Below are 72089 nucleotides of genomic sequence, written 5' to 3' on the forward strand. Positions count from 1 at the left end.
ATACCGAAATTCTCCCCTCCCTCTAACTCCTTACCAAAATACTCTGATATGCTCTCGACCTCCCTCTCAAGGGACGCCTCTTCGAACTCAATCATGGCCCACAGGCCTAAAAACCATAGCGTCCAATCTCTACCTCATCAATCGTGACCGGATAACCGGAGAACCACAAGCATCATTCACTACGAACCATGGTATTCATCCCATGACATCTCTTCTCAATATGCTCCCGTGTATGGTACCCGAACCATAACATCACTCCTCCATCTGCTCCGATGTATGGTACTCGAACCATAACATCATTCCTTTATCCGCTCCGATTTATGGTACTCGAACCATAACTTCACTCCTCGATCCGCTCCGATGTATGGTACTCGAACCATAACATCACTTCTCAATCCGCTCCGATGTATGGTACTCGAACCATAACATCACTCCTCAATCCGCTCCGATGTATGGTACTCGAACCATAACATCACTCCTCAATCCGCTCCGATGTATGGTACTCGAACCATAACACCACTCCTCAATCCGCTCCGATGTATGGTACTCGAACCATAACATCACTCCTCAATCCGCTTCGATGTATGGTACTCGAACCATAACATCACTCCTCAATCTGCTCCGATGTATGGTACTCGAACCATAACATAACTTCTCAATCCGCTCCAATGTATGGTACTCGAACCATAACATCACTCCTCAATCTGCTCCGATGTATAATACTCGAACCATAACATCACTCCTCAGTACGCTTCGATGTATGGTACTCGAACCATAACATCACTCCTCCATCCGCTCATTAGAACCTTCAGAATACTCCCTGTATCAAGTATGGGTCCTCTGCTTTCTGTAGTACGGGCCCATACTACTTGCCACATCTACCCATACTTTCCACACGGACTATCCCGGAGCTCCTAAGTAGCTGCTCGACCTTCTCGTTCACCAATTCCGTTGCGCGCTCGCTCCCCAACGAAATTCTCTACTCTGCTAGCGCACTCATCTGGCTAAGGTTACTCCCTGGGCTCTTCCTAGATTCCCACACTTCTCTGCCATCAGCTGCTGAAGAGCCCCTAATGATGCCAGCCAGACCTCCTGAATATCGTCATATTCACTTGGTAGCTGACTCCCATCATCGAGAGTTCCACAAAGCACGAAGCAAGCAGCATTCGAGCATCGAAGAATATATATGACTCGCTCTGGGTGATAACTCCGCTTGCTCTGCTCATCCTCGAAAGTACCACCGAACTCTGCAACTCTTCCCCTCACGGGTTCTAACTATTCTTTCTCTAAGTACCACGGTACTTATCTAGGTATCTCCCCTAGATTACTCCTCTACTCAAATCCCCTAAAGGATTCCAACTAAATATTCTCACTCATCACATACTCAAAAGCACATCGCATATAACAGCAATCCCTAGGCTAAGGCATCACAAATCAGGCCACTCTAGTCCTAAGATATGAAATACCTAGTCTGTCTCTAGCATGCAATAATATCTCATAAAGTGCATCATAAATATCCCATGACACAAAAGTAAGGGTATTTTGGGAAATCACCGTTCGGGCTCTGGCTGATTGTACACACTGCTCTTTCTCGCTTTCACTTTGAACTTTTATTCGCTTTAGAAAATTATTTCTTTGAAAACTTTTCTTACTTCCTCAGTTTGAGTCCAGATTTACCCGAAGGCGCATCCGAATCCCTCAAACCAAGGCTCTGATACCAACTTGTAACGCCGAAAATTTCAAAACAATTTTTCATTTTAAAATAATCGTTTAATTCATAAAAAAACACTTTGCTGAAAATCTCATACATAATCGAATTACAAAACATAACTCCATTTTCACCTGCATAATAAACCAGGATCCTCAAAACATGACTCTTTCTCTGGTGTGTACAATCGAGCCGGTGCCGTCCCGTGATCCTGAGAGAAACCTGAAACACATAACACAAAACACTGTAAGCATGAAGCTTAGTGAGTTCCCCAAAATACCACACATACACATATTAGCCACTCGAGGCTATAACTCTGTGGGTCCGTGGACCCTACTCTATGAACCCTCTGGTTCTAACTCTGTGAACCTTCCGGTTCTAACTCTGTAAACATGCACAGCATAAATCACATAGAAATAATGTAGTACAACACATAGCATACAAATACTCTGTCACATAACTCTGGTTACCTACTCAAGGTAAAGTATAGTGAGAAGACTCACCCGGCAAGCAGAAAGAAGATATCCCCACACTTGAATCTCGAACTTGCCACCGCCTAACACATAAGGCAAATACTCTCGTGAATATAACTCTCGAGTCTAGGATCAACCCTCTCTTGACACCCTCTTAAGGGTAAAAGACCATTTTACCCCTCTCTTGGCCCAAAGGCCACATCGCTGACCAAACCCTAAAAGTCAACAAAAGTCAATGGTCAACTTTGACCGGACTCGGCGAGTGCACTAGGGCGACTCGGCGAGTCTACACGTGTCCACTGACTCCCTTGGATCCTCTCTTGACACGTCGAGTATTTCTCTGACTCGACGAGTTTCACCTGGCATAATCGCGGGGCCACCACGACTCAACTCGCCGAGTCTCAAGAACAACTCGGCGAGTTCCAGCTTGACTCAGTCCACCTGTCAACCCTCTCTAATTCTCCCTGACTCACTGAGTCATCCCTTAACTCGGTAAGACCACTCGCTGAGTGGTTAGGACAATCTTCATGCTACTCGCCGAGTCTGTTCTTCGGACTCGGCGAGTCCATGCCATGCATTGACTCAATCTCGCTTCTGAGGTCAGATCCGCTCCAACAACTCATAGATCTAGCCCTCCCAAGCACATTCATCACGTAAAGTCTCAATCTTGGCTACCAAGCAACGCCTACAAGGCTTCTTTTGATGAAATGACATCTAAAATGGAAACCTAAGTCTCCAACTCAAAAGGAAAGGCATAAAGCATGGCATTTGGGACTCTCTGGACCTACTAAGGTCCAGATCTAGGTACCATTTCTCCATGGGACCTCTCATACTACAAATACAAGGCAAACAAGGCATGAAGAAACCCTAGATTTGGCCATATCAAGAAAAACACGAGAATAAGCTCTGAATGTTACCTCAATTAGCTTCCTCTGTTGAAATGGGAGTAGATCTAAGCTCCCCAACTCTCTTAGCTTGGCTTTCCTCTTCCTTTCTTGCAAATACACACTAAAATGGTGAATAATGGCCTCTTATCTCACTCACAAGAACTCTCAGCTGCTCTGGTGCTCCTAAGGTCGAAGGTAGCCGCAATGAAGGCCATCAGGTCCCTTAAATAGGGCTTAGGACCGGGAAATTAGGGTTTCATTAAACAGCATGGACTCGCCGAGTCCATTCCTAGGACTCGCCGAGTCCCGGCGCGAACCCGCGTCCAAAACCGCGATCCTACTCGGCGAGTTTGAGCTCCAACTCGCCGAGTCCCCTTACAAAACACCAAAAATATATGAATAAATAACACCTGGGGTTCCGGGCTGTTACAAGTAGCAATCTAGACCTGTGTTGAGAACCATGTGAGGGTATTCCAGTAATAGGTCGTGGGCATAGAGATCGTGATGGATATGTTCCTACTGTGGCAGTGTTGGAGTAGACGCATTGTTAAGGTTCGACGAGTCGTACTCGGTTATGTCGAATCAGAGAAGTTTAAGGGAGCTGCAAGGTATGACCCTTGAGTTCCAGGTATGGTTGTAGGCTTGGGTCATGTAAGTAGTGGTATTCCAATCTAGGGTATTCCATCACGAGGATGACCGAACCCTATGATTGATTGGACTTGGTGTGTTTGGTATTCCAACCCAAGGGTTGATTGAGCCAAACATGCATGAGAATGCGAGGGTATACCATCCTTAGGATGACTGGACCCGTTATAGGCGCACCTAGTATTCCAGCCCGAGGCTGATTGGGCCAGATACGAATGGTTGTGTGATATAGCTAGTTAATTCATGGGAGTTGCTAGAAGCTGAAGGATGCATCATCTTGTCAGCGCGAAAAGGGAATTGATTCAAGAAGGGGACGTGATGAGTTCCAATATTGCGAGTTACTCAGGTTATCGCTAGTTTGGAAAGGGAAGGATAATTTGGCACTGCGAGAGGGCCCAATGAATTAAGTATCATGATAGGAAGGTGACAGTATCATCTGGTGATACTTGGTTGATGTGTGTTGTCATTAAGTAGAAAAGGCCGACGGTCGGCTTGGAGTATTGGCAGGATACTTCATAAGAAGAAGCTAATTTAAAGGGGTACGGTAGTAGCGTCTGGAAGGACCTGATTTGATTGGGAAATCAGAGTCTGCAGTTTAGGGGTGTTATCCAAAATTGTGTGATGTAGTAGGCTTCGAGGACGAAGCCTAATTTAAGTGGGGGAGAGTTGTAACATCCCAAATTTCAAAAATATGATATAAGGGCTTAAAGTGTAAATTGAGGAAGCTACTCGACGAGTAGGTGTGATTACTTGTCGAGTCAGAGTGGGTTCTGGTCACGAGTTAAGTGACCAACTCGCCGAGTCGGCGGTTAGACTCGACGAGTTGGTTCTGGGAAGAGAAAACCCTAATCTTTGGGTTTGCACCCTATTTAAAGGACCTTAAGTCCTCACCTCAGCCTCTTTGGCACCCCTTGAGAGTCAGAAAACCCTAAAATCGTGTGTGAGAATTTGGAGTGAACTTGGAAGCTTTGGAAGGAGATTCTAGCAAAGGAGGCTTGTAAATCAAGTGTATAGCATCAAGGGACTCGTATAGATCCAAAATCTACTTTAGTTTTGTAACGCCTGTAGATCCAGGCAAGTCAATTTAGAGACAATAAGCATCAAAAATGACCTTTTGATGGAAGATTATTTAGAAGTATTAATCTTAACTAAGTTATAGTATATGTTACAAGGATTCCGTACATATAAAGAACGCCGAAATCCGAGTTATAATGAAGAAGTTATGACCTGTCAAAGTTTCGCGAAAGAACCGGCACGAAACAGCGTGACGTAAATAGTGAATTTAAGTTAGAGCGATATTTGGCCTTAGCAATCTAAATGAAAGTCATAGAATATATTAAACCGCGAGCGTGCATAAAAAGAACGTCTAAATCTGACTTCGTATGAGGAAGTTATGATTTTTCGAAATTTTGGGTTAGCAGTGTACAGCCCGAAGTTCGAATATGAGATCGAGCGATATTTAGCCGAAAGAATCTAAATGAGAATTTAAGATCTCATCGATAGTAGTGCAATGACGGAAAGACAGACGAAAACGGACGTCATACGAAGGAGTTATGAGTTTATAACGGAGTTTTTAGTCTCGGCCTACTAAAAATAATATAATAAAAGTAAAATCAAAATTAGCCGACGGAGTCTAAGTGAAAGTTGTAGATCGTGTTCTTACCTACGCGTCTATATAAAGAACGTCGAAAACGTAGTTCGTATGCGAAAGTTATGAATTTCTGAAGTTCGGGGCGCGAAACCCCAAAACTATCAGAGACCACGACGTGGAAACAGTGCCCATGATGTGGCATGGCTTCTGACGCCTTCTGGATCCTGCAGAGCAAGTGGACGATGACGCATCCAATGACGACCAAGCCCACGACGTGGAAGAAGTGCCCACGAGGTGGAAAATCAGAAATTTGCCCTATAAATAGAAATCAAGGGCCAGCCGAGTTTGGTTGCTCATTCCCTCATCCCTCACCGTGTTACATCGATTTATGAGCAAATAAATGCCCCCGAAGCCCCGATATCATCCCGAGACCCAAAGTGAGTCCCGAAGCTCTGTCCGCGAGAAACCCGATGTGTGAAGATATCCCGGTTTCACCGAAGAATACTACTTCTACAAGCCGTAGTGTTGTCCGATCATCTTCTGATCAAGTGAGTGTGTAGTTACTTTCTTCTAACACATAAATATGAAGTATTTGCTATGAAATACATGTTATGTGTTTATATATTGTTGTTTATTGGAGATGAGTGTGGTATGGATGTTTTATATAGTTTTTAAATGAGTTAAACTCTATATGTATTTATATCTACAAATATGTTGGGTAGAACATGGGTAGATGATATAGTTGGTGTGTGATGAAAGATGGTATGAGTGAACCTTGGCAGCTATTGTCTTAGTGCCTAATAAAGAACCTTGATAACTATTGTCTTAGTGCCTAACAAAGAACCCTGGCAGCTATTGTCTTAGTGCCTAACAAAGAACCCTGGCAGCTATTGTCTTAGTGCCTAACAAGGAACCCTGACAGCTATTGTCTTAGTGCCTAACAAAGAACCCTGGCAGTTATTGTCTTAGTGCCTAACAAAGAACCCTGGCAGCTATTGTCTGAATGACTAACAAAGAACCCTGGCAGCTATTGTCTTAGTGCCTAACAAAGAACCTTGGTAGCTATGGATTTAGTACCGTATAGAAGAACCTTGGTAGCTATGGATTTAGTACCATTTAGATGAACCTTGGTAGCTATGGATTTAGTACCGTATAGATAAACCTTGGTGACTATGGAGTTAGCGAATGTTAAGTGAACCTTGGTGACTATGGAGTTAGCGCCTGATAGCTATGGATTTAGTACCGGATAGATAAACTTTGGCAGCAATGGACTTCATGCCAATTCCTTAGGTAAATCCTTAGGAATGAATGAATGAAGGATAATTGGTTCTTTGGGTAAAACCTTAAGAAATAAAGAAGATAATGGGGATGGGTAATTGGGTTGATTGCTTGATGATTAAATATAATAATTATATTATTATGGGTTGAAAACCCTATACGCTCACCAGGCTCCCAAGCCTAACCCACTCAGTTTTCTTTGCATTAAAGGTAATGGCAGAAGAGTATAAGTTGGTGGACTTGATGAGAGATTTTGGATTATAGATCAATAGTTATAAATAACTGTTGTAAGGTCTATTTTATACTGTTTATGCTTTTGGTCTGTATCGGAATATGACATCCTGATATTTTATTATTTAATGAAAAGTACTTTCTCTTTGAGAAATGTTTTGATAAAGTTTTATCATATTTTGTTTGGGGAACAAATTCCGCAACTGCTTTCTGTAAAAGATTACTCTGATTTTAAAAACAAAGCATAAATAAATCGGTCTTTTCTGGCCGTGAAATTAAGGATGTCACAGTTGGTATCAGAGCATTAGTCTAAGTGAACTAGGAATTTGTAGGAAATATCTAGACTTAAAATTAGAATTCTAAGTAATAATCGTGAGGAGTGTGTCTAAAATATGTTAGGTAGTACACCTAAATTAACACAAGCACTAGTTTATTTTAGGAATTATGCCTAAAATGCTTTTATGTGCTAAATGTTTTGTGTGATAGCTATATCAATGCTATTATTTGTTCGGATCCATGGCCTGTTGCCGACCAGATCTGGAAACCTTATGTGTGTAGGATTCTAAGCGTATGAGTACGATATTAGAACTAGCATGTAAACGTTTTGAAGTGATAAGGAGATTTATACATCTATCGTAAATAAAGCTTTCTTATCTTAAAATTCTCGCCTAAGTACATCGAGCGTCTGCTTGTGTGTACCAAACGTTATGGTGAAGACTCGTAGAGAATTGAGTAAATGGAGGAAATGAAAGGCTTATGATAGTGAATGACAACTATCGGAAGATATCGTAAGAGTGGTATCTTGCCTTTAGAATATGTCTGATAAAATAACGGAACGTTTAGAGGAGTACGATACATCTAAAGTACACCTTCGATTGGCAAGATGATGGAACATTTGGTGTAATTCTTGAAGTTGTCCCATCGTCTGGAATTTCCATCACCAACCGAGTTGAAGTAGAATTGATGAGTGAAGATACGCATGGAAGAAGTCCTAGTAGAGTTTAGGAAATTTTGTATGATTAATTGGACACATTAGTATGTGTTAAATTGTTTGGTGATTTTAGGACTTGGGGACTGTGAGACAATACTTGGGACGAGTATGAGTAGGTGTGAATAGTAGTAGAGATCTATACTACTGGAAGCACAAGTCTCACGCTTGGATCAGGGAAAGTCACAAGGTTACCAAGAAGTTAGTGGTTGATTCCGTTTTTATTCAAGTATGTCGTTACCTTTGTCTAGGTAATGACTAAGAAGATGATTGATATTCTAACCCTAGTGGTCATATCAAATTGAGTCCGACTACGATGAGTTTGTACCGTGGTTCATAGAACCAAGTTCGATGTAACATCTGACCTAAGTCAGAAGATTGAAATCAATGCGATCGATAGCATTGCACTCGTTGTTAAGGAAGCTTGTAGCTAGAAATGCTACAATAAAAAATATGATTATATGACATTAGAATATGAAGGAAGGTATATTCCATTCTGGAATATGACTCTAAGAGACTTGATTCAAAACGTTGCTTCATACGATGAGAGGTCATTAGAACATGACCCATCGATCTGTTACAATAGATAAAGGAAAGTACTTATCCTAAGAAGAAGGAGTCCTCAATAAGGATTTATTTTCTAACTCGAAGGTTACGATTGAATGTCCAACATAGTACGAAGAGCAAATGCAAGATTAAGCATCATGATTATTACTTAGGATGGAGAGATAACATATGGAATCATTATACAAGCCCTATTTCGTTGATGATTCCGGGACGTAATCATCCTAAGGGGGAGATAATTGTAACGGCTGTAGATCCGGGCAAGTCAATTTAGAGACAATAAGCATCAAAACTGACTTTTTTATGGAAGATTATTTAGAAGTATTAATCTTAACTAAGTTATAGTATATGTTACAAGGATTACGTACATATAAAGAACGCCGAAATCCGAGTTATAACGAAGAAGTTATGACCTGTCGAAGTTTTGTGAAAGAGCCGGCACGACACAGCGTGACGTAAATAGTGAATTTACGTTAGAGAAATATTTGGCCTTAGCAATATAAATGAAAGTCATAGAATACGTTAAACCGCGAGCATGCATAAAAAGAACGTCTAAATCTGACTTCGTATGAGGAAGTTATGATTTTTCGAAGTTTCGGCTTAGCAGTATACAACCCGAAGTTCGAATATAAGATTGAGCGATATTTAGCCGAAACAATCTAAATGAGAATTGAAAATCTCATCGATAGTAATGCAACGACGGAAAGACAGACGAAAACGGACGTCATACGAAGGAGTTATGAGTTTATAACGAAGTTTTTAGTCTCGGCCTACTAAAAATAATATAATAAAAATAAAGTCAAAATTAGCCGATGGAGACTAAGTGAAAGTTGTAGATCTTGTTCTTACCTACGCGTCTATATAGAGAATGCCGAAAATGGAGTTCGTATGCGAAAGTTATGAATTTCTGAAGTTCGGGGCGAGAAACCCAAAACTGTCAGAGACCACGATGTGGCATGGCTTCTGACACCTTCTGGATCCTACAGAGCAAGTGGACGATGACGCATGCAATGACGACCAAGCCCACAACGTGGAATAAGTGTCCACGACGTGGAAAATGAGAAATTTGCCCTATAAATAGAAATCAAGGGCCAGCCGAGTTTGGTTGCTCATTCTCTCATCTCTCACTCGTATTGCATAGATTTACATGCAAAGAAATACCCCCGAAGCCCCGATATCATCTCGAGACCCGAAGTGAGTCCCGACGCTCCGAAGATCCCGAGAAGAAAAGAGTTTCCGAGCCGAAGCTCTGTCCGCGAGAAACCCGATGTGTGAAGATATCCTGGTTTCACCGAAGAATACTACTTCTACAAGCTGTAGTGCTGTCCGATCATCTTCTGATCAAGTGAGTGTGTAGTTACTTTCTTCTAACACATAAATATGAAGTATTTGCTATGAAATACATGTTATGTGTTTATATATTGTTGTTTATTGGAGATGAGTGTGGTATGGATGTTTTATATAGTTTTTAAATGAGTTAAACTCTATATGTATTTATATCTACAAATATGTTGGGTAGAACATGGGTAGATGATATAGTTGGTGTGTGATGAAAGATGGTATGAGTGAACCTTGGCAGCTATTGTCTTAGTGCCTAATAAAGAACCTTGATAACTATTGTCTTAGTGCCTAACAAAGAACCCTGACAGCTATTGTCTTAGTGCCTAACAAAGAACCCTGACAGCTATTGTCTTAGTGCCTAACAAAGAACCTTGGCAGCTATTGTCTTAGTGCCTAACAAAGAACCCTGGCAGCTATTGTCTTAATGACTAACAAAGAACCCTGGCAGCTATTGTCTTAGTGCCTAACAAAGAACCTTGGTAGCTATGGATTTAGTACCGTACAGAAGAACCTTGGTAGCTATGGATTTAGTACCGTATAGAAGAACCTTGGTAGCTATGGATTTAGTACCGTATAGATAAACCTTGGTAGCTATGGATTTAGTACCATATAGATAAACCTTGGTGACTATGGAGTTAGCGTCTGTTAAGTGAACCTTGGTGACTATGGAGTTAGCGCCGGATAGATAAACTTTGGCAGCAATAGACTTCGTGCCAATTCCTTAGGTAAATCCTTAGGAATGAATGAATGAAGGATAATTGGTTCTTTGGGTAAAACCTTAAGAAATAAAGAAGATAATGGGGATGGGTAATTGGGTTGATTGTTTGATAATTAAATATAATAATTATATTATTGTGGGTTGAAAACCCTATACGCTCACCAGGCTCCCAAGCCTAACCCACTCAGTTTTCTTTGCATTAAAGGTAATGGCACAAGAGTATAAGTTGGTGGACTTGACGAGAGATTTTGGATTATATATCAGTAGTTATAAATAATTGTTGTAAGGTCTATTTTATACTGTTTATGCTTTTGGTCTGTATCGGAACATGACATCCCGATATTTTATTATTTAATGAAAAGTACTTTCTCTTTGAGAAATGTTTTGATAAAGTTTTATCATATTTTGTTTGGGGAACAAATTCCACAACTGCTTTCTATAAAAGATTACTCTGATTTTAAAAACAAAGCATAAATAAATCGGTCTTTTCTGGTCGTGAAATTGGGGATGTCACAAGTTTGGGCACATTTTTGAGGTAACAAGTTGTTACCTTGATCCCTTCCTTTCCAGATCTACTTATGGATGGATTTTGGGCCATTTGAGTATGTTTAAGATCCATTTCGGGTTATGGGTCTAGATATGAGGTTACAACTTCAGATCTAGACTTGCCTTGGTCCAGAAAATCATAAAGCATCAGCCCTTGCTTTGGTTGTGAAGCATTCTTGCCTTAAATCCTCGCCCTAGCTTGTTTTGGGCCAATACCACCTTGTACTCACGTAAAGTTGGCAGCTTTACGTAAGAATCATGCCCTATGAGGATGGATTTACAGTATGGAGCCTCTGCATGGCTCAAAAGTGACTATATAGATGAAGGACTGATGAGACTCGACGAGTCGCATGGGTTGACTCGGCGAGTCATATGATGATGGGATGGACTCGACGAGTTGGATGAACAACTCGGCGAGTCTGTTCTTGGACTCGGCGAGTTATGGTGCAGAAACCCCCCAACCTCTTATGGTTAAGATTTGGATCAGTGAGTTGAGTGGTGACTCAGTGAGTTGTACAGGATAGGACTCGGAGATTTATGGACTCGATGAGTCATGGGGTGACTCAGTGAGTCGAGTCGTGATACGAAAGCCTTCTGAGTTTAAGAACTCGGCAAGTCAATGGATTGACTCGGCGAGTAGGGTCAATCAAGAAGGTTAAATTTGACCAGGACTTTGACTTTGACCCGTTTGACCTTAAATAGTATTATGGTAATTTGGATATTTATGTCGATGGACCATTGATGGCTATAGGTGTTGGAGTCTGCTTCGGGATTGTGCTTTCGTGGTTCGGTTCGACAGTTGCAAGGTGAGTTATCCTCACTATACCCAATGGTCTAAGGCACCAAGGCTGGCCCTTTGATTCGTTATTTGAGATAGTTACTGCTGTGATATGTTAGTTGGCATTCTGGTAGAAAGGATGATTATGTGTTAGCATTGTTGGTTAGATTGGTATCCTGGTAGATTGGATGTGGCTATGCTTAGTGGCCTGTAGTTGGTCTGAATGTTTGTATGCTTGTAGGAGATTACCTGTTATACGTGTGCATGTTTGAGCAGTAGTAGACGGTATTCCATCCTGGTAGGATGATAGGGCCCTAGTATGTGTTTCTGTAGACTGTTATATGATTATCTGATAGGTGCACATGTTGGTTAGTGTGTAGGCATTCCAACCCGATGGTTGTGGGCCGGGAGTATCCCATCCCGGTAGGATGATTGGACTCATAGTAGGTAGGGCATTCCAACCCGATGGTTGTGGGCCAGGAGTATCCCATCCCGGTAGGATGATTGGACTCATAGTAGGTAGGGCATTCCAACCCGATGGTTGTGGGCCAGGAGTATTCCATCCCGGTAGGATGATTGGACTCATAGTAGGTTGGCATTCCAACCTGATGGTTGAGGGCTTGGGGTATTCCATCCTGAGGGATGATTGAACCCATAGTAGTAGTTGTTGTATGTGTAGATGTCTGGGCATTCCAACCCGATGGTTGTGGGCTGAGAGTATTCCATCCTGGTAGGATGATTGGACTCGTAGTATGTTGGCATTCCAACCCGAAGGTTGAGGGCCAGTGGTATTCCAACCGGATCGTTGATTGGACCCATAGTATGATGTTCATTGTTGTATGTGTATAGTTATGTGTGTATGGGTATTTTGGGGGAACTCACTAAGCTTTCGGGCTTACAGTTTCAGTTTATTGTTTTAGGTACATCATGAGATCGTGGCATGGCCAAAGCTTGATCGTACCGCTCCTCATATTTCATGATTTTGTGATTTGATTCTAGGGATACTCTGATGTTTAAACTATTTTGAAAACAAGTTGTAATAATTTAATGGTTTTTGAATGGATTAAAATGTTTTAAATTGGCGTAAATTTTATGAGTGTTACATATATCAAACCTAACACTTAAATCATTTTCACAAACTCGTTGGGAAAGTAGGGTAGAAAGTGTAAAATCAATTAGATTTCAAGCACCACAATTAAGAAAAGCACTTTTACAATTATCCAAAAGTTGTTGAGATCCAAAAATTAAAAGTGAAGCTAAATGTTTAGCTACATATGAACTTCAAAACTATGAATTTTTACTAGGAATGATTATTTGGTATGATGTTTAGTTTGCTATTAACACTCTTAATAAAAGTTTGCAATCAAATGATATGTGTATCGATGATGCTATAGATCAACTAAACGGATTTTTGTGTTTCTTTGAATAATATAGAGAAAACGGATTTGAAAACGCTTTAGATTATGCAAAAGAATTGGTTTTAGAAATGAATGTAAAACCTAAATTTCGTGAAAAACGTAGCATTCAAATAAATAGACGATATGATGAAAATGTTGCTAATGAAACTATTAAAACTCATGTTCAGTTATTTAAAACTGATTACATTTTATATGTTGTAGATAAAGTCATTACTTCACTTAAAAGTAGATTTGAGCAATTTAACGAGTTCAAAAATATTTTTGGTTTTCTATTTAGTATAAAAAAAAATTAAAATCATTTGATGAAAATACTTTAAAAGAACATTGTTTAAATCTTGAAAAATCTTTAAAGCATGATGATAGCTTAGATATTGATGGTTTATATTTATTTTATGAACTAAAACTTTTAAGACATATTGTATATTTAGAACGTGATACAATTATTAATATACTTAATTACATTAAAAAGTTTAGTTCTTTTCCAAATGGATATGTTGCCTATAGGATTATTTTAACTATTTTTGTAACCGTTGCCTCTGCAGAAAGAAGTTTTTCTAAATTAAAACTATTAAAAAATTATTTAAGATCTACAATGTCACAAGAAAGATTAACTGGATTATCTATTTTGTCAATTGAAAAACATTTAGTAAAAAAAATTGATTATGAAATTTTTATTAAAAAATTTGCATCTAAAAAAGCTAGAAAAACTAGTTTTATGTCATAAAATATATTCACAAAAACATATGCATAAAAAAAATTTAACTCCGCCATTTGTAAAATTTTTAGTTTATTATTGTCGGTCCCAAGCTCGGATAAAAGATGAGGGTTTATAACATTAAGTATAGTAAATGTCAAAGGGCCCCAAACTTTTGGTCGTTTAGAGCCCCCAAACTGGTTGAGCCGGCCCTGATATCTGATACTATATAATCAAAGAAAAAATATCGATTGTCTATATCATTCAATGTAAAACTACAAATTTATACATAGTATAATTGAATTGAGAAATAAACTACACATGTTAATAAAATTATACATGACTGGTACTCAACAATTAAATATTCTCAAAGGTTCAGGACGAGCTACAATAAAAAAGGTATTTATCGTTATTATATATATATATATATATATATATATATATATATATATATATATATATATATATATATATATATATATATATGGTTAGGTTCATTTGAGACAACCTATATTTTGTGAGACCGTGGGACGCATTTTTTTATTTTTTATTATTTTTTTTAATTTCTTTTAGTTAATTCAAGTTCCGAAAATAATATTTAAATTTTTTTTTTGGATTTTTCCATTTATTTTGCATTTTAAAATTATTTTTTAGAATATGTACAGTGTAATATTCTATTAGAATATTTCACGTATTTTTCAAAAAAATGGAATTTATTTTTATTTATTTTTATTTTTTATAGTTAATTCAAGTTCCGAAAATAATATTTAAAAAAAGAATTTTTTGATTTTTTCATTTATTCTGCATTTTAAAATTATTTTTTAGAATATGTCAGTGTAATATTCTATTAGAATATTTCACGTATTTTTCAAAAAAAATGGAATTTATTTTTATTTTTTTTAGTTAATTCAAGTTCCGAAAATAATATTTAATTTTTTTTTTAGATTTTTCCATTTATTCTGCATTTTAAAATTATTTTTTAGAATATGTCTGTGTAATATTCTATTAGAATATTTCACGTATTTAAAAAAAAACGGAATTTTTTTTATTTTTTAGTTAATTCAAGTTCCGAAAATAATATTTAAAAAAAGAATTTTTGGATTTTTCCATTTATTTTGCATTTTAAAATTATTTTTAGATTTGGTCTCACGCTCTTACAAAATTAAAATGGTCTCAAATGAACCTGAACTATATATATATATATATATATATATATATATATATATATATATATATATATATATATATATATATATATATATATTATAGACAAGTATTTTGTCGACAACTCAACGCCCCCATGCTTATACCATTAGTGTAAGTCTAAGCATTTTCTAACCAAAACTCAGTGTTTTACAACCACATAATTATTTTTTATTAGGCTTTGAAAGCTTCTTTTGAAATAATATTATATTTTATGACTAACACCATTTAAAATTATTGATGCACACACTTATAATCTATTATAAAAAAAAAAATCAATTATGAATTGTATTGTGAAATGGACAAATGGTTAACAATTTTTTTTACAAATATCAAAATATATTTTGCGTTTTTGATTCTATAAGTTAGTAAATTATAGTAGAAAAAAAAACCCCTACAAAAGCAAAAAATATATTTTTAAGTTTTTGGATAGATTTCAATGGCAGGGGCTTTTTTTTTTTTTTTTTTTTTTTTTTTTAATCTTACTTCTAAACTACATCTTAAATCCATTTATGTCTACGACAGACTTAAACCCTCAAGGCGTCAACCTAAAAAAGAAAGAACAATACCGAATACCGCTGAGCTAGAAACCCTTTCGTTTCAATGACACAAGTAGACATTGCTTTTGGTTGGGTAGTTATGGTTCCATCGCTCTACACTTCTTTATGATTGTCTTTGTCATCCTATTATTTGAGCATTTGTATTCAACTGAATATTATATATTATATATACTATTAATTGTTAAAAATTTTGTGAACAGGAATCTTTTAGGATTTAGATTTTTACCACAAATTTTTTTGGATTTTAAACATTTGCCACAAAGCTTTTCTTTTCCGATTCTTATATTTTCTTCTTTATTTGTTTTGATTGTGCAGCCCTCCAATATGACTTTCCACCGCCATTGACTGCATCTTTGAATATATTCGTCGTGCTTATCGGATTTCTTCACTTGATAACTCCTCCGCTCTATTCCCATTGTTGCATTCCAATCGAACGATGAGGTCGACTTCTACTACTTATTTGCGTTTCTATTTTGCCTCCGCATCTATCTTCGTCTGCTCTTGGCGGTCTCTGTTTCTTCTTTAGGTATGTGTTGTAATTCCTCTTATACATTCTCATGTCGGCAATTTTCTCGCCTTCTAGATACTTCCAATCCATTAAAGGTATGGTTTTGTTACTTCAAACTGTATTTCATTTGGCACGCCATTAATATCAGTTTCAAAGTTGAAGAGTGTTGTTGCTGGAAAAAAAATTGTGACGACGCTTTGACGAGAAACGCATCTGGTCGGTCATGTATTTATCATTCTTATATTTAGAGCACAATTCATGCAGGAAGGTAGGATCGAGGGGCTAATGCTCCATACTTCAACCAGTTACCTTATTATATGATGTTAATAATTGCAACGCACAGCTTAATGGGTATGTTGATGATTTGATGACTGGTGCATGTTAGGGTGGTGCTAAGGTGGTTCAGCTAGCTTTGCATATTAGTGAGGCTGTTGAACATGAGGTCAGTTGCAACAGAAAACTCGGTTGTTGAACATGAGGTTAGTTGCAGCAGAGAAGTCAGTTCTTTTTATTCCCTTTTATAACATACAAAGATCGAAGTGTTCCTTCTTTCTAATATGATAAATCAGGCAAGAATACATATATACATGGACAGATCTAAACGAAAGGCTTTGTTAAATGAGAGCCCTGATGATTGTTCAAAAGTTGTGAATAACGACCCTTTATTGTTTCAACTTTGTATTTTTTTTGTAGATTGATTTCAACATATGTGTTGTCATTCAACCATAGATTGAAGATTGAAGGATGTAGAGGATTCATTCGGTCATGAATGGAAGGAAGTAGGTATTTTGTTTATTTTTCTTCATTTTTATAGCAAAGGTTTTTTTAAATTGATTTTACCGCTTCCTCGGTTCATCGCTACAGTGAAGTTGAAGTCAACTGGCTCATAGCAGCACAAATATCAACCCAATTTGTCAACCTTATTTTCACTAATATCGGAAGGATCAGCTTAAAGTTTTGTTTTTCTTTTTCTCTACTCAATTCTCAATTGGGGACCAATATTTTACTGCTGTGGTTCTTAATTTTAGGGATGGTAAGTTTGATTAAATGTTGATTGGTTTGCCCAGCAGGTGAAAAAACTCCAGCACCATCACTATCTATGGAGATACCCATATATTCCCAATTCCTTCCCCCCAAAAAAAACCTACTGTGAATTCATTTTTTTGGTTAAACACAATAAAAAGCAATACAATCTAAACAAAAAAAAAACATTCTTATTTTACACTTATTATCCCAAAAAAGGGAAAAAACCTTATATGCATCGAACCGGTTATGAACCGTTTTGAAAAAACCGGTTTCGGTAAAACCGAACCGGTTTGTATAAGTTTGAATTTTTTTGGGGTTGGACTGGTTTGGAACCGAACCAGTTTCCAGGTAAACCGGTTTTGACTTATTAATTATAGACTGAAAAACCATTCATACTTTTTTGTTTCCAACGTTGATAACATCTTCATTATGTTCATCAGCTTCAGAATGAGGAAAACCATAGACTGGCTAGACGCCAGATTGAACGTGAAAAAGGCCGCAGAGAAGCAGTTAGAAGATATGTCAGAAGACTTATCAGAAGGGGAAAAAGGAGAAAACATGAATGATGTATCTGTTCATATAATCCGTATTCCATTTGGTCAAAAAGACAAATATGTCCCTAAAGAGCTACTATGACCACACATCCCTGAATTTGTTGATGGAGCACTTGGACACGTCATCCAAATGTCCAAAGTTTTGGGTGAGCAAGTTGGTGGTGGATACCCTGTATGGCCTGTTACCATTCATGGTTATTATGCTGATGCTAGTGACTTAGCTGCCAGACAGTCAGGTGCTCTAAATGTTCCAATGCCTTTTACCGGTCATTCACTTGGAAGAGATAAGTTGGAGCAGCTTTGGAGACAGGGGAGATTGACAAAAGATGAAATCAATGCTACTTATAAGATCATGAGAAGAATTGAAGGTGAAGAGAATACTCTTGATGCCTCTGACATTGTTATCAGTAGCACTAGACAAGAAATAGATGAACAATGGAGATTATATGACGGTTTTGACCTTGTGCTTGAAAAGAGACTTAGAGCTAGGATAAGGCGGAATGTTAGCTGTTATGGAAGGTTCATGTCTCGTATGGTTGTAGGTTTCCAAAAATACCCTTTACACATAATCAAATATTATGTACATTTTGTGTTATTTTTGGGAGAATCACGGAAAAAAGGCATTTAAAAATTCTTGTCAATTTGTGGTTTAATCTTTTATCCACTATTATATACTTAAATTTTTTTCCAATAAAATCATGGAATTTTTAGACGTTTTTCTTTATTGACCATTTTGACCGGATATAATAGGCAACCTATCAGCCGTCTTTTTGTCATTCTATCTTCACGGAACAAGTAAGCCCTAATTTTTCGATTTCACATCAGTAATTAAATATTCATCGATTTCCATATCGTCTCAGTTTACTATTGATTTTTTTTACGGGTTACTATTTATTAGAGGATAATTTTTAGTATTTATTGTATTTATCTGTATACTTGTTTATCTCCTTTATCATAGGAGTAATTGTTGTAATCCTCTTTATATATTGTTATGTTAATATCAATACAATTCAAGGGTTTGATTTTACCCATTGTTACATGGTATCAGCCGTTCACACCTTCTTTCTCTCCCCTTCAATTTCTAATTTCTTCCTGGGATATTATTTTGGCTCCATCGTCGTCCTCCTCTTCATCCACCGATGGCCCGTTCTCCATGAACACTTTATTACATATGCTGACTATCAAGCTTTCATCCAGCAATTATCTTCTCTGGCGCAACCAGATGCTTCCCATCTTCACCTATCAACAACTATCAGGGCATATCGACGACACTTCTTCTTCTCCGCCGCCTACCATCACTGAAGAAAATAAAACTATTTCAAATCCTGCTCTTGCTCTCTGGAATGATGCAGATCAGCGTGCCATTATTCTCTTGCATTCATCTCTCACGAAGAAACAACGGCTAAAGTATTGGGTCTTTCCACTGCTCGACAAATCTGGCAAGCTCTTGAATCTGCTTATAGCAATTGCTCTGTAGAACGCATTCAATCCCTGCGTGATTCTCTTCGTCAGTTGACCAAAGGAACATCTTCTGTTCCTGATTATAGTCGTCGTTTCAAGGCCATCTGTGATCAACTATCTGCGATTGGACACCCGGTTGTTGAAATCGACAAACTACACTGGTTTCTTTGTGGCTTAGGACCATCCTATGAAACATTCTCTACAGCGATTCGAGCCACAAAGCCAGCACCCGTCTTTCATGATCTTGTTACGCAAGCAGAAAGTCACGAGTTATTTTTGTAGTCCATCCATGGTGCTCCTACTCCTCCGGCCGCTTTTCATGTGCAACAACACCAATCATCTCCTGGTTGGGGTCGTTCCACCTCTTACCGTGGGAACAACTCTCGAGGTGGCAGGGGGCGTGGTCAAGGGAGACGACCTCCTCATTGTCAACTTTGCAGAAACAATGGACATTATGCGTCTTCCTGTCCAAATCTTCACACCTATGCCAGTCAAGCTGCTTCCTCAGATGAATCTTTATCGAAGGCTTTCCATGCCCAATGTCATGTCACCACCAACACTCCTGATTGGCATGTTGATTCCGGGGCCACTGCTCATATGACCCCAGATCGTGAAACCCTACATCACTCAGCACCATACCAAGGTAACAATGAAGTAATCTTTGGAAATGGCAAAAAGCTTCCTATCACTCATACAGGTTCTTCCATTATCTCAAACATCATTCCTTTAAGTGATGTTCTTGTCATTCCTAATCTCACAAAAAACTTATTATCTGTCAGCAAGCTTACCAAGGACTATCCTGTTGATGTCCTTTTCTCTCAACCTTTTTTTGAAATTCAGGATCGGAAAACAAAACTGGTACTTGCTAAAGGAAGCTGTCAAAATGGTCTTTATGTGTTGAAGGATGAACCTAAAGCCTTGGTTGCTACCTCTAGAGTTTCCAATCGAGCTTCTTATGAATTATGGCATGCTCGTCTAGGCCACGTGTCTTTTGATATTATTTCCCTTTTAAATAAGTTAGGTGTTTTATCTATTACTTCATTGTTACCAAAACCAACTGTTTTCACTGCTTGTCAACTTGCAAAAGGGCAACATTTATCTTTTAATCTAAATTACAAACGTTCATCTCACTCTTTAGATATAATACATTGTGATTTATGGGGACCAGCTCCCGTTTGTTCTAAAGATGGTTATCGATATTATGTTGCATTTATTGACGATTACTCCAGGTTTACGTGGTTCTACCCATTTAAAACCAAAACGGGTTTTTATTCGATCCTACCTGCTTTTATTAATCTTGTTCAAACTCAATGCTCGAGAAAGATAAAGGTGTTTCAAAGCGATGGTGGCACGGAATTTGTGAATCACACAGTCCGTAAAATTTTTGAAGACAATGGCACACTTCATAGGTTTTCGTGTCCTTACACATCTCAACAAAATGGATGAGCGGAACGAAAACATAGGCATATTGTGGAACTGGCTTAGCAATGTTGTTTAATGCTAAAGTTCCTGCATGTTATTAGGTTGATGCATTTACCACAGCTACATTCATAATTAATCGTTTACCTACTCCATTATTGGCAAACCAATCACCATTCCGCTTGATCTTCAATCGAGATCCACAATATGCCAACTTTCGTACATATGGATGTCAGGTATTCCCTTATTTGCGTGACTATTCCAAACAAAAATTTGAACCTCGAAGCATTCCATGCGTATTTATTGGCTATAGTCCGCAACATAAAGGGTACAGGTGTCTTGATCCCGCATCTTCTCGTGTCTACATCACTCCACATACACGATTTAATGAGCAAGTGTTCCCGTTTCATGGTACATCTCTTGAACCAAATTTATCTCAATTAACTCTTACTACTTTTCTTGAAGAACTTCCACAGTCTCCATCATCTCTTGATGTGCCACCTCATCTTACTCCTCCTCTCAAAGCTCCTGAGCATACTATAAAATCAGCACCTTGTGCTCTTTGCAAGCCACTGGACTAACATCTAGACCGCCCTGCCAACCTTTTAAATGAACAGGTCCATACGGATGCAACTTATCCTTCTCCAACTGTTTCGTCTACTACAACTCCTGCTGACCAGGCTCCTGTTTCATCTGATCATCCAGTCCCACGCACATCGTCTCTTATGCCATCACCTGAACCTCCCGTATCGAGTCATCCAATGATTACCAGGTCCAAGGCTGGTATTTTTCGACCAAAACTTCAGGTTGATCTAGCCTCCCTCTCTACTCACTGTCTTCATGTTGCATTACTATCGACAATTGAACCCAAAGGTTTTAAAACGGCAACCAAAGATCCAAAATGGATGGCTGCCATGAATGAAGAATTTGAGTCTTTGCAACAAAATAAAACGTGGACCTTAGTACCACGTCCTGGTCTCACCAACATTGTAGGGTCCAAATGGGTCTATCGCATCAAATACCATTCAGACGGAACCATCGAACGCTACAAAGCCAGATTAGTTGCCCAAGGATATACTTAAATCCCGTGTCTCGACTACTCTCTCACATTTAGTCCGGTTGTCAAAGCATCCACAGTGCGAATTGTCATTACTCTTTCCATCTAGAATAACTGGAAGCTGCATCAACTAGATGTTAAAAACGCGTTCTTAAATGGTAACTTGACTGAGACGGTCTTCATGGAACAACCTCCGGGATTCATCAACCCTCAGTTTCCAAATCATGTGTGCAAATTATCCAAGGCATTATATGGCTTAAAGCAGGCACCACGTGCATGGTTTCAACGCTTAAGCGCCTTTCTTATTTCTTATGGTTTTATATGTAGCCGTGCAGACACTTCTCTCTTTATTTTTTTCAAAGACTCATGCATTATGTACTTATTGGTTTATGTTGATGATCTCATTCTTACGGGAAATAATGAATCTGTCATTGCCACCTTTATCTCTTGTCTGAATCACGAATTTGCCATAAAAGATCTTGGGGAACTAAATTACTTCCTCAGTCTTGAAGTTGCTTACATGGACAACGGTCTCTTCCTTTCACAGACAAAATATGCTCGAGACATTCTCATCCGTGCTGAGCTTTTGGACTCCAAACCTATCAGTACACCTTTGGCTCCACATGCATCCTTCACAATGGGCGGCCTGCCCTATTCTGATCCTACTCTCTATAGGTCGTTAGTTGGCGCCCTTCAGTACTTAACCATAACTAGACCGGACTTATCTTATGCCGTTAAACAAGTCTCTCAGTTCCTTCATGCTCCAACCATTGATCATTTCCAAGCTGTTAAGAGAATACTTCGGTATGTTAAAGGCACCATTTCTTTTGGTCTAACTTATAGCCGTCCTCACAAAGCTTCTGTCGTAGGCTACTCTGATGCTGATTGGGCTCGTTGTCTTGAAACACGTCGCTCTACTTATGGCTATTCAGTGTTCCTTGGTGGAAATCTTGTTTCCTGGAGTGCCAAGAAACAGCCAACGGTCTCCAGGTCCAGTTGTGAATCCGAGTATAGGGCAATGGCGAACACAGCTGCAGAAATTGTTTGGATCACACATTTACTTCGCGAATTGCATGCTTTACCACCGGACCGTCCAACGCTTCTATGTGATAACAAAAGTGCCCTATTTATGACTCAGAACCCAATTTCACACAAGCGTGCCAAACATATTGACTTGGATTATCATTTTATTCGGGAGCTTGTTAGCTCGGGTAAATTATACACAAAGTATGTTCCAACCAATCTTCAAGTGGCAGATATCTTCACAAAAAGTCTTCCGCGTGCACTATTTGAGAAATTCCGTGCAATGCTTCGTCTTGGTCCGCCACCTTTTCGATTGAAGGGGGGTATTAGAGGATAATTTCTAGTATTTATTATATTTATCTGTATACTTGTTTATCTCCTTTATCATAGGAGTAATTGTTGTAATCCTCTTTATATATTGTTATGTTAATATCAATACAATTCAAGGGTTTGATTTTACCCATTGTTACACTATTCAATCATGGATGGAAGGATTGTATCTAATCTTCTTTCATGTTCAGTTATACATAGAGAAGACTCCCCTGTATTTGATGAGTACAAAGTATGTGGTGTTTGCTTTTTTACAAAGTTTGTCTTATATTTTAAAAAATTAATTACATTCTTGCCATTTTCAAAGGTTCTTGAAGGCAAAGCTTATCGTCTAAATCATCCATGGGTGGGAACTATGAACAGATCAGAAACTGAATGGAACAGGAGTATTTTTATACAAGTACTGATTATGGACACCTGGTGAGTAAAATGGGTTCAGAATATCTACCAAAGCTTCTCTCACAGGTAAGGTCATTTTGATCTTTTCTTCTTTAAAAGCAATGACTTGTAATATCAATATTTTTTTTGGATGATTTTATTAATAGCATTTGGAATCTGTAATTAAAGAAAAAAAAACTAAGAATTATTTCCTTGATAAATAAAGGTTTTAAAGAGACGGGAACTGAGGTGAATCGCATTGGAAGACCAATTGCAGTTGATGATGGAGTAAGAATCATTTTTTTTAAATGCTGATTTATTATTTTAAATTGATTGGCAGAGTTCTAACATGAAATTTATTATGCGTAATTGATGAAATTACCAACCTTAACGATAAGGTGATGCTAATTCATGTTACATGTGGTTTGTCTACTTTATTTTATTGTGATAAGCAGTTAACCATTAACTCATATTTGTTTGTGTCACTTCTTTTGGATCCCAAGACATGAAATCATTAAATCATTGGATTTACATAAAAGAGTAGGTAAACAGGTTACATATATATATATATATATATATATATATATATATATATATATATATATATATATATATATATATATATATATATATATATATTTGTATAAAACAAATTTTCAAGTTACTTCTGGGTAACCAGATTGTAATATAATTAAAAATATATATATTATATGCAGGCGAGGACACTATGACGTTTGCAAAGGACTGGAACTCGTTATAATTTTTTCCCAATTCTTAGAAAGGTAAATCGTGTGTTCCAATTTTTAATCAGGTTTACTCTTTCACTCATCATTTCTAAACATTAATGAAACTTCATATATGAGTATTTCTGTACTTTACCAATTTTTACTTTTGCAGCCTCCATACTCCTTTCTTGTGACATTGGAGGAAAAGATGCAAACTCACCCGTTTATGAAGCTATACACAAGTTGACATAAGATTTGTATGAGTCAAATGACAATGCTGCCCTTGCCCCTTCACCTCTACCTCCCCTACGACGTTCAACAATCGGGATCTCTGGTAACTTGTGTAACTATTATCTATTATTGACGGTTGTGTAATTGGTTTAGGGTTGCCAAATATATCATGTATATGATTATTTAATTAATTTTATTTTTTTAATTAATTGTTCTTGCAATTGTTTCTTAGGCAAATATCCGGTAATAACAATGTACTTTACCATGAACTTCATATTTCTTAAGCATAAATAGCAACTTTTGACAAAATTTAGTAAAAAAAATGAATTTTGTTACTCAATTGTGATTATGTTTCATAGTAATTATGTGTCACTTTGTTTTCATTAATATAATACCATGTTCTCCAAATTGGTACAACTTCAAATAAGGGAAAAAAAACAAACACAATGTCAAAGGCGTGCATTATTCCCCCTCTAGTTTATATTACATGATATCATTTGATACTATGTTTTTTGGACACTTCAAAATTGTCACCTGAATTAAGTTATTTCCGTGTAAATTAAATTTTAGTCGGTACCTAAAACATATGAGCCCTATTCATTTGTCAATAACTCTCTACCAACTCTAGTACTGTACGATAAAACTATTTTACATAAATATGGTACTCGTTAACAATCACTTTAAGTAAATATTGAATTACAATAAATCCCTTTGACACACTGCTTCTCCAATCCTAGCAAAATAATCGAAACATAAAAATAGACCTTCTACCCAACGACATCCTAAACACACCATTTCTTTTTTCATATATAATAATTCTAACGAAACTAGTAAATAAAATTAATATACCATTTTCACAGGGTACTTATCAACGGAATCTTCCCAAGGATTATCAGTCGATGGTGCGACGGTTCGAACAGCCACCCAGACGGCGCTGTTGCATTTGAGGCCGCTTCCGAAGGCGATTTGCCAAACCCGGTTCCCTTTCTTAATTCTCCCTTTAGCTTCTGTGTAGGCCAATTCGTACCAAATCGAGCTTGATGACGTGTTCCCGAACCGGTGCAACGTCATCCGTGATGCTTCAACGTGCTCCTCCGTCAGCTGCAAATTCTTCTCCATTTCGTCGATCACCGCTCTCCCGCCGGCGTGGATGCAGAAATGATCAAACGCCAGCTTAAAATCCGGTAAATATGGTTTGATTTTTGAGTTTATGAGTTTTCTGGCTACGAGGTTGACGAAAAATAAAAGCTGTTCGCTGATTGGAAGTACGAGTGGGCCTAATGTGGTGATGTTTGACTTCAATGCGCCGCCGACGACCGTCATTAAGTCTTTGGAAAGCGATACTCCGGTGTTTCCAGCGTCGTCTTGATCTTGGTAAACGCATTTGAAAGCAGTGTCGTTGGAGCCGTAGTGGGTACGGACGACGTGGAGGAGTTTGTATTTTGACCGGCGTTTATCGGCGGACTTGTTTGATAAAAGCACGGCGGCGCAACCAACTCTGAAAAGACAGTTTGGGATCAGCATTGACTTTTTATTACCGAAGTACCAGTTTTGGGTGATATTCTCTGTACTGACGACCACCGCGTAGGTATTCCGGTGAACTTGTAGCATATCTTTTGCTAAATCAACGGCGATCACACCGGCGCTGCAACCCATCCCGCTCAGATTGAATGTCTTAATGTTTCCTCGGAGTTTGTATCTGTGAACGATCATGGAGCTTAGCGACGGAGTTGGATTGAAAAGACTGCAATTAACCACCAAGATCCCGATGTTTTTCGGATTAATTTTCGTCGAATTGAAAAGATTGTCAAGAGCTCCAAACATCACCTCCTCTGCTTCTTCTCTAGCAGTTGCCATCGATGGTACAGCCGGGATGGCATGAAGCGCCGCCGGGAGGTAAGTTTCCTCTCCGAGACCGGAACGTTCAAGAATCTTACGTTGAAACTCAAGCGACGACTCATTGAAGGCGCCGTGAAGTTTCGAATGGTCCATAAACACGTGGTATGGGACTTTCAGGTGGTCCGGCGGTCGGTAGCAAGAATATTCAACGAGATAAACGGGTGTGGGTCGGGTCGTACGGTAGGTTGTGACCCCGAACACGGCCGTACAAATCACGGCGAAGACGGCGAAGAGGTGGGATTGCAGGTGAGCGTAGAGGTTCTTGACATCTTCAAGATTCAGTTGGGTGGAGTGGACGGCGGTGACGACAATGAGAGGAAGGAGAGAAAGAGTGAAAAGATTGGTAATCAAGTAATGGTAGCCTAATTTAACGTACTTCAGTTTGACACTAGCCTGAAAATCTGGCAGTTTTGACGGTTGTTCGATTTGAATCGTGGCGGAGGGAGGGTGGGAGGCGGTAGCCATGTGACGGAGATGGTAACAGTGTTATGGAGTGTGGTGAGGGAAGCGAAGAGTGTTATATACAGCAAAAGATATATTTATTGTGGTTTCAGAGGTAGATGTAACCATCAATGGTCTGTTTCATTTCACCATATATTTTGATTCTGGGCAACTTGTCAAAGCTACTTTCCTTCTTTAATCTCCATTCTTCTCTCGAAAATACCTGACGTTGATTATTTTCATCAAATAAACAAAAAATGTCATTCCCCCTATGCTCTAATTTGTAACCGATTTGAATGATCTAAAGGTGAATCCGCAAAAAAAATAAAAATATCCGTTACTATTGTTTTTGTTTAGAAATATTAACTTTCCAGCTTGAATTTATTAGAAAGTAACATTTACTCACCTACTTTTTTTTATATCTTCACCAAATCCTCTGTGCTTCTCGTCCTACTTCATTCAATTTAGCATTTGATGTTGCATATTATGTGTTTAGATCTGCACGTGAATTTTATATTCTCTCAAGCTCTTCAAAGAAACTATGAAGGCATATTGAACGTTATATCATTGATGAAATCAACAAAGCCACAATTGAAATGTTTTAGAGTTGGTTTATTTGGTTCAATGTTTGAAGAATATCTCTATATCTTGTGGGGGAAAACATTAATTTGAGATGATTAACATGGAGGAAGATTATGTTAATTTAAAAAAAAAACAAAGATAAAATACTAATATTGTTTTATAGGACCTATTAACATGAGTTCGAAGTTATTAATCTTCAAAAAATGTTAGAAATCCAACCCAAATGTTAAAAGTGTTAGAAAAACATATAAAAATTATATCAATATTAATCTTATTTTGTAAAAAAAATCATGTATTTCAGAGTATTTTATTTTTTCGATAAAGATGAAACATATTTATTTCAAAATTATTGCACGTGAATGTTATATTCTCTCAAGCTCTTCAAAAAACTACCGAGGCATATTGAATTTTATATCATTGACGAAATCAACAAAGTCACAATTGAAATGTTTGGTTCACGTTTGAAGAATATCTCTATATCTTGTGGGGGAAAACATTAATTTGAGATGATTAAAATGGAGGAACATCATATTAATTTAAAAAAAAAACAAAGATAAAATACTAATATTGTTTTATAGGACCTAGTAAACACGGGCTCGAAGGTATTTGTAACATCTTAAAATTTAAGACTTGGTTATTAAATTAATAAAGTAAATAAATGAAAGATGATGTATTTAGTTAAATCATCAAAGATGAATCGTATCGTTAATTGATATGAAGTTTAGAAAGCTAAAAGTGAAAATAATAACATTTTAAAAGTTTAAGGGTCATTTGTAACAATTGGGTGAAATTTAGGTTTGACTAGAGATTTGACCAACTTAATAACCTGGATTAAGTTTGTGAAGATTAGGATGTAGTAGTATCAATTTGGAAATTTATTGAAGCTTATAAGTTAGTTTGGAGTTATCTTGAAACATCCTTTGCAAGGAGGGACCAAAAGTAGCATGTTGGGAAAGTTCAAAGCTAGTTAATGGGTCTTTTCTCTTATTTGCTTGGGAAGAATGTGATTGAGAGAAAGGAGAGGGAAATAGCGATTTTTTATCCTCAAGCGCTCCTATGGTTGATTCAAGTGGAGAGTTGATTGTCCAAGCAAAAGGAAGATGAATCAAAGGCTTTTTAAGGTAGAATCTCTTCTCCTCTAGCTCTCAAATTCGAATTCATGACTTGGGGGACACCCCAAGAATCATAATGGAGTGATATTGCAAATATTGTATGATTCTATAGGATCACACCTTTATCAAGTTGGCATATTTTGTATATTTATTATTAATATGATTATTAATAAATAATATTGATTCTTGTATTTTAATTAGAGAATAATTATTGTTTTGTGAAAATAATAGTTATAAGAGAGTATAAATAGTTATTATTTTAAGTGGTATGAATTAATAAGTCACGCACAACATTTTGGACTAATTGGATTCTTTTGTCTTTTACCTAAAGACAAAGTTCATATTTTATAAACTTAGAGTTTATAAAAATTAAAGAATCCTCCTCTTTTCAAGAGGTATGACCATAAATATTAAAATATGGGGGTTGCTTGTCAACCTCTATGCTTTGTCTCCCATGCTTCTAAATGCTAGAAATATTTTAGAGTATTTTAATCAAAATGCCTTACTTTGCATGGACTATATAAGCGATGCATGAGGCTTGCATTTTTTTGATGAGTTTTATATACTATAACATCCTATGGTGCACATACAACCCTAAATACCTTGGATCTATGTTTTCACTAATTATACATGTAAATGGTTCCCAAGGCATTAAACCTATAGCTAGCATGCATTTGACATAAACCATATAAGATACTAGTTAGGGTAACATACCTTTTATATATCTTGAAGTCTTGATGTATTTGGCCTTAAGAGCTTAGCCTCAATAGTGTGGAAGCCTCAAATAAAGTTGCAACACATCATGAACAAAGGTGGCTCTTGAGAGAGAATCTCCATACACCAAAACACCTCCATGAACCACAAGAACATGTCTAGGCGTTTTTGGCTATGAATGAACATATTTATATGTAGGATTCCAAGGGTCATGGGTATAACCTAAATCCATACCAATGGGTGTTATGATCCATGGTTTATGTGGCCCAAATCTTTATGTATCCATACATAAACTTGGTCCAACATGGATCATAAGCCCAACATATATAAATATAACTAATTACCATAATTAGTCCCCATAGATTTAATTAGTCTCTTTTGATCACTAAATTAATTCTAAATTAATTCTTGATCAATACTAATTAAAACATATGATTTCATATTAATATATTAGAACTTATAATATATTAATAAATCATATATAACCTTCTCTCAAGAGTCAGTCCTAACAAATTGGCCTGATTATATGCAACCCAAATGGAACATGCTACTCTCTGGTCGAGTACATACCAATAATAGTTATGAGCTTAGACATCTAATCCAACAGTCTCCCACTTGGATAAGTCTAAAATTATTATTGCAAGTACGAGTCCAAAACCCGACTAGCAATCGTAGCTCTTAAAAGCCGTTTTCGAACTCTGACCTAGTCAATGACTTGTCTATTAGATAAGGGATTATATATTCCTCCATTCTAGATATCATATGGACTGAGACATAGATTATAATCATAGTCTCTGTCCCTTTGTTGCTTTCCGATTTCCAATTTATGACGACTGACTATTTGAACAAATCAAATCAATCCAGGCCCGGCCGAGCACTTACGTTTGTCATCACTAAATCATCGAGGGGCCCACAGATATCGCTTTTATCCCTATAAGGGTAAAAGGAATGGATAAACTTCGACTCATATGCTTGCTCTATATACTTATCAAATCACACACAAAAATGCATTTTATAACACCAAGTTACAAGTGCGTTTTCACATAATCAATGTGTAACCGAATTGTAGACTGCAAATCATATCTCTTAGTTTGAAGAATATAAGATATTATCGTCTCATGATCACTCGTGATAAAATCCATGAAGTGAGTCAAATGAGCATGCGTTTAATCCAATACTTGAATCTCATTCCAGGAGCACTCATCAACACTGCAACTATGTCTAAACCACCTAGACAAACTACAAACCCATTCATGACAGTCTTGCCTCAATACTTACTTCCAAAGTATGATTGATTGTGGATGGTTTAAATAACCAAGTTATTCGGGAAGTCAAAACATGCAAAGTGAAACACAATACTAATACTAATCATATATGGCCCAAACACCTTTGAGTCATATTGATTACTCATTATTCATTGTATAATGTTTCGAATAATCAACTTTATACTTGAATCAAAACAATAGTTGTCCCATGCTCCAAGCATGCATACTATGTATGTCTATGGTCCTTTGTTTGTGTAATAGATCAATTGGTAATATTTCAAATGATACTCATTTCACAATTCTAAATCCTTATCATAAATGTAAAAATACTAGATTCTTTACCATTTACTGAAATCTGTTAGATTCTAAACTTATATGCATTGATCCTTTTGTAATGACTATGCACAAAAGTCACAAGGACTCTGCAATAGACATTACAAAGTATTCCAATGGAGAGCAATTCCATGGAAATGAAGTCTCACATTCAAAGTACATTCCTTTGAACATCCTTCTTACATTAAGTTTTCTAATCTTACACATATTTAATGAATAACTTCCACCTACGGAAGCATTTCCATATTCCCATCTTGACTACCACTTCTGAACAAGAGTTGCCTCTTTTCAGAATATGTCAAGATGGTCCTTCCAAAATTTACACCATACTTCCAACTATCCATAAGCAACCAATCTTTGGTAAACCTCATATTGTCATTGACAACTGCTTAATCATTTTAGTCATATCCGGTTCTATTCCATTTTCCCTCTTAATGCCTGTAATGCCCGTGTTTCTAGGCTAGGCATTAATATTGACATTATAGTCTAGGTTAACCTTTGTAACTCATTTTGAAGAAATGAAAAGGAATTATGTGAATATTATGTGAATTATGTGTTTTATGCTTAATTATTAGGGTTTAATTAATTAAGAATAAAAATAAGCGTCAAAATTAAAGTGTGAGATAAGCCCGATATTTTTACATAAAGTTGCAGTGATCAAAACAAGGATTTCGGGGATATAAAGAATACCAAAATCCGAGTTATAACGAAGAAGTTATGACCTGTCGAAGTTTCGCGACAAAACCGGCACGGTGCTAAATGTCGTAAAAAGTGAGTTTTTGATAAACTACTTTTTAGCCTTAGTGATCTAAACGAAAGTCGTAGTATCCGTTAAACTGAGAAGTTCGATAAAAAGAATGCCTAAATCTGACTTCGTATGAGGAAGTTATGATTTTTTGAAGTTTCAACTTAGCAGTAGACAGCTAAAAACTCGAATTTTAGATCGAGTGATTTTTAGCCAACATGACCTAAACGAGAATCGAAGGTCTCGTCATTAGTAGCACAACGATAAAAAGTCTGACGAAAATGGACGTTGGATGAAGAAGTTATGAATTTTTAACAGATTTCCTATCCTGGTCTGTTAAAAATAGTAATATAAAAATTAAAGCCAAAATTAGCCGAGGAAGTCTTAACTAAAGTTGTAGAGCGTAATTTTACCTACATGTGCATATAAAGAATGTAAAAAACGGAGCTTGTATGCGAAAGTTATGGATTTTAGAAGTTTTGGCGCGAAAAACGAGAAAAATCCCCAAAACCGAGGAATTTCGCACACGTGGACATCGGCTACGTGTCCTCGCTTCACATCCGACGCGTGTCCAGAAATTGGCTGAGTCACCAAAGCACTTGGCGAGGCGTGTCATGAGCTTCTCGAGTCCGAGGTTCGGTCCAGTAGAAATGCGACGCGTGCCTCTTCCCTCGTGCGTCTGAACCCTCACAGGTGCCACAAACCATCCCTACTTCGGACTAGACCGCGGTCTAATCAGGAGGTGACAGCGAGCCCCTTGCATGCGCAACCCACGTGCGAAGCCACCTGCCCCCTTCGGATCTGCTGCCACCTGGGAGCTTCTCAGCCGTCCGATCAGAAGCCTCCCCCTATAGGTAGAAGGCTGCGAGCCTTCTCGGATAATTTTAAGAAATTGTCCATTTTCACCCATTTTCTCATATTTCTTTCATCTTAACATCCCCCAAAGCCCCGATATCGATTATAATCCCCGGAATACTCCACGAAGTGCCCGAGAAGCCCGGAAAATTTATCTTTTCGGTTTCAAAGCCCGACCTTTGCAGAGCCCAGTTCCTTAATAAAACTCTCGGTTTTATTAGAAACGATCGTTTTAAGCAACGAATTACTGCCCGATTATCATCAAATCATGTGAGTGTATAGTCACCTTTGTCTTACACCTAGATATGAAGTATTTTATATGAAATACGTGCTACGTGTAATTATATTAATTGTTTAACCGAGGTGACTGTTGAATTGATGTTTTATACAAGTTTTAAACTGTATATGTATTTTTATCTACAAATATGTTGGGTAAAACATGGGTAGATAATGATGTGTGATAAAAATAAAAGTGATGAGAGGCCTCGATGTGATTTGAGATCCAGTCATCTAGCGGAGTTTGGATGACGACCACGGACTTTCTAGACAGTCCAGTGGAACACTGGCAGGCCTGCAACCTGTAGGTGTAATGAACTAAGAGTGTTCATTCGTTGTACTCCATCCCCCTCATGGTTGCCTTTAGGACATGTATGGCTGAGGAAATCCCTTAGCAGTAGTGTCCATCCCGATGATATTCTTTAGGCTAGGTCCTTGTGATAAGTGTTTAGGGACGTAAAGTGAGGATAACGGGAAATGGGTAATCAGGGTTATTGTTGATTGATGAACTTAATATGTTTATTATTACTGTGGGTTGAAAACCCTATATGCTCACCAGACTCCCAAGCCTGACCCACTTAGCTTTTTATGTTACAGGTAGTGGACCCCGAGCATAGTCGGTGGACGATGAAAGATTTTTGGATTATAGGCCAGTTGTTGTAAATAACTGTTGAAAGGCTTATAATGTCTTGTTTATGATTTTGATCTGTATCGGAACATGACATCCCGAGGTTTTGATATGAAATGAAACTATACATTTCTTAAAGAAGGTTTTGATAAACTTTTATCATGTTTTGTTTTGGGGACCAATTCCGCAACATCTTTTAAAAAGATTTCTCTGATTTTATTTTAAAAAGCATAAACTAAATCGGTCTTTTCTGGCCGAGAAATTAGGGGATGTCACAATGCCCTAGGAATTTGGAAAAATTAGAAAGGATGAATATTATATCACATGTAATCAATTTTATATCCAAAGCATATGGGACACGATTCATGATGTCTCACATAAAGACATGATACTAGACCAGTCTTTTGCTATAATATTTCTATTTCTATTTGCCATGTTGTCATAATTTGAATTATGAAAAGGGATGTCATAATCATAATCAAATTTTAGAACGCAAATAATGTAATCATGACTAAATTTGATTAAAGACTTACAATCTAAGCTTTTAGAATTGGAATGAAATATAATTTCCTTTCCCTTAATTATAGCAAAACAACTTCCCAAACCCTGCAACTTTGCAAATTGACACTTTTGTTTTCTATAATTAACATTGCTAACGTGAAACACTTAACATAATAATCATACTCTTACTAACATGATAATTATTAGCATAACACTTATGCTCCCACTAGCTTTGACATGTATCCAGAAATCAGTTGGACTTCTAGAAATCAATAATTATTGACTTTCTTACCAAAGTTTAGATTTTTGATACGAGCTGCTTTGATAAAACTTTATCCAAGCTTTCCGATTTCATACACATTTCCTTAGATAACTCACATGTGTGTCTAACCAATTACGAAGAAGAATGCCGTAATCATATTGTTTAGACCTTTTACCATTCTCACTAGTCCATGTTAGTGTGCCAGTTAACCACACACGCTCCACTAACGACTTTGAGAATGAAAACATCACAATTGCTATCTACTTAAAATCTACTTAGTGAAAGCGTTTCGTAACCATAATTTTCATGAATCGGAGAGTAACCTTATGACACTTATATTTTTATGGTGTATGTGTTTCTATCCATGTAAATTTGTCATAACCATAATCACAAGACAAGGTTAGTGACAAATCCAAACTATATGGACTGAACTTGTTTAATCTTAACTTCTTGCCACCTGGTAGCACAAGGCCTACCATTGCTTCCAGGTAGTTATGCAAACAATTGAGAACTTATAGAACTCTCATGCATATTCAACTTTAACTGGAATGGGCACAGGAACATGAATATGTCGACACGATAGACTATAAACCTCAAGTCGCGTGCTAGTGATAAACAATAGGATTTATTGTTGATTAGTTCTTGAGACCCTTTTCAAGTTCATTAAGACTCCCACTGACCTCTTGACATATAAGATTCTCTTCTCTAGAACCATTCCTTGACAAAGCAAATATTAAAGAGTTGGTGCAGATTTTTATCAAGACAAACACTTCACACAATTGGCCTTAGTTGGTCTTTGTTTTATCCAAAACATCACAACTCACCAATTTCAAATGTACAAGAGTAGAAAACATTTTACTCTACATTTGATAAGTGTTTTAAACCTTCTCAACATTATGTCACTCAAGGCTCGATCTTGGAGTGTTACTCTAAGATTCAATTTTGGAACAAAGTATGATTCATCTTTTTGATTTAATCATTTCAACAATTCACGATTCATCTTCTTAGTCAAACAATTGCACTAGGATGTCCGTAGATGATCAATTGTGATATGGTTTTCCATAATCATTAGGATGATCATAAAACATGATACTGAAGTACTCTCCAATCTTTTCATATTGGAGAAACTTTTATCTTTCTGCCTAATTTGATTCTTCTCATTCGTCCTGCAATACATTGAAACTTTTCCAATGTTTCATAATTTTACTTAAACTTGTAAGCACAACCATATTTACTAAACTTTAGTAAATCATGACAAATAGCCTTATCGTTCTTTGTGGTGGACCTGATCAGCGCATAACCAAGTATACCCGATCTCCTAGTCCTTCACTTGACTCACATATACATGTGAATACGGAATTAGTCTTAATTTGCAAAGATGAAAATTTTTCATTCATCATACAATACAAGCTGCATGATTCCAAGTTTCTATCCAACTGAAACTTGGGTGATGAGAATCTTTCCTCATTTGGTAAATTATGACTCTACCACAAATGAAAGAATCAAATCTATTTTTCAATATTGCTATCAATGGAATCATATAAACAACAATTTTCGCAAATTCCATTGTAAGGATACTTCAAATAAATAAAATCAAAAACTTTCTTTTTATTTTAAAATTGCAGAAAACTTATCCTTACAATGCAAATACATATGAAAATTATGTTATTATGCATTCATAAGCAATCTGTCATAATTCTTAAGTAGTAGCTCAAAATTCTGATCATCGAACCATGCGATCGAAATCCATCTTTGTGATCAAATTCAGCATACTCTTCTTCTAAGCTTCTTTCTCTTTTTTCGATTCTACAAAACATCAAAATGCGACCTAGTCACATCATGTAATAAGAGACTCCAAATAGGAACTTAAGAGAGTTAGATAGTGGATTTTACCTGAAGCATAGTCAAATTTTTTGACTTTTACCATCCTAGTGAACTTTCAGGTAAATAAGCCAGCTTCGCAACCAAGACCCCTTCCTTTGGAAATAGAAACATATGGACTCTTTAGTAATGGTACACGAGACTATCTCAGACTTAGCATTTCTTTTTACCATTGTGTCAAATGACTTGACCATGGCCGATCCCTTTCCATTGAGAAGATAAAGCTTTTCTGGACTTCTAATGTTACCATTGTCAATGTCCATGGAAGTTTGGAAGTAGATCTTCCAATCAAATTTTCTTTACGAGTGCTCCAAATCATTGTTGATTCAGCAACATCAAGCAAATAGGTAAGATCATTAAAGGTCATGTCATGGTTCGTCACATATTAGTCCTTAAAGAACTCACTATGTGACTCAAGAAGCGACTGAAGAACCTAGTCAACAACCAACTTCCTTAAGACTTTGACACCTAAATCTTCGGGCCTATCTATATATAACTTCATCTCCAAGATATGAGCACACACAGACTTTGCTTGCCAATAGGGCTTGAGTGACCTTGAACTTGTGGGTTAGGGAAAATAATTGGAGGATGTAGAGGAAATGAAGTATGCATAACAAAGGGATTAATCTCTCACCTTGATCGCCATGTGGGGTATCATCTTCATTAGGAAAGCTTTGTCCAGAAGGACAAGGAAGACCATAGTTGTCTGAACTAAACATCTTTGAGGGAGAAATTCAAGTTAGTTGATTTAAGTCCTTAATATAACACCCAATATTAAATATTAAGGCAAGGACCCAACACAATATTTTATAACTTTGAAGAGGGATGCCATAATCCAAGCTACAAAATATTTGAAGGTAGGTAAATGACGATTTACTAATTTCCACCACGAAAAACAAAAAGAATTTTAGGTCTTAAGTGAATTGAAACTCCTAGATCCTTTGAGATTCATTGAACTTTTCAATGGCATGTTTAAATCTCGATTGTGCCCTTCAAATTTGTGACTGGGATGCTGAGGATCACAAACAAGGAGTGAATAACCATGCCAATTAGCTTGGTACACTCAAAGTTACAACCACCTAATTAATGTGCCGGTTAACCACACATGTTCCATTGATCTATGATTAACATCAAGCTACCCTTTGCCACGCATTGTCAGTCCCAGATTAGTGTGTCGGTTAACCACACACGCTCCACTAACGACTTAACAAGGTGCAAAGTGCAATTTCATGGGTTAGCACAAAATTCACATTTTCCTAAAGTAACTAAGATTGGGAATTAATAAAGTTTAGTTACTTTAGGCTTATCATTATACTTTTAATGAAGGGATAATTAGAGTCATGTCCTACCCGTTCGGCTAACGACCCTCCACCAGTCAAGGAAGCGGTGGGTGAGAGCGGATACCCATTAAACTGCCATTTTATAGGCAGTATCTTATACCCCCTTATAGACCGGCTTCGTGAATGAGGCCTACTAACGGTAAGACTGACTTTGTTCTTATACATACATATATATATATATATATACATATATATATACATATATATATATATATATATATATATATATATATATATATTAGCTATTAATATTATAACAATATAAGGGTTGAATTTTAACTTTTAAAATTCTAGGGATTTAACTTGGAATTAAAGTATTCATGGGGAGAAACTTTACAAATTCCAAAACTTGAGGGCAAGTTTTGAACAATTCAAAAACTTTTCAATTTCATAATATATGGGTTTAATATGAATTTTAAAGACTTTAATGAAGAGATTCTTGAACATCTATAACTTGAAGACAAGTTATGGAGTTCATAAAACTATTTATGGGGAAAACTCTTCAAAAACATAACTCATGACTTTTAAAGACTCATTAACAAGAAACACTTTTGGTTTTCCATAACTTGAGGACAAGTTATGGAATCCATTAAAGACTATTTAGATCATCTAATAAACAAACAAACATGTCAAGAAAAACTATGATCTAGATTAAACTCATATGAACAAGACAATTCAAATCAAACAATTTTCATGTAATTAGCCTAACCATTAAACTAATACAAAACATGAAACTTTTGACAATTATCTTTTGAATTGGATTAGAATGATCATTACCACGTCAAAAACATGTTTATAAGTTAAAAAACAGCTTAGGGTAATGATTCTAGTCCAATTTCAGCCTTAAAAGTCGAAAATCTGCACTCTAGGCCTCCAACTCGTCGAGTGTATGAACAAACTCGGCGAGTTGGTGAGTTTTGCCATGGACTCGGCGAGTCCACTGTCCAGAATGCCAGATTTTCAATTTTTTAGCAATTGCATCAAGTATAATTGAAAACCAAGCCTAGGCTTTGGTATCACTGATGGGTTTTTTATACTACAACATCTTATATTGCATATACAACCCTAAATACATTGGATCTATGTTTTCACTAATTATACATGCAAATGGTTTCCAAGGCATTAAACCTATAACTAGCATGCATTTGACATAAACTATATAAGATACTAGTTAGGGTAATTTACCTTTTATGTAGCTTGAAGTCTTGATGTGTTTGGTCTTAAGAGCTTAGCCCCAATAGTGTGGAAGCCTCAAATGAAGTCACAACACATCATGAACAAAGGTGGCTCTTGAGAGGGAATCTCTATGCACAAAAACACCTCCATGAACTCCAAGAACATGTCTAGGCGTTTTTGGCTATGAATAAACATATTTATATGTAGGATTCCAAGGGTCATGGGTAAAACCCAAATCCATACCCATGGGTGTTATGATCCATGGTTCATGTGGCCCAACTCTTTATGTATCCATATATAAACTTGGTCCAACATGGATCATAAGCCCAACACTTATAAATATAACTAATTACCATAATCAGTCCCCATAGATTTAATTAGTCTCTTTTGATCACTAAATTAATTCCAAACTAATTATTGATCAATACTAATTAAAACATATGATTTCATATTAATATATTAGAACTTATAATATATTAATAAATAATATATTACATTCTCTTAAAAGTCTATCCTAACAAATTGTCCTGATGATATGTAACCCAAATGGACCATGCTACTCTCGGGTCGAGTATATACCAATAATAGTTATGGGCTTAGACATCTAATAGAACATTTTTGGTGTGTGAAACACTCTTTTCTTCCTCCTTTTACTTCTCCTAATCCGTGAGTTTTATGCCTCTAGAACTCTCTTTCTTTTGCAATTAGTTTGGTGGTTTAGAAGCCTTCTTGAGTTGTCTCCTTTATTGTTTATTTGAGTTAAGAACTTAAAGGGTTAAGTCACTCAAGAATACAAGAAGGAACTAGCATTCCAAGTGTCTTACTCTTGATGTTGGATACTTGTAGAGGAGATCATGTTCTTTGATCTTTACATCTTCATCAACACCCAAAACCAAGTGGGTTCAAAGGCTCCAAAGGTTATCTCTAAAACATCATATGGTTGGTTTTATTTCATTATAACCTCTATAAATGGATCCACGATGGTATGGTTTTATTATGAAGTAAAAATAAACTTGTTATTCTTAAAGTCTTCCGTTGCCGATTTGTGTAAAAAACAAACTTATATTTCGTATCAAAACGCAACAGTGGTATCAGAGGCATCTTTTATATGTTAGAATGATTTTTTATGTTTGATAATATTTGGTTTTTGGAAAACAAGCATGAATTTCTTATGGTTAAGAAAAATCCATATTTGTCATCCTTGGCAACTTCTTGGTTAAAATTGTTTATTTTTATATATAACCATTTTTCATTCATTTTGGTTATATAAAATTGGCCTTAGAAAAAACAAATGGTTGTTATAATATTTGATATGTTGTTGTGTATAAACAAGTCATTTGGACCTTTGTTTGGTTGATATTTATTTATTCATAAGATGTAATAGATAAATATGTATTTTCCATTTGTTGATTTGTTGTAATAAATTAGTTAGACTAGTTGTATTTCTTTTTAAATGTAACAAGATGAAGAAATGACCTCCTTGAAGATTAGTTGACCATTTAAGACCATAATCCAAACCACAAGCTTCCACTTTTGGTTTTGGGCTTAATTATAGTCTTAATGGTTTAAGTGTTGCAATTTTCACAACATGAAGATTTGAAGTCCTTTTTGCAAGCAAGAGTTGACTTGGAAAGTGGGAGCTTGAAGACCTTTTGAAGTGTCCCTTAATTCCTTTAGGAAAGAGTTAATAATTCTTGTGATCGCTCACAAAAATTGTTACTAGACATGGCTTGGTTTACACACATTATAATGCATGTTTGTGATGTTTATTTTATGTTAAATATATGTTATGTTTTATGTATAAAAATGGTTTTTACATGTCAAATAACATTTTTCATTAGATAATGTTACTTGGAGTTTGATTAAAAAAATATTTAAAAGATAACATAAGATGTTTATAAATGAATATCTATAAAAACGTTTACCGGTTAAAACTCAATTTTTTTGTTGAAAATAGTTTTATTGTAAAACTTATAAATACCCAACTTTAAAATATTTGAAATTGTTTAAAAAAATTTTAAACATTATAGAAACTCCTTGTCTTTATAATAAATAATGAGTTTTTATTAAAAAGATTAAAATCGGTTTATAGCCACTAGTACAAAAATGACCTACAGACACACCAAAAAAGTGTGACTATATGCGTATAATGACATTTTATTTTTTCACTGAAAGTGTGACTGAAGGTAAAGCCATCGTGTGGGTCTTATGTCACTTTAAAACGTAGTGTCTGTATGATATCAAAACATGTGACCGTATTATAAAAGTGTGGCAAATGTGTACGTAAATTTTTTCCTTAAATATCCAATATTGTAGCGTTAAACCGTCAATAGACACATTTGTTTAGTAACTGCGGTGATTGTATATCATCAACTTGCGACATTCATGATGTTTTAGTGTGGTTGTTTTCTTTTATATTGTCACACAGTTTAAATTTTGTTAAGACTATTGTGTATCTTTTGTAAACATGTAATTACGGTGAGTATGACCATGTTTGCTAAATGGTCACATGTAATTAATTCCATAAGTGACGAATTGCTAATAATTAGTCACAAAAAACAATCAATTTTTGTGAGTATAGCCTATCGTATAGAGACACACAATTAAGTGAAATACAATCATAAGTATTATAAAGATACATATTTTGTTAAAATTAAGGACTATTCGGTATCGTAATAAGACTATTGGGTATATTTTAGATACATATAATTACGGTGAACATGACCATGTTCGGTAAATGGACACATATAATTAATTTTGTAAGTGACAATTTGCTAGTATTAAGTCACAACAAAAATCAGTTATGGTATTTATTTGCCACATTAATTGTTTTTGATTTTGTTATTGTTTAACTTAGTCATAAAAACTTTAGAATGAACATCATTTTAAAATAACTGTAGACTCATAATTCTTGTATATTATGGCTATTGTTAACCATTTAGTCACACGTTAAAAAATGATGTAAAGTAACCATAGTATAATTTTAGAGACATTGAAAACCTATAAAACATGACCAAAGTTATATTAAAGCCACTTTAATTTAATATTTATTGTTACTTTTTCTACAATTTTAGACACATCAAAATAATTTAAATTGAAGTAACCAAACCCAACAATGTGAAACAAAAGAAAAATTCGTAATTTGATATCTTACATACTTATAAAGCTTGCATTTTCCCTTGATTGTCATGCATTTGAAACCCCCCAATATAATTTGCTAAAACCTCATGCATTTGAAACCACCAAACCTTTTCACCTTCTTAATAATTAATCACACATAATCAATGGTAATTCATAGGAGATAATACTTTGCTAAAACCTCATGCATTTTGATAAGTTATAAAACAAACTTGAAGATCGATTAGATCTTTGTAACAGGTATTACGATGAACATAAAACAATAAATAAGACAAGTATGGATCAAAATATGTCGAATGATTAGATCAAACAATCCTCAGCAGAGCTCGACTAAGAACTTCCGTTGTAGAGGATTTTGGGTTACAAGAACAATAATAAAACTTCTGAATTAAGCTCTGATCAATCTATTCTATCATTACTATCGTTTACCTAAGATGCATGCAAGCACCTATATTTATAGAAAACCCTACTAGACTCACGGATGGACAGGCCCATACCGGAGATACAAAAATGGACTAGCTAACGAGCCCAATACATGCAACATATTACAAAACACGACCCAACAATCTCCCCCTTTGCGTCAAATTGGAGCGAGACTACTTCTTCTTCTTGCTAGGGCCAGCAGCAGGAACTTTCTTCGTAGTATCAAACAGACGAGAGATGTAACAACGTAAATTTTCAAACAAATTTTTCATTTCAAAATAAAGTATTTTCATTCAAAACAAGGCATAAATATTCCAAGTGTCATGTCAAAATACAAATCATAGAATTCCCAAGATCACAAAACATCTATCAGTGTGTACAGATCACGTCGGCGCCTTCCCACGGTCCTCGCTAGTACCTGAAACACATACATAACAACTGTAAGCATAAATGCTTAGTGAGTTCCCCAATATACAACTTACGCACATACGACTTTCCAGGCCCTGACCTTCCGGTCCATGTGTCTCAGGGGACTTCCGTCCCTGCTGGGTAAACCTTCCGGTCCTACCCACGCCGACCTTCCGGTCCACAACACAACGCCTTCCGGCCCATAACATAATCGCCTTCCGGCCCGTAACATAATGCCTTCCGGCCCATAATATAATGCCTTCCGGCCCATAACATAATGCCTTCCGGCCCACATAACATACATAACACGTATAACAAATAACTTACCACATATAGCACATATATCACATATCATATCTGACCTTCCGGTCACACAGTCAAACCCTTCCGGGTACAGTATAGTGAGAAGACTCACCTCGTGAATATCGAAAGCTAGCAAATCCCGAAATCACTCGTGCTCGATCCGCCGAGCTACCATCTCCCTATAACATCATATATCTCTTATTAACACTTTTATCTTCTAAGTTTGACTATCCCTAAGAAGTCAGACATAGGTCAACTCTGGTCAACGGTTAATGGTCAACGATCAACTTGACCGGACTCGGCGAGTGCTAGGGCGACTCGGCGAGTCTAGACGTCCTCACCAATTCTCTAAGATTCCCTTTCTACTCGTCGAGTATCCTCCTTGACTCGACGAGTTCCTCCTGGAAGAATCGCGGGGCCACCCCGACTCAACTCGCCGAGTCTGAAGAACAACTCGGCGAGTCCCAGTTAATCTTCAAGCTACTCGCCGAGTCTGTTCATCGGACTCGGAGAGTCCATGCCATGCAACCGCTCAAACTACTTTCTAAGGTCAGAACTGCTCCGACCATTCATAGGTCTGGCCTTCCTAGACTGATTCATCACATAAGGTCCTCATTTCGGTGCTCATAATACACCCCATGACTCATAATTTACATTTTGACCTAAGGCATAAGGATTCCAATCCAAAACCTCCATTGATTCCCGAAATGCTCCGGCATGGGACATTCTGGACTTCCAAAGGTCCCAATACAGGGTTCCAATCGCTTGGGGGACTAAGGTAACACTCAATCTAGCCACAAAAGGGTTCAATAAACCCTAAATCCATATACACATCAACATAGAAGAATGTAACTCGAAATATTACCTGAATAACGTGCTCTCTGTGTCTCCAATCCTCAGAACGTGACTTCTCTTGTTGTTCCCTTAACCAAGCCTCCTCTTCCTTGCAAAACAACACTTCCAAAATCAACAATGGTCTTCTACCTTGCTCCAGATGCTCACAATCGAATTAGGGTTTCTCTCAGAGGACTAGGGTGAACAATGACGGCCATAAGGTCCCTCATATACGTCCCAACCCTGAACGGTTAGGGTTTTCGCTAAACAGCGCAGACTCGCCGAGTCCATATCCGGACTCGTCGAGTCCAGTCGCAGACCCGCGACCAGATCCGCGATCCTACTCGGCGAGTCTAGGCTCCAACTCGCCGAGTCCCCTCTTAAAACACCCAAAATCATAAATATAACAATACCTGGAATTCCGGGCTGTTACAACTCTCCCCCACTAGGACTAGACTTCGCCCTCGAAGTCTCACTCTGAAAATAGCTCCGGATGCTGCTCCCGCATCTCACGCTCCGGCTCCCAAGTCATTTCCGATCCCTTCCGGTGTTGCCAATGAACCAACACCAGAGGTACCTGCTTGTTCCTCAGAACCTTGATCTTCCGATCCCTGATGGCCACTGGTCTCTCGGCATAATTCAGGCTCGCATCCACCTGAATATCCTCTAATGGAACCACTGCCGACTCGTCGGCTATACACTTCCTCAATTGCGACACATGAAAAGTGTCGTGGATCTGCCCCAACTCTGCTGGCAACTCCAAACGATAGGCTACCCGGCCTATCCTTGCAATCACATGAAATGGCCCAATATACCGGGGTCCCAACTTGCCCCTCCTCCTGAATCGAATCACTCCTTTCCAAGGAGAGACCTTCAGGAGAACGAAGTCGCCGACTTGAAACTCAAGCTCGGATCGGCGTCTGTCTGCATAACTCTTCTGTCGGCTCTAGGCGGTCAATAACCTCTGTCTAACCTGCTGAATCTGCTCTGTCGTCTGAAGCACGATCTCTGTACTGCCCATCACTCTCTGTCCCACCTCTCCCCAGCAAATGGGGGTCCGACACCTCCTACCATACAACAGCTCAAAGGGTGGCATACCAATGCTCGAATGATGGCTGTTGTTGTAGGAAAACTCTGCCAAGGGTAAATACGCATCCCAGCTACCCCCGAAATCTAACACACACGCTCGAAGCATGTCCTCCAGCGTCTGAATCGTTCGCTCGCTCTGGCCGTCTGTCTGGGGATGGTATGCGGTACTAAAATGCAATTTAGTACCCAGCTCCTCATGGAATTTCTTCTAGAATCTGGAAGTGAAGCGCACATCACGGTCTGAAACAATTGAGATCGGCACCCCATGCCGAGATACCACTTCTCTCATATATATCTCCGCCAACTTCTCTGCTGAAGAACTCTCACTGATGGCAAGGAAGTGAGCGCTCTTCGTCAATCTGTCTACAATCACCCAAATTGCATCAACTCCTCTGGCAGTCTTCGGCAATTTGGTGATGAAATCCATAGTGATCTGTTCCCACTTCCACTTGGGAACCTCCAATGGCTGCAACTTGCCATGCGGTCTTTGGTGCTCGGCCTTAACCCTACGGCAGGTCAAGCACCTCTTAACGAACCATGCGACGTCCCTCTTCATACAGGGCCACCAATACTCTTTCCTCAAATCCAAATACATCTTCGTAGCCCCGGGATGGATCGAGAATTTCGATCGATGAGCCTCTTCCATCAAAGTAGTACGCGTACCGCCCACGAACGGTACCCAAATCCGTCCCTGAAACGTCATAAGCCCTCGTCCATCCGTAACGAACTCTGAAACCAACCCAACGACCCGCTCTCTCTTCTGCATCTCTGGTCGTACAGCCTCGGCCTGTGCCCCACGAATAGCATCCAATACTGGAGCTATCACAGTCAATCTCAAACATACATCTTGCAGTGGAGTGCTCTCCGCCCTGCGGCTCAATGCATCGGCTACCACATTAGCCTTGCCTGGGTGGTACAGGATCTCACAATCATAATCCTTGACCACATCCAACCACCTCCTCTGACGCATATTTAGGTTGGGCTGATCCATCAAATACTTCAAGCTCTTATGGTCCGTGTATATCGTACATCGAACCCCATACAAGTAGTGACGCCAAATCTTGAGAGCGAACACTACTGCCCCCAACTCTAAATCATGCGTGGGATATCTCGCCTCATGAGGTTTCAGCTACCTCGACGCATAAGCTATCACATGACCCCTCTGCATCAACACTGCACCCAGCCCCGAAATCGATGCATCGCAATATACTACAAAATCCTCCATCCCCTCCGGGAGAGCTAATACCGGGGCTTCGCACAACCTTTGGCGAAGTGTCTCAAAGGAGGTCTGCTGCTCGGGTCCCCATGAGAATGCAACACCCTTCCGGGTCAATCTGGTGAGCGGCACTGCGATCTTGGAGAAATCCTTAATAAATCTCCGATAATACCCTGCCAACCCAAGGAAGCTCCTGATCTCAGAGGGTGACTTCGGCCCCTCCCAACTCATCACCGCCTCAACCTTGGCCGGATCGACCAATATCCCTTCCTGATTAACAACATGTCCTAGGAATTGGACCTCCCGCAACCAGAAGTCACATTTGGAGAACTTTGCATAAAGCTTCTCCGATCTCAATACCTCAAGGACCTCCCTCAAATGCTCCTCATGCTGCTCTCTAGATCTCGAATACACTAGAATATCGTCGATAAATACAATCACTGACCGATCCAACATCGGCCTGCATACCTTGTTCATGAGATCCATGAACACAGCCGGGGCATTGGTGAGCCCAAAAGGCATCACCACAAACTCATAATGCCCATATCGCGTCCTAAACGCTGTCTTCTGGACGTCCTCATCCTGCACTCTCACCTGATGGTACCCTGACCTCAGATCGATCTTGGAAAACCAAGATGCTCCCTGCAACTGATCGAATAAATCATCGATCCTCGGTAACGGGTAACGGTTCTTGACCGTCAACTTGTTCAACTCCCGGTAATCAATGCACATCCGGTGTGAACCATCCTTCTTCTTGATGAACAGAATAGGCGCTCCCCACGGCGAGCTGCTCGGCCGAATGAATCCCTTCCCCAGCAACTCCTGAAGCTGCGAGGACAACTCTTGCATCTCTGGAGGTGCAAGACGATAAGGCACCTTAGCAATAGGCGCGGCCCCCGGAACCAGATCGATACCAAACTCTACTTGCCTCACAGGAGGTACTCCCGGCAGCTCCTCGGGGAAAACATCTGGAAACTCACGCACCACTGGGACCTCCTCAACTGATCTCGGTCTCTCGAAAACCTCCCGCGTATCCATCACATACGCCACAAAACCCTTACAGCCCTGCTGTAGACACTGCCTCGCCCTAGCGGCCGAACAAAAAGCTGATCCCAAACGGGTACCCTCGCCGTACACCGAAAGAACTCCCCCACTAGGGTCTCGTATAGTCACCAGCTGACGCTCACAGTCGGTGACGGCGCCGAATCGGCTCAACCAGTCCATGCCCACAATGACACAGACATCACCCATCGCAATAGGAATCAGGTCAATCGGAAACTCAACCCCGAAAATCTCTAGCACGCATCCCCGGAGAACCTCCGTGGCACAAATCACTCTCTCGTCAGCTATAGAAACTCTCAGAGGCCGACTCAACGACTCACGACTAACGCTGATATGCTGACTAAAAGCTAAAGATACAAAGGACCTACTCGCACCCGAGTCAAATAACACTAAAGCAGACACAGAGTTCACAAGGAAAGTACCTACGCATATCATAACATAAGCATAACATCTCGACATCAAAATAAATACATGAAATATAGCATACCTACCACAACATCGGGCACAGCGCGGACCTCCTCCGCAGTCAGCTGAAAGGCTCTCCCACGAGCCCTCGGGGCCTCGGCCTTCACCGGTCGAGTCGTAGTAGCCCTGGCAGTAGGTGCAGATCCCTGAAGAAGCTGAGGGCACTCGGCCTTCCGATGGCCTGTCTGATTGCAATGAAAGCAAACCGTGAACCCATTGGGGCAATCCCTAGCAATGTGCCCCTCCTTGCCACACTTGTAGCAAGCACCAGATCGACATGCCCCATCATGACCCTTGCCGCACCTTCCGCAAGTGCGGCCCTTCGGACCTCCCGTCCTCGAATCGGCGGACTTAGTCCGCTTGGCTGCCGGCTGAGACTGAGCCGGCCGCCGGTCCACCCGCTGAGACTCGGCCTCCTCCCTGGCCTGTGTCTCCAACTCAATCTCGCGCTTCCTGGCATTCGCCTGAAGATCAGCAAAGGTATGATAGGTGGAGTTTGACACAAACTCCTGGATATCCCTCCTCAAAAACACCCAAGTACCGGCTCATCCGAGCCTGCTCTATGGACACCAGCTTGCGGCAGAACATCGCCCTCTCATGAAACTTCCGCGTGATCACCGCAACCGAATCAGTACCCTGCTTGAGGGTCAAGAACTCATGAACCAATCGTTCCCTCTCCACCGGGGGAACGTACTCGTCTCTAAACATAGTGGTAAATCCCTCCCATGTCACTGCTGAAATCTCTGCCAAAGTGAAGTTCGCCGTCACGAACTTCCACCAATCCTTCGCTCCCAGACAGAGCTGGTCCAAAGCGAACCGTACCCTCAGATGCTCCGGACATGAACAAGTGTAGAAGCACCCCTCAATATCAGCGATCCACTTCATCGCAGCAATCGGCACCTGCGTCCCATCAAACCCAGGTGGCTTCGTGTTGCTGAACTCCCGAAACAGCAACGAGTCACCCCCCTGTAGCCTGGCAGCGGCCACAGCTGCGGTAGCTGCAGAGGCTGCAGCCTCAGTCAATGCGGCGTACCGTTCTTCAAAAGTCTCCATCAAGGTGGTCTTAATAGACCCAAACATCTCCGGAATCTCAGCCCGGATCGCTGCAGCCACCTCCTCATGAATCATCTGACGAATTTCCTCGTCACTCACACCGCTCGAACTCGCTCTGTGGCGTGGTCTAACCATAATGTCTCTGAAATACAACATAAAACTATCAGATACTCCATCGAGTATAATCGCACTCGGTAATGCAACCCTACTCAGTCTCCGATATCCAGGGATTCTTACTTGGGTCTCCCACTGACCCGGTGTCTTCGGTAGTACGGGCCCAATACTACCGACCACACCGCATCAACATTCATCCCAAGTCTTCCTCCCCAAACCCCGGATAGTGAGCACTCTACTTTTGTTATGCACTATCTACCCGCACACTATCAAAGCATCTCATATCGGCAACCTCCCTAGACTAAGGCATCACAAATCAGGCCACTCTAGTCCTATCATGAATACCTAGTCTTCTAGCATGCATAACAATTCATATCATAACTTATCTCATAACATAACATTGTAAGGTATTTTGGGGACCTTTACCGTTCGGGCGCTGACTGATCGTACACACTGTTTCTTTCTTGTTTACCACAAAATCATTTACAAAAGTTTATGCCTTTATTTTAAAAGTTTTCCTCAAATCCTCGGTTTGAGTTCAGTTACGCCCGAAGGTGCACCCGAATCCCTCAAACCAAGGCTCTGATACCAATTGTAACAACGTAAATTTTCAAACAAATTTTTCATTTCAAAATAAAGTATTTTCATTCAAAACAAGGCATAAATATTCCAAGTGTCATGTCAAAATACAAATCATAGAATTCCCAAGATCACAAAACATCTATCAGTGTGTACAGATCACGCCGGCGCCTTCCCACGGTCCTCGCTAGTACCTGAAACACATACATAACAACTGTAAGCATAAATGCTTAGTGAGTTCCCCAATATACAACTTACGCACATACGCCTTTCCAGGCCCTGACCTTCCGGTCCATGTGTCTCAGGGGACTTCCGTCCCTGCTGGGTAAACCTTCCGGTCCTACCCACGCCGACCTTCCGGTCCACAACACAACGCCTTCTGGCCCATAACATAATCGCCTTCCGGCCCGTAACATAATGCCTTCCGGCCCATAATATAATGCCTTCCGGCCCATAACATAATGCCTTCCGGCCCACATAACATACATAGCACGTATAACAAATAACTTACCACATATAGCACATATATCACATATCATATCTGACCTTCCGGTCACACAGTCAAACCCTTCCGTGTACAGTATAGTGAGAAGACTCACCTCGTGAATATCGAAAGCTAGCAAATCCCGAAATCACTCGTGCTCGATCCGCTGAGCTACCATCTCCCTATAACATCATATATCTCTTATTAACACTTTTATCTTCTAAGTTTGACTATCCCTAAGAAGTCAGACATAGGTCAACTCTGGTCAACGGTCAACGGTCAACGGTCAACGGTCAACTTGACCGGACTCGGCGAGTGCTAGGGTGACTCGGCGAGTCTAGACGTCCTCACCAATTCTCTAAGATTCCCTTTCTACTCGTCGAGTATCCTCCTTGACTCGACGAGTTCCTCCTGGAAGAATCGCGGGGCCACCCCGACTCAACTCGCCGAGTCTGAAGAACAACTCGGTGAGTCCCAGTTAATCTTCAAGCTACTCGCCGAGTCTGTTCATCGGACTCGGCGAGTCCATGCCATGCAACCGCTCAAACTGCTTTCTAAGGTCAGAACTGCTCCGACCATTCATAGGTCTGGCCTTCCTAGACTGATTCATCACGTAAGGTCCTCATTTCGGTGCTCATAATACACCCCATGACTCATAATTTACATTTTGACCTAAGGCATAAGGATTCCAATCCAAAACCTCCATTGATTCCCGAAATGCTCCGACATGGGACATTCTGGACTTCCAAAGGTCCCAATACAGGGTTCCAATCGCTTGGGGGACTAAGGTAACACTCAATCTAGCCACAAAAGGGTTCAATAAACCCTAAATCCATATACACATCAACATAGAAGAATGTAACTCGAAATATTACCTGAATAACGTGCTCTCTGTGTCCCCAATCCTCAGAACGTGACTTCTCTTGTTGTTCCCTTAACCAAGCCTCCTCTTCCTTGCAAAACAACACTTCCAAAATCAACAATGGTCTTCTACCTTGCTCCAGATGCTCACAATCGAATTAGGGTTTCTCTCAGAGGACTAGGGTGAACAATGACGGCCATAAGGTCCCTCATATACATCCCAACCCTGAACGGTTAGGGTTTTCGCTAAACAGCGCAGACTCGCCGGGTCCATATCCGGACTCGTCGAGTCCAGTCGCAGACCCGCGACCAGATCCGCGATCCTACTCGGCGAGTCTAGGCTCCAACTCACCGAGTCCCCTCTTAAAACACCCAAAATCATAAATATAACAATACCTGGAATTCCGGGCTGTTACAAGAGATTAGCGCGAGAATGGTCTGTCTGAACCGAATGTACCACTGAATCATGTCATCGAAGTACTTGACATCATCCGCTGTGTTTTTCTTGCATCTGTGGATGATCCCCAAAACATGCTCTAAGCAAGCAGTGGTGTACAGATGTTTGTCAGCCAAGGCAAAAAGACATTTCTGTCCTTCGTTCCTGGTGAACATGACCGAATTCCTTCTCAAGTCAATTTTACCCATCTGCATTTGGTTCAGATCACTAGCAGAGCCAACAGGAGATATTGTTGGTTTCTTCTTAAATACGCTCGCTATCTCCTGATCCATCAGTGCAACTTCCATGATGTAGCACATGAGCATCCTCTTGAAATGGTCAATAATCGGACTGTATTCAGCTTCGTTGGTTAGAAGGATGTTGTGCAAGATTATCCAACCATGGGGATTAAGGTTCGAAAGATCTGCAAGGGAAATGGCATGTTCGGTTTTGGCAGATCCCCGAAGTACCTTGAACCGAATGTTGATGAAGTTCCCTTCACTGTACGGCTTCAAGACCCGAACGTTTACAATTTTCTGAGCGCTCCAAGTCTGATATTGAGGTTGAGCGACCTTCAGATAAAAATTGATCAAGTCCCGATCAACCTGTGGATGAGGATGAGGGAACTCTGAAACGTTGGCGAAGGCGTGAAAGATGAACGCCTTTCGGGTCAGTGGCATGTCAAATTGTGAATCGACAGTGTTGGAACAATCAAGTGAGATTACAGGTTCCAGCCACAAGATACTCGGAGTGTCAATGGCTTCTTTTATCATCCTCTCGAGAGTCCAGGAAGGAAAAAGAGTTTTCCTACTCTCAAGAAGGTCGTAGGCTTCCTTCTGTTTTCTTTCAGCTTCTTCAGCTTCTCTAGCCACACGAGCACTGATATCAGCATCATCATTTCGACTTTTTCGCTTCAACAATTCAGCGATAGTCTCTTGATCTTGATCTTCTTCCTCCTTAGCAATCTTCTTGCCTTTATCTTTCACACCAGAACCGGAGGCTTGGCCTACTGGAGGAGGTTCGGTTGTGTGAGTTGCCTTTGAGGTAGGAGGTGGTTGAGACATTGACTCCTTCTCTCCCCCTTGTTTCGGAATGGACACGAAATCAAGTAGCCCTTCGATTTTGCTTAGCAGGGCAAGGGCGGGAGCGAGCTTCTCTGCAAGGTCATGCCTCACAGTGTAGTTTAGGATGGGATCATGTGACTCGAGGATGTTGGAGATGGCAGAGTGGACATCCGAAACACATGATTTAATCACCTCCCTTTCGGACCGAAGAGAGTCAATCTTCTGCTGAGAGTTGAAGAGTTGAACACTCTTGACCTTCAGAGCGGTGGTCTTTCTGGCTAGAACATCCATCAAAGAATTCTCGGTAGCCAAATCTGCTTGTAGCTTCGAGAGATGCTCGTCAATGGTTGCGCGAAATGTTGAGTTGTCATCTGAAAGCGTTTGACGAAATGAAGCGAAGGACTTCAACTCAGTGGAGACTGACGTTGTCAACTGTTGAACAATTGGTTCCAACGTAGTCTTAGCAGCAGTTGCACTCTCCTGTAAAGACTTTAACAGGGAAGAGGCATATATTTAAACCAAGGAAAAAGTTAATTGGACCCATTGAGCTCATTTCAAATTTAGTCTCCATCAGCTTTCTGAATTCAGCCGTTAAGCTAGGATTCGTTGAGCCAAAGATGATATCATCGACGTAAATTTGAACAATCATAAGGTGGTTACCTTCCTTCTTACGAAAGAAGGTTGGGTCAACCGAACCTTGTTTGAATTTGGACATCTTTAAAAACTTGGTTAGCGTTTCATACCAGGCTCTCGGAGCTTGTTTCAGTCCATATACGGCTTTGTCCAAAATGTAACAATGATTGGGGTACCTTTCATTTACGAATCCAAGAGGTTGCTCCACGTACACGGTTTCTTCAAGTTCTCCATTTAGAAATGCAAACTTGACATCCATTTGGTAGACCTCAAAGTTTTTATGTGCAGCATAGGCAAGAAATATTCTAACGGATTCCAGCCTAGCTACAGGAGCAAAAGTTTCTTCATAGTCTATTCCTTCCTCCTGACAGTATCCTTTCACCACCAGACGTGCTTTGTTTCGTATCACGTTGCCTTCCTTGTCCATTTTATTTCTGAAGACCCATTTGAGACCAACAACTGAGGCATCTTGAGGAGTTGGAATGAGGCGCCAAACTTTATTCCTTTCGAATTCATTCAGTTCGTCTTGCATAGCTTGAACCCAATCGGAGTGATCAAGAGCAGTGTTAACTGTCTTTGGTTCAACTTTTGAGACGAAGGAGTTAAACATACAGAATTCTACTTTTGAAAATAAGGAAGTTTGTTTTGCCTTAAGTTGTGATCGGGTCAGAACCTTTTCAAAGACGTTACCGACAACCTGGGAAATAGGATGATCTCTGGTCCATTTGACAAGAGGAGGGTAATTTGGATCATAAGATGGATCCAATTCAGCGTTTACCATCTCTTCTAGTTTAGATTGACTTTCATCGTCATAAAGCATATCGGCATGCTCCCCTTCGACAGATAAGCTTTCTGGTGTGTCTTGAGTTTCTGGAGCTACAGGGGTTTCGGGTGGTGTTGAGCTTTCGGGTGTTGACGCACCTTCGGGTGTTTTAGCACTTTCGGGTGTTGTAGCACCTTCGGGTGTTGTAGCACCTTCAGGTGTTGTAGCACCTTCGGGTGTTAAAGCACCTTCGGGTACTGTTGTGCGTTCGGGAGTAGCTTGAGAACTATTCTCCCCCTCAACATGTGAACTCGTCTGTGATGAAGAAGATGGATCCTCCCCCTCAACTGAAGCATCGTGCTGTGGAGGTTCGTTGAAACTTGATCCTCCTTCCTTCATTTGTTTGGCAGCATCTTCGATGAGTTGCTTCAGATGATCTACTTTGTTGTCTGCTGCACAGGCTTTCGAGAGAGTAGCCTTCTCTGGTTCATCGAATAATTCGACAAACTTCTCAAATAAGTTTGTGATTGAGGCTGTGACTTGGCCTGTTTGAGAAAAGATTTCTCCAACTGTGTCTTCGTTGGCTTTTAGCTTTTTGACATAGCTATCGTCAAATATCACATAATAAGTCTCTTCTATTTTCCTCGAGCGCTTGTTTAATACCCTGTATGCTTTAGAAGTGAGAGAATAGCCCAAAAATATCCCTTCATCAGCTTTGACATCGAACTTATTACGATGTTCTTTAGAATTGAAGACGAAGCACCGTGAGCCGAATACATGGAAGAATTTGACATTTGGCTTCCTGTTGTTGATGATCTCATAAGGAGTAAGTGTGAATCGCTTATTGAGATATGACCTGTTCTGCGTAAAACAAGCTGCAACAATAGCATCAGCCCAAAAATATAAAGGTAAAGAAGCAAAACTTAGCATGGTTCGGGCCGCCTCACACAAAGATCGGTTTCGTCTTTCGACAATCCCGTTTTGTTGAGGGGTGTAGGGAGCTAAGAAATTGTGACTGGTTCCTTTGTCGGCTAAGAATTCTTCGAATTCTTTATTTTTGAACTCCAGACCATTGTCGCTCCCGATGTTGCGAACGACTTTCTTCAGCTGTACTTCAACCTGCTTGATAAACATCTTCAGCTTGAGAGTCGCTTCAGATTTGTGCTTCAGAAAGAACACCCATGTAAAACGCGAGAAGTCATCAACGATGACAAGAATATACTTGCTACCGCCGATGCTTTCGATAGATGATGGACCACACAAATCAATGTGAATTAACTCTAGTGGCTCAACAACTTTAGTGTTTACAATTGATGGGTGACTTTGACGACTCTGCTTCCCCATTTCACATGCAGCACACAAATGTTCTCGATCGTATTTGAGCAATGGAAGACCTCGAACATGACCTCCAGTGACAAGTTTGTTGATGTCCTTAAAGTTGAGATGAGAGAGCCTTCGGTGCCACAGCCAGCTTTCGTCAGATTGTGCTTTGGATAATAGGCAGATAGCTAGATTCCCTTTGATGGGTTTGAGGTTTAGGGGAAACATTTCGCCTTTGCGCTCCGATTTGAGAATAACTCTTTTCGTTTTCTTCTCAATGATTTCCGAACCCTCATCATCGAATGAGACCTTGAGACTGGTACCTCCAACAAGCTGAGATACACTGATGAGGTTGTGTTGTAGGCCTTCAACGTATGCGACCTTCCTAATCGTAAAATCACCATTTTTTATCATTCCATAGCCTTTTATTGCGCCAAATGAGTTGTTCCCGAACTTGACGTTTCCACCGTTTGAAAGAGACCGAAATTCCCTCAGCTCTTCCTTCCTTCCTGTCATGTGACGCGAGCAGCCACTGTCAATGTACCATTCTTCGTCAAACTGCTCGTCACTGATAACCTGCAAAAATCAAGTAGATTTAGGAACCCAAAGTTTCTTGGGTCCACGTGAGCCTTTCACAGGAACAGGAATAGTAAGAGAGATGTCAACAAGATATGTTCTTTTTATTAACGTTGTTTCATCATTCTTTTTAATGGTGAAAACCTTAATTTTATTGGGATTTGATGCTTTTGGTTTGGATTCTGGTTTAGGTATTTGGACTTTGGGATGATTTTGATTTGTTTCGACTGATGAAACCTTCGATTTTCCTTTCAGATCTGTTGAAGATTTAGGTTTTTGATTGCGAACATAATTGAATTTAGAATGAGGTTGAGAGGAATTAGAAGAATTAGAAGAAGTAGTACGAGATAATTTAGACTGAAATGTTTTCTTGGCTTGAGGTTCTAAGTGCCCCTTTTGTTTTTGATCATGAGTGGGACCAAACCTAGAACTTTGGTTGCTTTTGTTCTCAGAACCGAACTTATGCTTTCGGTAGATAGTGTTCTCTGAACCGAACCTTTGCATTCGGTTGTCATAATTTTCAGAACCGAACGTATCCTTTCGGTTGTTATGACCTTCTTGTGATCTAACAACATTTTTCTCTGATTTTGAGTTTCTGTCATGATAAGAGAAATGGGCGTTTTGAGATTGCCAAAACTGTTTTCGTTCAGAGAGATTCTTCTTGTATCTCTGATTCCTTTGTTGTTTTTGATTTTTCACCTGCTTCGGCTGACGATGGATATTCGCTTTTTGTTTTTGCTTTCTGTCAGCTGGTTCACTCTGAACTGATGATGCTTCGCTTGAAGGAGTGACTTCTTTTGCAGAAACTTCTTTTTCTTCAGGAACATCTTTTGTACCACTAGTACTTGGTATGTCGAAGCTATCAGGCTTGTTCAAAGGCTCTGGCACATATCTGCCTTTGGTTTTCCATGACGTCCTTTCTGATAGACCAACGGTATCGTCAGCATTGTCGATAGGAGCGGACCAGAAGAACTCATCACAACCATCTGCATTATCTTCGTTTACAATTGCTGTGAGTTCGGCTGTCTGATGTTCGGTTACACCTGTGACCTTATACACCTGATTTGGAGTTGTCCTTACCTTTTGGTATACTATAGCCTTTTCTTCAAGGATCGGGGACTTTTTTTGGGATAGTCGAGCAAACTCCACAGAATTTTCTGAAATAAGATTCTTGTGGTTTTTGGGTTCACTCTTGACAAACTCTGAACAGTCAACTACATCCTCTACAGAAATTTCACTCATATCATCGTCCTCATTAAGCTCAGATGCATTTTCAACATCAATTTTATTTTCTGAGCTCAAGTTGGCATTCAATGAGTCAAACTTTTGTATGGTTTCGGTTCTTAGTTTTAGTTTATCATTTTCATCCAAAAGATTTTTTTAGCATGTCCTTATGGTCCTTGGACTTTATGAAAGATTCAATTTTGTCTAGGCCATACATATATGTCGGATTAACATCCTTAGACGAAACAACACTTTCACAATTGTATGCTTCAGCGTCGATTTCATCCTCCTTAAACTCAAGGAAGGGCAAAATCATGCGATGAATTTTCTGCCCTATTTCACAGTTCAAATGAAGTTGAGTGATATTAGTGTAAAGACGCTTAGCAATTAAACAAAAGACATTTCTCTGTTTTAAAAGTTTTAAATTGTCTCTTTGTAAATAAATGTTTTCATCCTTGGATTTGATTAACTCCTACTCCTTTAGCTCGATCCACATCCTCCGTTCCTCACTATTTGAAGACACCCTGCTTATTTGGTCAGTTAGGTTAGAATTGGTGACCCGTGTTTGAGTTAAACTGCTGTCTAGATGAGAGATTCTTGAATTAACATTTTTTAATTCTTTTTCATATGAACTTTGTGGGACTTTGAATGAAACAAAAACTGATTGTACCTTATTGATTAATTCATCAAGCTCGTTAAACTGCATGCTGAGAGGTTTTGCTGTGAAGCACAAGTCCTCTCGCTCCTTTGTGTCTTCATTCCCACCATCTGTGTTGTATCCCCTCATTTGAGTTACATCCGACACCATCAAGCACTTTCCACCGCTACCTTCATCTTTCGCCACATAAGTCTTTCCATGAGATGGATTCCTTACTTCATCATCCTCAGAATCGGTTGACCAGACCACCACGCCACCGAACTCATCATCTGCAACCGAACCCTGCACAATTAACGCATTCATTGAAGGTTTAGTGACAACTTTCTTTTTCTTTATCTCTTCCAGCTTTTTCATTAACATAGCTTCTTCATCTTTCTCCTCATCCTTTTCTGCCATTTTCTTGAGGACACAATCTTTGACATAATGGTTCTTTCCTCCACAATAGTAGCAGTTCACACCCGAATCTCCTTCAGCTTTTGGTTCCTTCTTTGGTTCTTCTGCCTCCGGTTCTTCCCTGACTTTTTCAGAACTATAACTTCCCTGCCAGTTTCGGTTCTTATTGGTAGGGAACCTTTTCTTGATGAACCTCTTTGGATTTGACACCATCATTGCATAGTCTTCAGAGGTAAGGTCATAATCCTCTAAGTTAAGGTCTTCATCTTCCATCACAGCTTTGCTTTTGGACAGAAGTGCCAATGATCCTAAGCTTGAAACCACATTTTTCTCCTGCAATACAATCTTTTCTTGGGATTTCAAAATCCCTACCAGTTTTGCCAAAGAGTAAGATTTGAATTGCTCATGTTCTTTAACAGTGGACACAACCGCTCTCCATTCAGATCTAAGACCGTTTAAAAATGTAACCTTTTTTTCAATCAACTTCCTTTCAATATCATGTTTAATCATCTTACTAAGAAGATGATTGAAGCGATCGAACGTCTGAGTTACAGTTTCTTCAGGACTCTGCTTGAAATCACCAAACTCGGACAAAAGTAAGGTTTGAATGGAATGCTCGAGATCTTCGTCTGTGGAATATAACTCTCGCAGCCTATCCCATATTTCCTTAGCAGTGCTGCACGAACTCACTAGCCTGAAAGTATCAGATTGAAGAGCGAATCTGATTAGTCTCAATGCTTTAATATTGCACTGAAATTTATCTTTTTCGTCTTGAGCAATATCTTTTACGTCTTTCAACAGATCATTATACTCTTTCTGAGTTTTAATGATTCTTGATGTTGCTGAATGAGCGAATGGTCCAGACACGATTGCTTCCCAAATAAGATATCCGTTGTCCTCAGATCCAACGACATAATCTTCAAAGTGATGTGCCCAGACTTCGTAATCCTGGGTGTAAAGGATGGGAATCTTCATCGTTGATCCGATGCTGTTTGAGATGTTAATGGGATTTGACTGAGACTCGTCCATGCTTGATCAAATAACCTGTTTAAAAGATCAGACTTGTAATATATTAAATTAGGGCAACACGAATAAATGCTGAGTTATGTCAATTATGGGATGATGGCTCAATAAATATTAGTTAATGCGGAATAACCCTAATCGCAACCTTTTTCACAGAAAAGATGTGTATGAATTACACAGCCTCCTGCTCTGATACCAATTGATAAGTTATAAAACAAACTTGAAGATCGATTAGATCTTTGTAACAGGTATTACGATGAACATAAAACAATAAATAAGACAAGTATGGATCAAAATATGTCGAATGATTAGATCAAACGATCCTCAACAGAGCACGACTAAGAAATTCCGCTGTAGAGGATTTAGGGTTACAAGAACAATAATAAAACTTCTGAATTAAGCTCTAATCAATCTATTCTATCGTTACTATCGTTAACCTAAGATGCATGCAAGCACCTATATTTATAGTAAACCCTACTATAAATATATTAGCTAACGAGCCCAATAGACTCACGGATGGACAGGCCTATACCGGAGATACAAAAATGGACTAGCTAACGAGCCCAATAGACACAACATATTACAAAACACGACCCAACACATTTGTATGGTACTAAAAGATGTTTGAGTTTTTGGGTTTTAGACTTTAGTAAATGGGTAATCTGTTTGATACGTTGGATTTGAAGCTATCTTATTCGAATTACCCAAAACAAGAGATAAATTAATAATATATGCTCATGCATGTTTTGTACAAGCCCCAATCAAAATACAATATATCATGATCATACAATTAAATGTCTTTTATTCCATTTTTGGCTTTATAACAAAAGTTTGTTTACGTGGCGAAGAAAGAAAACTTGAAGATGAATATTTAGGTTGGATGTTTATATAAGATTTGTTTTAAATATATAATATAGATGTAAATACACAAATGTGTGTCAAATATAGCTCATCACAAATTGAATGTTGAAAACTACAATATAACTCAAAGTGGTTTTCCAAATATAATGTTTATACTATAATATAATATATTAGAAGAATATCATATAGTAGACGAATCCCACATGTTGTGCAGAAATTTAGTTGCATAGATAATATATTATAATTATATTTCATTTAAAATATGTTAGGGTCATTTGGTTATTACATTGTTGTATTAGGCACTATAGTCTCATATATTTTGAATGACTCTTACAAAAATGATGTCTGTAATTTGAATATAACGTAATACCTTATGATGTTTATTGAATGATATTATCTTCGATTGAGCACTTTTTAATTGGAATCAACTTTATTATAGTTAAAAATTTTGGCTTCGTTTTTTCTTTTCATTAGTTCTAGAATATGATTTTTTATATTAACTTAAAATATGTCACTATCTTAAAATAGATTGAGAATGAGATTTTTTATATTTACTTAAAATACGACACCATTTTCTATTCAATAGTAAAACTAACAAAAGTCGTTAAATATGAATTTTTATGAGGTTCAACATAAATAGACGACCACATATGAGAATCCATATCTAATCAATCATCAACTAATTACATTAGATACTAATATGTACATAAAAATTACATTTAAAAATTTAAACTAATAGTAAAAAAATTTCATTATTTATTATGATAAAAAATCTGTAAATCAAAAAATATACATGCTATTTAATCGCATACAAGTTTTATGTATGACTTATTCACAATACATTAAACCATATATAACCATATTAAACTACATAATTATCCCACTGCGCAACGCGCGGACATTCGCCTAGTTAGTAATAATTGAAATCCAAATCCATACATTAAATTCCTAATTAAAATACCAAAAAAGAAAAAGAAAATTGTTCTAATTTCAAGAGTTTAAATAATGGTAAAAAAATCAAACACATCATAAGCCAAAACCTAAACATAACTAGGTATTCTTCTTATTTGTATTGCTCCTTGTCTTCTTGAGAAGGGCATCAGATGAAATGTAAGTTGGTTTCCTTTTCTTTGAGTTTTGATGTTGATGTTCTTGATGTGAGTAATTTCTGGTACATATAACAACAACATTGAAACAAAAAAAATGAGTTCATCAAAAACTTAGTATACTACTTTACGAAGAAAATAAAGTGTAATGCACAAAGTAGTGAACATAATTAAACAAACCTTTGACTTGGTTTGCAGAAGGTATTTTGGCCATGGAACAAAACTTTTATATGCATCCTCAACAAATGTGAATTCTCCAGTTTTATGGGGGTAGAAATGCTTGTTTTATTACCACTTCATCAATGGAAACTTTATAGCAATCATCTTGTAGAGGAACTCCATGAATGAATTATCTTTCTGATGATAAGTGAATGGTACCACGAGCAACGATGTTCCTTTTATACGCATGTGATAGACTATACTTGATTGGCTACAATGATAAGTAATATTAGGATCAGAAAAAAAAAAAGACAGAAATGTATATTCAACATGTAAAAAACACTTACCTGGTGAAGGGGTTTATTTGGTGAAACAGTTGGTATGTCAGGATTGATAGTGGCAGTCTTAGAGTCACCAAATTTTCTGGTGGGTTTTGTATTAGCCTAATATAAAGGTTTAAGACATATATGTAAAATTATATTTTAATATAAAAGATAAATTAAAAGTGTTGAAAACTATAAAGTTAGTATATACTACTGTTGCAGATTTCAGGGAAATCAATTGTGTATCGGGAGTTGCAGTTGCAGAGTTGGTTTGAACTTGTTTCTTGGTGGGTTTTGCAATAACCTAAATAAGTTAAAGTCCCAAGTGAAAAAACAGAAATTAGTACCAAAAAAGTATATCAATGATGATCTTATAAGATGATAACATACTGGTGTTACAGGTTCTGATGGATCCTTGGTTTTGAGACTAACAGGAGTTGTTTCACTACTTTCAACAATCTTGTCACTTGAAATACCCTAGCAAATATAAAGAAACATGGAAAATGTCTAAAAGAAATGAAATTTACAAGTAATGTTGAAAATACATGTTGTTAATAAGATTACTTACAACTGTATGAGACAGATTTGGAAAGTCACCTCCTTTTGCATTAAGATGAGCCAAAACTAGCTTTAGTGTTTGATCTTGTTCATTAACCTTTGTAGACAAAGCCTTGAGTTCAACATCTTTTTTCTCAAGCTCAAGTTTTCCATTATGCAGTGCAACTTTAAGATCTTTAATTTCTTCCTTAGATGATCCTTTGCTACGAGGAACATTGAAATATCTATTGTAAGTGACTCCTATGCCGACACCCTTTAAAAATCCCCCCTTTTCCTTGCTAAAAACTAAGGTCATGGCATCCGTGCCTGGTTCAACATTTACTTGTCCTTCTTTTATCTGCTTTTCTTGTTCCACCTAGCACACAAAATATTAATAATTATTGTCCTAATAAAATTGATTAAAATCTTTACAGTAATAGTAATAAAAAAGTTTATTGAAGTTACTAGTTTATTCGCCATGAGTTTAACATCTTCATCCTTAAATTCTCCTTTACTTTCACTTCCTTTACACCACATAGCTGACCTTGGGGGCATTTCTTCCTTTGAAATCACTTTCTATTCAATCTTGATAAAAAAAATTAAATTGTCAACAATATAAAGTAAAATTTTGTTAAGTACAATGCTATGAAAGTAATATAATGGATCATATAGCTAAAAACAAAGCATACCAACTTCCGCCTAAGAGTAGTATACCCCCTCGTCCCATCCGATGAGCGTACTTTGACATCTTTCGCGCTTTGATAGTCTTTTGTGACACAACCTATCAAAAAAAAAAGATTTGTCAAGCACTTTTTGGTAATATTATGATAAATAAATGAAGAAGTGTTTGGAAAAAGTTGTAACATTAAACTCTTCAGAATGCGTATATGTCACGAATTTTTTCCAATCATCTTTTTTAGTAATTATTGCACTATATCGAACAGGGATTTCTCCAAGCTTTTTGGAATTGCCTAGATGTGGCTTGATGTAAGCTGCATAAAATTTCCTTCCGAAGTTTCGTAGAAGGATACCAAGCCTATTCATCACAAATTGTTTTCCAGTTTCATCAACTTCAAAATAGTGCTAAAATGAAACAATAATGAATTTGTTAATATTTAATACATGATTTGTAAATAAAATATGAGATGCAGTTAAAAAAGGTGAGAAAAAATATTTACTGTAATCTCTTCCCAAAGTTTGTCCTTCCCTTCCGGTTTTACTTTCTTCCAGCAAAGAGCACTTAATCCCACCTTCTCGCGGATAAGATCTCCCAAATAACTAAAAAACACTGCATTATTCTTCCCTGTAAACTTACCGAATTTATCAAACTTGACACGTTTTTTTCTACCACCAGAATTTACATACTCGGTCTTCAGCTTTGGCAATCGAGTCAGGCCCCTCTTCCTAGGTGACCTTGTAGGAACTGTGCTTTGGATTTCTTCTTCCAAATCTGAATGGCTATTGTAGTCAATGTCCTTATTTTCACTATCTTCTGTGTCAGATTCATAAACTTGGGTTCCATCATCCTGCTCATATTCCATATCATATTCGGGCATATCCTCATGTTGTTCCTTGTTCACCTCCATGATTCTTCGGTTGACATGAAACATATGAAATAAGTTTTATTATTTATATGTTTAATAAAAAGGTATGACTAACTTATATTACATACAAAATTTCACATACACATTTCATCGAACATTTGGTGTGCAACAAGCACAGTAATATGAATAATCAAAAATTTTATGTTTTATGTATAATCCCCAAATCAATACAATCAATAACATTGACACCATACATTGAGAATATACTTACAGTAGAAATGCGTGATGAATGTTGTCGAATGATGAATTGAAATATAATCCAACTGGGATATAACCTAGAGAAAAACCATACAATGGTTGAAAAAATCAAAGTCTTTTAAATAATACATTGTTAGTACGTCCTAAATTGAGGGTGGTTACCAAATTTACCGGAATTTCCTTGATCTGATGGATTGATCTGCATAGTTTTGGCGGTGAGATAGATGAATAATTTCCGCCTTGATTTGAAGCCCAAAAAAAAATGGAAAAATGTTTGCCTCCCATTATATTTGCTTAATTTTGATTGACGAATTCAATTTTTTTTCCATATTTTGATCTGATAGTGAACCCACACGATGAGAAGCATAAATCGTGGTTTGGAAACAGGTTCGGGCTTTTGAAACATTATTACGAGTTATTTGATATTAATAGAAATGTTACAAATTTGGTCCTTGTAAAATAACAATTTTACGTTAGGATACAACTATATCACTATTGGAAATAAAAAATATTTAACATTTAATTATGTATATACAATGAGAAAATAGTATTAATAAAACAAAAAATAAGAATAAGGTCTAGTTAGCTTACTAATTTTTCTGTTTGAACACTTTGTTAAAAAATTTTATTTTATTTTATATTAAGTAAGAAAAAAAATCCATACCCCTACATGACATTGTAACGATCAACCCGTACCACCAACCGACCACATGGGACCCGTACACCTACTATAAACCCATTTCGGTCCTAAACCCGTACCACCACCCCTACATGACATTGTAACGATCAACCCGTACCACCAACCGACCACATGGGACCCGTCCACCTACTATAAACCTATTTCGGTCCTAAACCCATACCAACACCCGTACATGACCTAATAATGGTCAACCATTACCAACACCCGACCACCTGCAACCCATACCCATATTATAAACCCATTTTGGTCCCAAAGCATTACCAACACTCGTACATGACCTAATAATGGTCAACCATTACCAACACCCGACCACCTGCACCCCTTACCCATATTATAAATCCATTTTGGTCCCAAAGCATTACCAACACCCGTACATGACCTAATAATGCTCAACCATTACCAACACCCGACCACCTGCAACCCATACCAATATTATAAACCCATTTTGGTCCCAAACTATTACCAACACCCATACATGACCTAATAATGGTCAGCCATTACCAACACCCGACCACCTGCAATCCATACCCATATTATAAACTCATTTTGGTCCCAAAGCATTACCAACACCCGTACATGACCTAATAATGGTAAAGCATTACCAGCACCCGTACCAACGCCCGAACACCTGCAACCCATACCCATATTAATTAAAAAATGATTTTATATATTTATAATTAATTTATATATAAATTTATATTTTGTATGGTAATAATAAAAACAAAGCAAATATGGATGTTACACTTAATTAATATTATATATATATATATATATATATATATATATATATATATATATATATTAACGCAAATAATATATTAATGTATAAAACAATATCGATAATCATTATCACAACCATCGTTCAAATTGCATCTTCCCTGTAGCCTGCTATTAATCGGAAGTTATGGCTTGTGTAGATGCCCCTTCAGCTTCGAATGATGATCCATTTAAATCCTCCCCTTATATCAAAATTGTCATTCTTACATCCTCATTACCAACATACGATAGCTTCGACTATTTGCTCCTCCTCTGTGAAAAAAAAAACTTCGACGATCAATGGAAACAAAGATGAATGTTGATGCATGGACAAATCCGAGGTTCCAACTCTGGAGTGTAAGTAGTGAACCACCAAAAAACACACCATTAGAAGAGTACGGGAAAGCAAATGATAAGAGATTCACCATTAGAGTTGTACATGGCGGGTTTTTTACAGACTATCCAGGTAAGTAATTCATAACTTCTTTATTCGACGTCCGTTTTCGCCTATCTTTTTATCGTTGCACTACCCTTGACGAGATCTTTGATTCTCGTTTAGATTGTTTCGGCTAAAAATCGCTCGATCTCAAATCGAGTATTCGGGCTGCATACTGCTAAGTGGAAACTTCAGAAAATCATAACTTCCTCATACGAAGTTAGATTTGGACGATCTTTTTATGCACGCTCTCGGTTTAACGAACTCTATGACTTTTATTTACATTATTAAGGCTAAATATCGCTCTGTCGTAAATTCACTATTTATGTCATTTAGCGTTGCCGGTTCTTCCGCGAAACTTCGACAGGTCATAACTTCTTCGTTATAACTCGGATTTCGGCATTCTTTATATATTCGGAAACCTCGTTTCAACTACTACAAATTATTCATAGATATCAGCTTTATCTAACATTTTATTTTGACGTTTATTTTCATTCTTAATTTAATTAAGTCACACAACTAAGCACAAAACACATAATACTCAAATAATACACCTTTATTATATCAAGATGGGTTACAAAGCTCAACCTAGACTATTATATTGTTATTAATGACAAGCCCAGAAACCCGGGCATTATAATTCTCTCCACCTTAGAATGATTCTGTCCCCGAAATCACACATCAACAAACAAATGCGGGTAGCGACTCATCATGTCACTCTCTGTTTCCTAGGTGAGATTTGGCCCATTCGTGTGTTTCCATCGGACAAGCACTAACTCAACCATCTTGCGTCGCAACTTTTTAGTCTTTCGGTCAACGATTGCCTATGGTTCTTCAATCAACCTTTTGTTCTCATCGATTCTCAACTCCGAAAGTGGAATCATGTCGGTAACTTCTCCCGTGAACTTCCTCAAATAACACACATGGAAAGTGTTATGAATTCCATTCAGTTCTTCTGGTAGTTCGAGCTTGTAAGCTTGGTTCCCAATCCTCTGAAGAACTTTAAATGGTCTAATAAACCTTGGACTTAATTTCCCCTTTTACCAAATATTATAAGTCCCTTCCACGGCGAGACTTTAAGCAAAACCGAATCTCCAACTTCAAAAGTCATCGGTCTTCGCTTGTTGTCAGCATAACTCTAACATTCTTTCCCTAATTATTTTCAACTTTTCAGCAGTTTGATGGACTATATCTGGTCCCATAAACTGCTTTTCCCCAGCCTTAAGCCAACAAGACGGCGTACGACACTTCTGTCCATACAAAGCTTGATAAGGTGCCATCTTAATGCTCGAGTGGAAACTATTATTGTAGGAGAATTCTACCAAAGGTAAATGTTCATCCCAATTACCTTGGAATTCCAGGGTACATGCTCTCAGCATATCTTCAAGTGTTCGTATTGTCTGTTCGCTCTGACCATCAGTCTGTGGATGGTAAGCTGTACTCAAACACAGTTTAGTGACCACCCAAATCATGTTGTGGCCACTTTTCGTTCTAGACAGTTTAGTGAAAAAATCCATAGCAATGTCTTCCCATTTACCCATAGGTACAGGAAAAGGTTCTAAACTCCCGTATAGTTTCTGATGTTGTGTCTTGACTCTCGCACAAGTCACACACTCGGCAACATACTTTGCAACATCAAGCTTCATCGTCGGCCACCAGTAGTAGGGTTTCAGGTCCCTATACATTTTAGTGCTACCGGGATGAATCGAGTACATGGTTTTGTGAGCTTCTTCCATCAGAAGATCTCTGACTCCCCCTGTCTTAGGTATCCAAATCCGATCTTGGAACACCTTTAGTCCATGAATGTTTATACCGAACACCAACGTCTTGCCCAAACGTTCCTCCTTTCGGTCATTCTTCTCAGAAGCTTCGTCTTGAGCTTTCTTAATACTTTCCACAATGGTCGAGATAACTTCTATTCTCAACGCTCTTGGCCTTTTTCTTTCAAGATTGACTTTCCAACTGAGAGCATCAACAACAACATTAGATTTACCGGGGTGGTAAAGTATCTAACAATCGTAGTCTTTAAGTAATTCTAGCCAGCGTCATTGCCTCATATTCAATTCTTTCTGACTAAAGAGATATTGGAGACTCTTATGATTAGTGAAAAGTTTGCACTTCGTGCCACAGAGATAATGCCTCCATATTTTTAGAGTGAAAACTGATGGGATTTGAGCATTCTAACACTTCCTAAGTGTACATGCAACCCTAATAACCTTGGATCTATGTTTGTCTAATTATCATGAAAAGTTGAATTCCAAGGTTATATACCTATCTAGCATACATGGGGAACAATTTTTAACTTGAATGAAAGATAGAATAACTTACCTTATTGTTGCTTATGATCCTTGAAACCTTGTGAGCCTAGCACCCCAAGTGTGATGCCTCAAATGCTTCACACAACACCAAATGCTCTTGGAATGACTTTAGAGAGAACACATACTTCTAAAATTGGCCTAGCCCTCTTGTTTCATGTGTGTAGCCGATTTTGGTGGAGAATGGGTTTCTTATATAGTGTTGACACATCTAGGGTTACACCATGTAAACCCTAATGTGTCATGACTCTTCATTTCCATGACCCATGGGTTTGTAACTCCCATGGAGCATCCTATGGGTGGAACCCATCTTGATAATCCATGGAGCCTCTTAGCCCACTATGAAAGTTATGGATGATTTACATAATCAACCCATATATTTAATTAGTTATCTTTTGATCACTTAATTAATTCTAAATTAATTCTTGATCAAACTAATTAAATAATATTATTAATATATTAGAACGTATAATATATTAATTATTCCCAAGTGTTATTTCTCTCATTTAGTCTATCCAATTCCATGGTGCCATGCAACCCAAATGGACCATGCCGGGTCGGGTCAAGTACGTACCAGAAATAGTTATGGAGTTAGACACCTTATCCAACAGTCTCCCACTTGGATAAGTCTAATAACTATAACTGTAATACTTCAGGAACCGATCGACAATCGTAGCTCTTTCAAGGTCTCTCGGAACTGAGAAGATGATGATACACCATTTAAGATAAGTGATCATATAATCCTCTGTTCTAGATATCATCCGGACAAATACATGGAACAATGTCTTACTTATTGTCCAACAGTTTCTTTCCTGATTTTCGATTTGTTTGACAAAGAACTTAATTGAACACATCAACTTAGTTCTGACCGGGCCCGATACATAGGTCAAAATAAAATCATCGAGGGGCCCATATATCAGCTTCTAATCCAAGAAGGAACAGATAAACTTTGACTCATATGTTTGTTCTACCACTCATTGAATTATACACAAAAGCACGTTTTATAACATCGAGTTACCATTGCATTTTCGTACAATCAATGTATAACCAACTCATAAGTAACAAATCATATCTCTAGATTTGAAAACTTATATTATATTATCGTCTCACGATCACTCGAGATAAATTCCATGAAGTGATTCCAGTGAGCGTGGGTTGAGTCCAATGCTCAGAATTTATGAGCACTCATGATTGATGTAGTCATGTCCAGCACCTTAGACCTCTCAACCAATCATGACAGTCTTGATTCATACCTACTTCCGACATATGACCGACTGTGGAGGTTCGAATAATATGATATAGCAAACATAATTATTCTGGAAGTCAAAACATGCAAAAGAAATATAATAAACGATTGACAAGAGATAGCAACACTTTACTCATAAATAAAACACCTTTTATTCATCATCTAATGTCAATTACACTTTACAAGTTTCGAGGTTATCTAACTACTAAATCTAATATCATCCTTTAGCCCTATGCTCCGAGCATGCTGGATATGCTTAATCCGAGTCAGTCCCTTCGTGAGGTGATCTGTTGGATTCTCATCCGATGATACCCTCTTCGCCACAAGGAGTCCTTCTTCTATTCGATTTATGATAAAATGGTATTTTCTATCGATGTGTCTGGATCTCCCGTGATCCCTTGGTTCCTTGGCTAAGGCAACATCACTTTCACTATCACAAAAAATTTCCATTGGCTCTTTAATAGTTGGTACAACTCCAAGGTCTCCAATGAAGTTCTTCAGCCATATCGCCTCCTTTGCTGCCTCGCTAGCTGCAATATACTCTGATTCGCAAGTTGAATCAACCACTGTCTCTTGCTTGGAACTCTTCCAAGAAATTGCTCCTCCATTTAGGGTAAAGACCCAGCCTGACTAAGAGCGGAAATTATCCCTATCAGTCTGAAAGCTAGCATCACTATACCCTACAGCTCTCAAGTCATCACTCCCACTGAGGGTAAGGACCCAGTCCTTAGTCCTCCGTAGGTACTTGAGGATATTCTTTACCGCAGTCCAGTGTGCGTTTCCAGGGTTACCCTGATAGCTGCTAACCATGCTCAAGGCAAAGGCTACATCAGGTTGAGTACACGTCATAGCATACATGATCGATCCTACAGCCGAAGCATAAGGTATTCGACTCATTTCTGCTATCTCAGCCTCAGTGCTAGGGCTTTGTGTCTTACTCAATCTTGGAGTCCTGCATGCTGAATCTCTTCAGCACCTTATCCAAGTAGGTACTCTGACTAAGTCCAATTAGTCTTTTAATCTAGTCTCTCAAGATCCTTATCCCTAGAATATAGGCAGCTTCTCCTAGGTCCTTCATAGAGAAACACTTCCCAAGCCAGGGCTTAACTTCCTGAAGAGTTGGGATGTCATTTCCTATGAGTAGTATGTCATCCACATACAACACCAAAAAGCTAACTATACTCCCACTAGCCTTGACATATACACAAGATTCATCTTCACTCCTAGAAAATCCAAATTCTTTGACTTTCTCATCAAAGTAAAGATTCCGTCTGTGAGGTGCTTGCTTTAATCCATAAATGGATTTCTCAAGCTTACGCACTCTATTAGGGTACTCTGTATTGACAAAACCCTCTGGCTGACTCATGTAAACATCCTCAGCCAACTTTCCATTAAGGAAAACGGTTTTGACATCCATTTGCCATATTTCATAGTCATGAAATGCGGTTATGGCTAACAGAACCCTAATAGACTAAATCTTGGCCACTGGAGAAAAGATCTCATCATAATCAACTCCTGGAGTTTGTGAGAAAACCCTTTGCAACTAGTCGTGCCTTATAAGTGTGTACCTTACCATCCATGTATGTCTTCTTCTTGAAGATCCATTTTCACCCTATAGTCTTACGACCTGGTACATTCTCAACCAAGTTCCAAACTTGATTGTCATACATGGACTGTATCTCGCTGTCCATTGCCTCTTTCCACTTGGCTGACTCAGGGCCTGCCATGGCTTCCGCGTAACTGTTAGGTTCATCCAGACCTATCAGTGTCTCATCACTGATAAGTGTATCACCTTCTGTAGTAATATGGAATCCATAGTAATGCTCTGGTGCATTCCTAACCCTTGTGGAACGCCTCAGAGGTACAGACTTGTCAATTGGCTCAACCGGATTTTCCTCCTCAAGTTGAGTGCTAGGGTTTGAAGTTCCTTCACCACTTGACTCTTGAATTTCTTCAAGGTCAACTTGCCTCCCACTATTTCCTTGGCTTATGAACTCTCTCTCTCTCTCTCTCTCTCTCAAGAACGCCCTCCTAACTACAAAGACCACATTTTCACTAGGTTTGTAGAAGAGGTAACCAAAGGATTGGTGTGGTTAGCCGATGAAAATACACCTCTCGCTTCGAGGTTCGAGCTTATCATGAGTCTCGCGTCTCACGAAAGCCTCGCAACCCCAAATCTTGATGTGGTCTAGTGTGGGTACTTTACCAATCCACATCTCATTAGGAGTTTAGGCAACTTTCTTTGTAGGGGCCAGATTAAGGATATGGGCGGCAATCTAAAAGGCATACTGTGACATCCCCAAAATCACGGCCAGAAAAGACCGATTTTGTTTATGCTTTATAAAAATCAGAGTACTTCATTTCATAAAAAGGTTGCGGAATTTGTTCCCAGAAAAACATGGTAAATACGTTATCAAAACATTTTCGAAGAAACGTATTTATTTCATTTTAAAACGTTTGGGATGTCATCGTTAATACAGAAACATAAGCATAAACAGAACTTACAATTATTTACACTAGTGATCTACATCTCTTTAAATCTCTCAGTGTAATGTCACTTCATATCGTCACCTGTGATATAAATAAACTGAGTGGGTCAGGTTGGGAAACCTGGTGAGTACATAGGGTTTTCAACCCACAATAATATAATTATTACGTTCAATCATCAAACAATTAACCCAATTACCCATCCCCATTATCTTCTTTACTCTTAAGGATTTAACCTAAGAGTCACCTATCATGCATTCGTTTATTCCGAAGTCCCTCACTTCCAGGGCTATAGGACTGGCACTAAATCCATAGCTGCCAATGTTTGTTCGTAGAGCACTAATTCCATAGCTGCTATTTCTTACTCGTCGGGTACTAAATCCATAGCTACCAGTGTTCAATAGGTACTAAGTCCATAGCTACCAATTCCTAACAGGTACTAAATCCATAGCTACCAGCGTCCAACTAGTAGGTACTAAGTCCATAGCTACCAATTCCTAACAGGTACTAAATCCATAGCTACCGATGTTTGTCCCATAGGCACAAAGTCTATAGCTGCCAATGTATACTCACGTCATCTTCTATCTCTCATCATTCATCTACCCATATCATACCCAACATATTCGTATATATAAAATACGTATACATTTTAAATCCTTTAAAACATGTATAAAACGTTCATCCAGCATAGACAGCAAGTATTCAGATAATATGCACACATAACACGTAGTTTATATAAAATACTTCATATCTATGTGTAAGATGAAAGGGACTATGCACTCACCTGAGTAGGTGGTGACTCAGCACTCGGACAGCGCTTCGATATTCTCAAAACAATATTCCTTCGATAAAACCTAGTACCAATACCACTAGGGTTTAGTCTAACGATAACCGTGA

At 38.4% G+C, this 72089-nt stretch overlaps 1 long non-coding RNA gene and 1 pseudogene across 1 annotated transcript; one reads left to right on the forward strand and one right to left on the reverse strand.

Moving 5' to 3' along the window:
• The first annotated feature begins 23148 nt into the window (after positions 1–23148).
• On the forward strand, positions 23149–23466 carry LOC145051593 (uncharacterized). Its single transcript, XR_013683718.1, has 2 exons — positions 23149–23233; positions 23309–23466. It is a non-coding gene; the product is annotated as an uncharacterized LOC145051593 (long non-coding RNA).
• A 1531-nt stretch (positions 23467–24997) lies between these two features.
• On the reverse strand, positions 24998–26975 carry LOC145054156 (3-ketoacyl-CoA synthase 4 pseudogene; annotated as a pseudogene).
• Between the last annotated feature and the right edge of the window lie 45114 nt (positions 26976–72089).

This window comes from Lactuca serriola, chromosome 5 (assembly GCF_051521515.1).
Source record: "Lactuca serriola cultivar US96UC23 chromosome 5, Lser_US96UC23_V15, whole genome shotgun sequence".
In the NCBI taxonomy this organism is placed as follows: domain Eukaryota; kingdom Viridiplantae; phylum Streptophyta; class Magnoliopsida; order Asterales; family Asteraceae; genus Lactuca; species Lactuca serriola.